At 43.2% G+C, this 72,089-nt stretch overlaps 1 protein-coding gene across 2 annotated transcripts; it reads left to right on the forward strand.

Moving 5' to 3' along the window:
* The first annotated feature begins 2,997 nt into the window (after positions 1-2,997).
* Positions 2,998-44,106, forward strand: LOC138249191 (THO complex subunit 1-like). 2 transcript variants are annotated; one of them, XM_069203182.1, is made up of 4 exons: positions 2,998-3,286; positions 29,841-29,903; positions 40,290-40,453; positions 42,801-44,106. In XM_069203182.1, exons 2-4 carry the CDS (start codon positions 29,883-29,885, stop codon positions 43,033-43,035), a joined length of 420 nt encoding a protein of 139 aa, XP_069059283.1. In that variant the 5' UTR covers positions 2,998-3,286; positions 29,841-29,882; the 3' UTR covers positions 43,036-44,106. The 2 variants fall into 2 exon arrangements, with proteins under 2 accessions (XP_069059283.1, XP_069059284.1); XM_069203183.1 differs by lacking the exon at positions 2,998-3,286 and adding an exon at positions 21,816-21,943.
* The last annotated feature ends 27,983 nt before the right edge of the window (positions 44,107-72,089 follow it).

The raw sequence follows: 72,089 nt of genomic DNA on the forward strand, positions 1-72,089 counted from the left end.
CACTACTCTTACATAAAAAATGTGAACATGTGCATTTTAGAATCAATCATTCCTGTTTAAATAGTTTTCTATTGAATTTCCCTACATGACGTGGCGATGAGTAGACAAGCTTGCTGTACTTATGGATCTAAACTGTCACGAACTGATGAAATCGACCTCCATATGTCAGACTGTTTACTCATAGGAAGCAACAGTACTTGACACTGAAAGTAAAAGTGCCTACATCCTCGGAGTCAATGAACTAGCTTCCACAGAGGGCAACAAAAAAAACTGTGCCACCACCAGCAGGGAGGACTAGATTGTTCCTAGCAAGCAACTACATTCATGTTAGGAATGGCATACAAAAACAGGTATAACCATCAAAAATAAATGTGTCTAATACTGATAATTCAGACAGCTCGCCATTGTAGGCTTTTTGGGACACACTGTTTTAGTGATATCTGGGTTGCACACTTTCACAAAATAAGTGGTGAACTTTAAGGCACAATGGGCAATTAACAATGTGCAAAGTTGGATAGGATTTTCTTACATCTTTACATGGACTTTCAGGATTATTGACAAAAAGGAATATAGGGTAAAGTAGTTGCAAATAGATATTGACCCTTCCTTCCACTCTGCTTGTTTAGACAAATTTACCAGGGACTACACACCCAGAGACTCTTGTGCTCCTGCTCCTACAGTAGTAGTACCATTTTTAAGAAGCCAGTCTATATTTTAGACCAGCTTTCTGGCATTCGCTATTACCAGATATCCCAGTCTAAGCCTGGCCAGGGTTGCCCCCCCCCGCTGGGAACCTACGAAGAGCTGTTAGTGCTGTCCGTTTGAAAGTATGGTGATCCAGCTTGTTTGGGCCCATTTGTATGAACATAGATTTGAGGTCACCAAAGGTTGTGTCTGCTACCCAGTGATTCCCAAATGGTACCAACTGGCACTGAATTTTCTATTTCTGGTGTGTGGTATCAGGAAGGCAGCAACAGGAACAGAAAGTAAGCAGGATTCTAATTTAGACTTCAGACCATTTTTCTCCAACACCCTCAGCAGGGAATAAGAGGCAGGGGAGTGGCTGAGGCTGGGACATTTGGTCAACCATGCCATGTCATTGGGCTTCAAAGGGGGCATGGAGCAACATTTTTAACCCTTGGAATTTTGTTGGACCACCATCCGTCCAATGTTGTGCATTTACAAAAAAACAGACGTGATACGACTTCAAACCATCAGGCACTATCACTGTTCTAACCGCTACTGAAGTCCAACTGGTTATTTCCCACTGTACAGAAACTGAATACATGAAAAAACAAAATAGGCTTCATCTCCTTAACAACCGACAACATTTTGGAAAACATTTTAACAATCGTGCGGGCTTCACACTATAGAAGAAGCCCTTAGATGTGTTGGGTTTTCAGCAGCCAGGCACCATTATAACAAGCATTTGCAATGCAATGGGTCTCGCGTTTGCTGGAGTTAGAGCTGTTAGCGTTGTAAATACCTAACTGCAGTTTTCTTGCCACGTAAATTGAAAATGAAAAGTAAAACAGTTTCAAAGCGCCACGGCTGCCATTAGCATGAATGTGAAGGAGAGACACAAAAGGAAAAAGAAGTTCACTTGCAGTCAAATGTATCTGCAAATGTGCAATTATCCATGTAAGAGGGTCGATGGCCAAGGCCGTATCAAAACTGCCCCAAGTAGGGACAAACATAAAGCATTTACCAATGATGATAAAGAATTTTTGAAAGGCAAGCCCATGAACTAGTGATAGTGATGGGCGTGCGGTGGGCGTGGTTAAAAGCTCACAGATAGATTACATCACCTCAAGGCGCTTACAAGCTCGACCTAAAAAAGCAAGTGTCTCTCACTTCAGAATAGCCAGAACTAAAGCCTGGTGGGATAAAAACAAACAGGCCTACTCTGGACACTGGACTGCTGGACTGAGCGTCATTGCACAAGAGTGGTTGCTCACGAAACAAATGAACAGTTGCTTTAGAAAAGACTGATGTTTCACAGCACCCTTGAAGGTACTATTAATATCCCTTTCCTGCTGCTCATGTCATATTTATATTTTTTATTTATGCAGTTTTATATAGCGCTGACATTACCCCAAAGTATTAAAGTGCTTTATGTAAGAATTAGACATTACATAAGAAGGCATAAACAATAGTCATTTATATTGAGTAAAAATATGTAGCTTAGAGAACAACCCCGTCTGGACGGGTTAGAACTCTCTTGTATCAATGGTACTACACTAACAGCACTGTACCATTGCGAGACTGCCATTCCTTGATAAAGGAGCTATACAGGAAACGCTTCAGCCCCTAACAACACTCTTACATTGTGAGACTGACATTCCATGGTAAGCACTTTAAATCAAATGTATCAGTCACTAAAAGCAGTTTAATTGTGAGACTGACATTCCTTGATAAAGGCACTTTACTTCAAACGCATCAGCCACTAAAAGCACTATTACAGTCTGAGACTGCCATTTCTTGGTTAAGGCACTTTACTGGAAATGCATCGGCCACTAACCGCACTCGTACATTGTGAGACTGCCGTTACTTTGGTAAAGGCACTTTGCATCAAACGCATCAGGCACTAACAGCACTCTTACTTTGTGAGACTGAAATTCCTTGGTATATGCACTTTACAGAAAGCGCATCAGCCACTAAAAGTAATGTTCTATTGTGAGACTGATATTCCTTGGTAAAGGCACTTTACTGGAAAAGCATCAGACACTAATAGCACTCTTACTTTGTGAGACTGCCATTCCCTGGTAAAGGCACTTTACCAGAAATGCACTAGCCACTAACAGCACTATTTCATTGTGAGACTGCCATTCTTTAGTAAGGGCACTTTATAGGAAGCTCATCAGCCATGTACAGCAGTCTTGCATTGCAAGATTGTCAACAGCATTATTACACTTCGAGACTGCCATTTCGTGGCAAAGACACTTAAGAGGAAATGTGTTCGCCACTAACAGCACTGTTACATTGCGAAAGTACCATTCTTTGCAGGAAACGCCTCAGCAAGGGCAGCATAGCGAGAAACTCCTCTCAGCAAAGTTATCTGCACAGCTGATCGGTCACAGCAACCTGCTTACCACGAGAAAAAGTCATGGCCTTTTTTAATTTTTAACAGAGTTGTTTTTTTTTTTATTTCTTTGTTGTAGTCACCTCCTAGCAACGTACAGAATGCAGCTAATTAGAGATTGTGAATTTTATCCTCCGATCTCCTGCGACAGGGGTCCTTCCAAGTTGCTGCTGTTCCCAAAAAAAACGAAATAATTTAACAGAGGTAAGTAGCGACTGGTCACCTTTAGGTTAAAACGGTGAAACGAGGCATGGGGTTAGATGTTGCCGTCAGTATTATTCAGAACAGGGATTTCGTCGATTTACAATCTAGCGGTAGGTGCCTGCTACTATGTGGCGTGTTTTTAATTAGCCGAAGGACTAATTGTAACACGTTAACATTTATTTGCACAAACTTTATCCAGGTTAAGCATCAAGCTGCTGCGATATATTTAAAACAGCATTCTAAAACGTTGTGGCATCATTTCCTGGATGAGTTGTGTAAAAGAGCGACGTAAGGACTGAAGCATCTGACTTAAATCATCGCACACAGTTTGAGGAAGACAGCATTTTCGTCGAGTAAGTGTAAGGTTTTGTCATCCTAAGTAAAGTTCTGTTTCCCAGTTTGCCTTATGCTCACAGTTACATTTTAGGGCAAAAGGCCAGTATTTATCTATATGGTGTTTCTATAGCGCCAACCTATGCAAAAGTCAGCGAAGCGCTGTACGTGGTCAAAGACGAGAATAAAGTTCACGAGTAAAAAGAGAGGTAGATTGCTCGTGCAATGTTAATGCATTGTGATGTGATTGTAAAAAAGCTTCGGAGGTAGGGTACGGGATGAGATCCTACAAACTGAGGAGGTTAACTTGTGACCAGATACATTATGCAGAGAAGTATTTGGAAAGGTTTTTAAGTCCAAATCCAACATGCACCCTACGGGTGACTAGCCGCGCTTTAGAAAGGATGAATGATTGATGCACTACAGTGAGATAACCATCTCTTCCAGGTAATAGTACCCCATCAGGGTCTTAGACTGTTTCTAACAGACAGCGATTAGTAATGTTGTTCTTTGGTCTTGGGCCAGTACTGTGGGTGGTCTGTCTGTTTCTCCTTCAAACATCTTCACCGGCCCTGGTGTGGACTGGTGACCAAACTGGGAAACAGCTGTGGTTGACATGGTGACCTCACAAACCATTATGGGCTCGCCCTCTGCAGAATGTGAATGGGCCCCCTGAGTCTCCCATATCTCACAGACCTTGGGCTGAATGGGGCTTTTTGAAGAGCTGGGGTCCCCTGCTCTGCAGGAGCTTCAGGGTCCTGTGTTAGACCCCTGAGTGGACATGCTAGCTAACCGGGGAGTGGGGACTTCCCCAGTCGCTACTCCTGTCCTGCATGGAACCAACATTCATATGTCAATTCTGGTTTATTTTCCAAAAAAATAATGAACACGTACGCCTATCTACAACCACAGGCCGGCAGTGAGACAATTGGACCGAAAAGGCCTGAACTGGTTGTGTACTTAAGTGGGCTTGTGTCTGCCTTTGTCTATTAGATTGCAAGAAGAAAGAAAAAAGGAATGAGCCAACCCCCTACCTGCCCCAACGCCCCGCCCCTGCCATTAGAGTATGAAAGTGGGAATAGATCTATGATCCAGTCCAGCATTTCCGGCCATCCAAGGCCTTCTTTTCACCCTTATGGCTCATGTACACTTATCCCGCTCTGCCTTTACTGAGTCTTTTGCCTTCCCTATAATGTGATGCATAGTGTTCTGAGATATTTGAGGGACGTGATATTTCTAAATTCAGTTGATGATAATGCTAAGCAGGATTTCCGAAGCCATTCTAAAGCCTCCCCTCTCTATTCTAATGTAATCAAGATATTTCCCGGGCCCGTGAGTGCTCATTTGTGATACAGCCATATTATCTGTCAGGGAGTGTCTTTCTGGGGCAAGATTTAGAGTTAAGCCTAGCTCTGGTATTTGGGCCCTGGGGCCACTGGCTGCGACATACATTCTAAAGCAGACTACTGAAATGGCCCTTGCAAGGAGGTGGGCTGAACCAATGCTGGGGGTAGAGGTGGCATAACATTCTCCATTAGCTGCCCTTTTGGCAGTGTGTTGAAAGCCTTAGTTCAGAGTAGAGGAGGGTTAGTGGTTAGTCGAGTGGTTATTGTTGGTTGTAGGGATTAGTCTTGTGCTCGCAATAAAACCAATCCATGCATTTACTCCAGTTTCCTGGTCGTAAATTAAAATAATATGAATTAGATGTGAATGGGAAAGGGTAGTCCGTAATGGTGGGTGAGAGCAGATAGAGGGGGAGATTTGGGCTCATCTTCACTGATCCTGTCTGCTGTTTTGCATAATCAAACTTGCAAGCACCAAATGCAACTAGCCAAGAAGGCACATTGTAGGTGAGGGACTAAAAGACATACTCCCAACATTTAGGAAATGTAAGGGGAGTGTCCCATTTATTAGGAAGGATCACTTAGCCTCTCCCCCACTCAGATGCAAACCGCATTACAGTAAACTGTACTCTGCCTTGATGGTGTCTCTTCTTTGTTGCACTATTGGTTGAGGTTGGGGACCCTATTGAGTTGGGATGTCCTGCTTTCGTGTAACCCATGATGAACTTTCACCAAGCCACAATTCTTTGAAAGTTCCCAATGTACATACCCCTTTTGGCAGCACATTCAGTGCTTTTCATTCTCTTCAGAGCTGCTAACACCTCACATTCTTCTTTGAGGACACTTTTTGGATCCAGTGTTCTCTTTGAGTGAGTGGCTGTCTGATTCCTTTGCTCCCGAGATGGAAGGTCGATTGTTTTCTCTTCTTTCATTACAGTTCCATATTCCTTCTCTTCACTGACCCCACAGACTTAGGATTTAGTTCAGTAACAATGATGGGTAACCCCAAACCACATATTGTGTCTCGCTAATGCACTACCTGATTCCTTCTGTCCATTTATATCTCCAGAATTAAGAAATAAGGGGGCTTTCAGGGTAGGATCTCCATTCAGACTTCTATTCTATGCAAGCTGAAACCTTTCCCCTTGGAGTCAGACCTTATCCCACTGACCAAACTTCATACCACTACAGATTCTAGCTACAAAGTACCTACTTCCACTTATTGTGTTTCTTACAAGAACAGGACTATTGCAATGACAGTTCTTACATCATCATTCAAAGAACACTGTTGTACCCAACTTTTAACCACTTTTATGGAACGAAAGAATGGTGACCTTAAACAATGGAAACAATATTGCGGTAAGTCATAGCCACTCAGCAAAGCTACCATAAACACAACCATAAGAACATGGACTTCTTACAAAGACTAGTTGATCAAGTTTGCCAAACCACTGATAATATTCTGGAATTTCTGGAATTCTGTTACAGTTACACTTCTGGCAAGTAGTGCAGAGGTCGTTGTGGGGCTTTTTAGGAGTGTATGATTGTGCAAAGTTGTTTTTCTGCAATCTTTGCAAAATTATAATGAAAACTTTACAACTTTTACAAATGTTGCACATTTGCACTTGTGCATACATTATTATATCAATTTACGACCCGAATTGCACTCAAAAGAAAGACCACTTGGTACCAACTGACTTGCCCTGGAAGGTGAAACCTTTCCCTGCAGAATATAATATATAGACATCCACATGTGCACTGGGCCTGTCTCTTGTCAGTTTCAGCAATGCTGTTCTGGAATCCCATAGACCCAACTGACACCACTCAAGTGGTTCTTCATGAAGTAGTCTCTCTTATAAATGGCCTTCCTAAATGGGACAGAACTACTCCAATACTCAAGAAACTATTTTCTCCTTTACTGCAAGAAAGCATCACATTCAAGGTCGCCTGAATCATCTACAAGGCTGTCAGAGGAAAACCAACCACACCGCTGGAGGAACCAGACAACATGCAGCACCAGCGCCTCCAGACTAGAAATGAGCAAGAAGGAAACAACCAGATGCCAAGCCTTCTCCTGCAATGCGATACACCCACTGTCTGGACCACAATCCCAGTCCAAAACTGGCATAGCAGTTCCCGTCGCCAGTTCCAGAAAGGGTTTGGAACTTATCCTTTGAAGCAACAACCCATCACTTCATAGCCAGAGTCATTCCTCCTATTTGCTTCCACTTCCTCTGTCCCTGCAGGTTGTGAACAAAGTTCATGCATGGTTCCCTCACGCCTCTACCCCCCAAGCAACTATTTGTACTATAAATCTTGTAAAACGTTCTTCTATGTGGAGCTCCATTGCTTTGTAGCCAGGTTTGTGCTTTATAAATCCAATACACACATATTATGTATATTATGCAGAAAAAAGGTTTGCAAAAAGTAAACTGCAGAGAAAACGTCTGCATATTAGTATCAAGCGTAATTTAAAAAAACAGAAAACATTTGCTTGGGTGAAGACAAATCAGAAATATTCACAAATGGCAAGATTGGAGACCTTTTCAGTTGTGTTCCCTTTCAGTTGTGTTCCCTTTCAGTAGACTTGCTTTCTATTGGTTAACTAACTGTTTTTCATGGCAACCATAAACAGATATCTTGCGCTGTTTCTTGACTTATTTCGTGGTCAGTTCATCTTTTAAAAAATGCATTAGCTGGGCTAAGTTTCGAGTGAGCATATAGGTCTCACTGTGCCATGCTGCTGAGACTCTATGAATTTTTATTCACTATAAACATATCAGCTATCACGATATCAGGTAGGAACTCTGAGCTGGGCTGTGGTGCCCATGGAGGTCAATGTAGTGTAATGCTTAGAACCAGTTGTAAAACTCATTTTAGCTTGTATTAGCTGCTATCTCAGGATTAGGGGTTATGGTGCACATGTACTTCAATATAGTGTATTTCCTAGATGTGTTTTAACCCTTAATTCACACTTAAGGTGCCCACACTGCTGGTAGTAGTCACCAGGGATTTACATGAGAACGTTAGTTATCCATTTTGTATGAATACCACATTTTATGTGTGTGGTATTGATTGTTGCTGGAACACTATAGTAGTCACTGATTCACCCTCTGTTCCTGGACACATTTTAAAATCATCTTCCAGTGTCCCAAGGTTGTTTGCCCTATAGCTGTGTTTATTTTGTATGGCTGTGCCAATTTTGCCCACTTCTAACATTTGTTCTGTGTGCAGACCTGAGACAAGCCCAGGCCAGAGACTGCAATATCATTCAATTCTCTCATGTTTCTGACTACCTACAGTGCTATTCAGGTGCCACTAATTGGTTCTCAATGTTGCATGAGACATCATCTGACTGGAAATCATGGGGCAGATTTACTGAAGTTTCACCCTACCCAGGACAGCAAACAAAATTGCTGTGCTGCATCGTATGAAATGGAGAGAGCAGAATTCTGGCATATCGACCAAGATATGGCACACTTCTGCTCCCTCCTTGTGCTGGTATACTTGAATCTGCCTAGCGCCAATGCAGGCACCCTTGCTGGATTGTTGCAAGGGTGCCTGTATTACGAGCAGGATTGTTTTGTGAAGGAAGGGCTACCTCCCTACACAAAAACAATTATTAAAGGTGTTTTCCTTTTTCTATCATAGAAAAAGTAACAATAGTCTGAAATGTGTCGACCACACATTATGAGAAGCCCACGCTGAAGGTTAAAAAAGAAAATGTATTTATGGATTGCCGTCAAAGCCTTATTGGATGCTTTGCACACATATACATCTGACAGCTCAAAGACAAAGTGGACTATCTCTAGATGAACCCTTGGTTAAATATGTACTCCTGGTCGCATCATGCTAAGACTGTGTATTACATACAAGAATCGTGTGAGGTTTCTGCACTAAAAACTTTGGAACCATTTTGATTGGTTTATATATATAATAATAGATTGATTTTGATATGATGGTTTGCAGGCATATGAGACACTTAAGCATCATGGAGTTCTCAGCAAAACTTGATTCTCAGTAACAGGAAGCATTGTTTTTCTGGGTGTTGCAAATACCTGGACCATTGGAAGTAGTGTTAGCAATGGTGTTCTATATACAGGCTAGAAAAGGAACCTCTCTGTATCTCAAAATAAAAAAGGGCAAGTCTTTGTCTCATTCTTGCCCACTGCTCCTTATTTTCTTGTTTCTGCTCTCTGTGTATTAGTTTGAATTCTTGGATTAGGTTTTTTGTCTAGTCTTCTGATTTCTAGTTAAAATTCTTATGTTAGTGATTTGTTTGTTTTAATTAGTATTGTTAATAATTGTAAATTATGGAGAGGTTTTTCTGCATTTGTTTGATTTTTCCTCTCGTTGGTACTGCTGCATTGCCTCTGTTGCCTTACACAAAGTTCTTTGTGCCTTTCTTGGTGTCTCTTCCCCTTCCTTTCAGTGATTCTGGAGAACAGTGGTTAAACGTCTGAAAGGTCACCCTCATCACCTTTCTCTAGAAGAAGAAGGAGGTAAAAGAAGCAAGACCTGCATTGATAGAATCTCAAACCAACATCTGCAGGCAACTGGCATTTAATGACCATAACATATGTGCCAGTGTCTCTGTAGTGTGAAAGTGGTAGTGGCCAAATGTGGTGTATGTACCTTAGTGAGTCCTTTCCTGTCATTACCTGCAATCTAAAGCCTATGAAGGATGTGTTCCACAACTTTGTCACTAAGAGCAATACACCTATTAACATCTACCTGTGCTTACAGTGTGCCTGCTCTGTTTAAGGGAGGGAAATGTGTTTCTACTGCTATGTTCAGCAATACCAGTACAGCAAACCAATACAGTGCTTTACCACTGTTAGTGTGCACAAGGAGAGCTGCCTACTGGGGTATCCTGTTTTAAATTGTCAGGAAGTCCTCTACAACCAGGTCTTTTCTTCAATCCATGTGAGGTATAGAAGTTGAATTTATGTTTAGACTTCTATGTGTGGTGCGATGAGCATAGAGTACATGTGATGTGCTTGACTGTGGCAGCTGAAGAATCCATTGTGGATCTCTTGTGTGCAAATTGTACACACGACTGAGGTTAGAGAGAGCTTATTGGGCAGCAATGTGATTTGCAAGGTTCCTTGAGGAGAGAGGGGCCCCATTGAGTTATAGGAATATTCCTTGCCCCCATCCTGCTCCATTCTTCCCCTAAGATGTGCTATCCACATGAGTAGCCCTGCAAACAAGTCTCAGGCCTGCCATTGCAGTGTCTGCGTGTGCAGTTTTAAACTGCCATTTCATCCTGGCAAGTGCACCCACATGCCAGGCCCAAACCTTCCCTTTTATCACTGGTAAGTTACCCCCAAAGGTAGGCCCAAGGTAGCCCCATGAGTAAGGTACAGGGTGTTTAAACGTTAGTACATGTAATGATGTGTTTTACATATCCTGACAGTGAAATACTGGTAATGTCGTTTTTCACTTTTGCAAGGCCTATCTCTCCCATTAGGTAACATGGGAATTGCCTCAAAATATCTTAAGTGTAATTTCCCACTGGGAACAGATAGAGATATGGAGTTTAGGTCTCTGAACTCACAATGTAAATCTACATCTTTGGGTGAAGTTGTTTTTTTAATTGTAAGTTTGAAAATGCCACTTTCAGAAAGTGGGCATTTTCTTTCTTAACCATTCTGTGCCTCTGCTTGTCTGCTGAATACACGTCTGGGTCAGGCTGACAGTTGGGCTGTTTGTGTATTCACTCTAGATAGCCACACAAAGGGAGCCGAGGCGTGCCCTAATTATCCTGATGGCCCATCACCAAGCTGATGTGTCTTCCTGAGCTATGGTGGTGGAAGGAGCTCACACTTGCACCTGAATAGGGCTGTGCCTGTCCTCATACAAAACAGTCTCCAACCCCTGGCATGTGTCTTGGGCCAGGGAAGAGAAAGGCAGGGTCTTGTGCACTACAAAGACTTCTCTCTGAAGTTTGCCTACTTCAAAGATAGAAGTGGGCATAAGTACTGGAACTCTAACACCACAAACTTAGAATCCTTCTGGACTGAGGACATTCTGCCAGGAAGAGGAGCTGAATGCTGTAGAAGGGACTGACATTCTGCCTGTTGCTTTGCTGTGATGACTTGCTGCTTCTGTCCTGGGAGTGAAAGGACTGGACTTTGCTCTCTACATCCTACTTTCAAAGGTTCAACAAGGGCTTGGACTGAGATCGCCTCCTGTTAAGAAGTTTCAGGGACATCAAAGACTTAATCTACCAGCACCCGGGCTCTCTTGCTGAGAGTCCTGACTTGCCAAGTGGTGCCAAATCCAGTTCCTGAACTCTTGGGAGTGAATTCTGGTGCAACCAAGAAGAAACCAAGCACATCGCCTCCAGAGCAACTTCGTAACAAGTGCTGCACCTGTGGACCTGTGATGTGATCGCAAAGTTGACACCTCGCATCTTGACCTGCTGGATTCATCAACCCTGCCGGGTCATAGGGAACCGACGCCTCGCCACCAACACTTCATCACCTTTCCTGCAACCGTCAGGAACCTATGCCTCACATCCCTGGTAGCAGTAAGGAACCAACGCCACCCCGGTTCTGGCAATGCCTTACCTCCCCAACTCTATGCAATGTCTTTGTTTCCTCATCGGTTCCCAAGGTACTGTACCTGGGGTCCGTGTGACTCTGTGACTGGCCCGCACTCCCTTGCAAGTGGCGTTGGACTGTTGGGAACAACTCCGTCAAGATGCCATGATAGTCCTAGTTGGAACTATTGTGTTTCTAAGCGCTATACTAAGATTTACTCTGAAAAATTGTATCTTTGCTTTTGTATGTTGGATTTTTGTCATTTTGGTCTAGTCTTATTGAGATAATTGCTATTTTCCTAAACTGGCGTGGAATACATTTGTAGTTTTTTCACTGTGGTATTGTGTGTATGTACCAATACTTTACACATTGTCTCTGAAATAAGCCTGACTGTTTGAGCCAAATTACCAAGGGGGTGAGCAGGGGTTATTTTAGCTGTGTGACTCCCTTACCATGACTAGAGCGTTGGTCCCTACTTGGACAGGATGCGACCCACTGCCAACTTCTAACAGTCTCTTTTACAGGCAGTTTCCCACCCTCCCCTTATTCCTGCTGGCACTAGAGAACAAAGACTGCAGCTTGACTGGAAGAAATACACAAAAAGTCAGGAACTTCCTAAATTATTCCTAGATCTGTGGGATGCACAGTCTCCGTCTGCAAACTTGTTCTAAGAATGAGGCAGAAATTCCAAACCATTTTGCCATGATTTTTTCACTATGCCGTGCAAGACGCCACACAGTAGTCAAGACAGAGAAAGACATTAAAGCCTCGGGGTTGAGGTTGCTGACTGCCAACTCCTCTTTGTCAGGCTAAGAAACAGGAACCTGGAATTTCTGCACCCTACCAGGAGATGTTGCCTTGAGACACCTTGAAGGAAGGAGCACACTGACTGCTGAACAGCAGTACTGCATAAAGGAAATAGTACCTAGAACAGGAGGACCGAGCTGAACCGTGCTAGACAAATTTGACATTGACCCATTGTATCCCAAGGAAAGAGCTTCATTGCCATACCCCAAGGTGAGGGCTTGTGAACCTCGTGGTCCTGCCCTGTGCCCCAGAGCAAGAGAATTTACTCTCCAGTTCTGTGCTTTCATGAGCTGGCTGAAACATCCTCCTAAATGCTCCCTGGAGTGAGTGTGAGAATGAATTGTGCATTAAAAAAAAAAACTCACGTGACAGGACTGGGCAGAGCAAAAAAAAAACAGGGTCATCCAAAGAAACAGAATAACTTGTGCTGGCTTGGTGCCAAAGAGAATTGTAATCGTATTCAACAGTTGCACTTCATACACCAGACAAGATTACAGGGAACTAGGAAGGCCCTTCATTCATTTAGGGGAAGGGGCTTGGGATTTGGGCCCGAGGAAAATTAGAGGAAAAATTCCTTTCCCCTGACAGTTTCAAGCGAGTGCGGGTTATGCCTATCTGTGGCTGTGCAGTCTGTACCAGATTCAATAGAACCCTAAAGTTGGGGGTTGGCTAGCTACTCATTTTATCCAGATAATCATGTGAATTTGTTTCCTCTGCCTATCGTGTGTAGTGTTCAGCTGCATGTTGTGATTAAATAACTTTGTTTAACTCATTGCGCTGGCTGGACAATTATTAATTGTTATTGTCTGCTAACTGAGTTCTCAGTCGCTATCAAATGCCACCTCCTATGAGTTAGCCTTGGGCCAGTCTTTCTAGCTAACATGTCAGTCAAATTCCAAATGGGTGGGCCAGATTAAAAGTTTTGGGTCCATTAGTAAAGTAAGCGCCGTGACTCTTATTGTCACAGTTTGAGCCAGGTAACACTCGGGACTTTCAACTTCCAAAACATTCACACACAGGGTTTTGTTTCTTGTCAAAGGCAGACTTTCATCCAAGACTATTAACACTCACAGGTGCATTTTTGGGCTAATGTGTGTGAAAAGTTTGGTATTCTCTTATGATGTTCGAGGAAGTGCTTACATATGGCAAGGATATGGTGAGTAAAACATTGTCACCTGTTAAGGATGTGCCTCGTGATGTGGCTCGTATCTATTCTCTCTGAAAGTCCTCACTGACAAATATAAACTTTTGAGAGCTATGCATTGGGTTGTATAGATTAGTAATGTCATGTTTTGCTGGGTCTGACAGCGGACTTCAATTCAGTGAATTATGACATCCAACTTGAGAGAGTATCCACATTAGTTGGATCCCTCATGGCCCATGCAGATCAGAAACGTCTGACCCATGGAGTCACCCAAGGTTGCACTCTGTCCACCCACGTCCTTGTATATCTGTATGACTGTGCTATTTAATATTTTAGATCCAGTAGTTGCAGTACAATCTTGTGAGACTGATATTCAGGTTTAATATACATTTTCCAATGATTCCACCACCGCAGAGAGCCTACAAATATCTTGTGTGAATTACAGTTCTGGATAACTGCATACAGCCTACAACTGAATAGTTCAAAAACTAAGCTTATATGTATTTGGTAAAAAGGCAAATGTAGCTAAATTCTCATATTACTCCTGAACTCTTTGGCCAATATTTTCCTGCATCACCCAAAGTTAAAACCCAGGTTCCCTCTTACTAAAGATTAATTTCTTAATGCCCAGAAGAGAGACTTTGTGAGTAGCCAGGTCCATCAACTATGCAAATTACAACATTCACTCTTTTGCTTTCAAGGAAGCAAAGAGTTTTTGTGGTTGGGACTGCCATCAGTTTCCTCTTGAACTACTGTAAACTCTCAGCTCTCCCAGCTTATTTGATCGGTAGACTCCAGAGTGCCCCGAACGTGGCTGTATAACTCACTAAAGGACCATATGTCCGCAGCCTAACATTTAAATGTCTCATAAAATGAGGCAAACCCAAATAACCCTTAGACCGGGGTGGTTTAAATAATGAATAATAACTTGGTCACTCGGGGAAGTATATGCCTAAACTTCCACGGCACTTTTAAATTTACAAAAAAACTTCTTATATCCAGGTATAATATCATTAGATTAGTTCCTATTTCTTATTTGTTTCTTTTATCCAGATTTTTTTGTTACATTTATAAAAAGCTTAAACATTTCAAAATAGGTGCTCTTAAAAAAACAGTGCAGTGAAAGTGATTAGTGTGATAATTAAAGTGCCAGAGTGTTATATACAATATATACTGAATGTGGTAAAAAGCATAAGAAAACAGTGAACTTCAAGAAGACCCCTCTATTCCAGGTGTCTTGAAGTCACCTTGTATATTTAATCCACATTTAATATAGTCAACGTTTCGACCCTATGTAAAGACACAAATCATTAACGGGTTATCTTCAGGACTGAAAAGTTCTTTATGCCGGTAGCACCTATTATTCAAGATTTTAGACATTGATTTTCATAAGTGTTTCCTAGTAATTATCAGAAAACGTCTGATCGTTTTTGTGAATTTCAAAATATTAGGCAAATAACCATCTAATTGGTCTTGCTTCTTGGCTTAACACAGACGCCATACCTTCATTTAATGTTGCTTTAATCAGATTCCTCTGTCTGCACGCAGACGCCGCTTGTCTCCGACTATTTAAATTGAAATGTCTGCACGAGCTTACACTGGAGTATCTGGTTAATATAGTCAAAATGTATACCTCAAGCCAGAACCTCAGAATACTAACTCACAAACACCTAATTGCCCTTCACTACACGTTGATCTAAGGGAGGCAAAGCACTTTCTTCACCCAAGGCACACAGTTCTGGAATTCCCTGCTTATTGAATTCTGCAAAACTGAATATATAACAGTCTTCAGTAAAACTCAGAAAACTCACATATTCTATTGTATAGTAAGATCCACGGCAAGACACCTATTTGAGAGTAGTGTGTGTGCAACAAATGTGGTAAGTGAGGTAGGCAGCAAGCTTGTCAGACTAGAGAGTAGAGAAATTGCTAATTGAAAATAACTTAGAATGTAAGTAATGATTACTTTCTTGCATATTGTGTTTGCTAGCACAGATTGTGCCATTTTGTATCTCTGTAAATAAGATGTTGTTTAAATTTCTCAATACTGGGGTGGTTCTGCCCTCACAGGAAATATATGTATCAATGGTATGAGTTTGAAACTGGTATCGCTACTATATAATATACAGACAATATACTGATATAGGCAATATTCCCAATGGTCTTCGGAATTCAGTTATGGTTTTTACAAGGATGACTGGAAAGTGACCAATAACCTTGGCCTTTTTTAGGTTTCACCTGCACAGTGCTTGCAAAGTCTTTTGTACTTAAACAAATTCTTAAAAGGGGCTTACTTTCCATTTGTTGATATGCTTGTCACTTTGTTTTCCTTGTTTTCTATTGCTTGCGGCATGCTATTTGATGTTGTCTTCCTCTTTCCCTTTGTGTGTTTCTTATCAGTGGGGCTTGGACCAAGTACTCCTTCCTTTTAACTTTTCCTCCTTTAACCCCCTAGGTGCCTCGGGCGAGCTGGTCTCGTCCTCGGCCACGGTTGCTGTGTGCTGAGGACGAGACCAGCTCGGCCTCTACCCGGCCCATGAGGGGAGAGCTTGTGCTCCCCCTCTGGGCCTCCCACCCACACCTCCATCAGGGATGGAAGGGGAATCACTTCCCCTTCCCCCTTCTGCCTCCCCCAGTGACACCTGATGACTTCAGCGCGCAATCACACGCTGACCTCATCAGAGGTCACCTCCCATTGTGCTGGAAGTTCAGCAGAAGAGAAATCTGCCCCCGGGGGGGCAGAAACCACTAGACAACAGGGATTGATTTTAGTCAGTTTCACGCAAGGGAAGCGACCCCTTAGGCAAGGGTCAAGTTATTTTAGGATATTTCTGCCCCACTGGGGGCAAATTGGCCTATTTTAATTAGACCAATCTGCCCTCAAGGGGGCAGAAACCAGTAGGCACCAAGGATTTTTTTGATTTTTTTACAGATGGGTTGCGACCCGTTAGGCAAGGGTCGCTCCCCTAGGGGGCACATTTATTTTAGGCCATTTTCTATTAGACCCATCTGCCCTGGGGGTGGACGGGGGGAGAAACCTCTTAGGCACCAGGGATTGGTGTGTGGGGACTGGTGTGTGTGTATGTGTGTTTTGTTTGGGGGGCAGCGCCATGGGCAAGGGTCATTACTGTTGTCCATTTCTGCCCCCCTTGGGGGGCAGATCAGCCAATTTTTGTAAGGCCCATCTGCCACTCAGGGGGGCAGAAAGCCCACCAGAGACCAGGGAAGCTTTTAAAAAAAAAAAAAAGTAAATGGGGACAAAGTTGTTCTGTCCACTTGTGGGCAGATGGGGCAATTACCCCCGATCCACTCCCCGGGGGGGGGGGCAGAAAGCCTGCTAGATGCCAGGGAATAAAAAATAAACAAAAAAGTAGGGTGGTGGCTACCAACCAGTATGGGCATGGTTATGCCCCCACCCCGACTGAAAGGGGTGACAGACTTTCAGCTCTCCCCCTGCACACTAAAACATCTTATCCCGCAGCAAGCAAGAGAACATTCGATTATTTTGGGCTTTGGTTTTACATTTCGGCCATGAGAGCTTGTCTGCTCTCAAAATCGTCCCACTGGGAATGGTGAGGGCTGCACTTTTTGGACTTTGGGACGCTGCTGTGTAGAAAAATCTGTGAGACCTAGACACATCTGAAAACTAAACATCTGGGTGAGTCCAGGATGGTGTGCTTCACATGCACCTGCAACATTGTCTTACCCACAATACCTTCAACTTTGCTTGAAATCACACATTTTTCCTACATTTTTGTGATGGAACCTTCCGGAATCTGCAGGAATCCACAAAATTCCTACCACCCTGCATTGTCACATCTATGCTGATAAAATTCAGCCCCACTTGTTAGCCTAAAAACGTTTTTTTCCAAACTGCCCTTTTGGACCCGCTTTGGTTCCCTCTCATTTTTGACATGTTTTTGGCTCTTCCCTGCCCCACAGGCACTTGGGCCCACCTACACAAGTCAGGTCTCATTTTTACCAGGAGACTGAAGGGGACGTTGGGTGGTAGAAAATTTGCCCCTGTGCAGTGATCCCACACAGAATTAGCTAAATTTGAGGTTTACTGAGGATTATGGGCAAAAAAATCCTGGGAGATCCACGCAAGTCACACCTCCCTGGACTCTATAGGGTGTCTAGTTTTCGGAAATGTTTGGGCTTGGTAGGTTTCCTTAGATGGCTGCTGACCCCAGGACCAAAAACGCAGGTGCCCCACGCAAAAATAGGTAGTTTTGTATTTGATCATTTTGATGTGTCTACATAGAATTTTGGGGCATTTCCTGTTGCGGGCACTAGGCCTACCCACATAAGTGAGGTACCTTTTTTTATTGGGAGACCTGGGGGAATGCTGGGTAGAAGGATGTTTGTGGCTCCTCTCAGATTCCAGAACTTTCTATCACCGAAATGTGGGGGAAAGGTGTTTTTTTCCCAAATTTTGAGGTTTGCAAAGGATTTTGGGTAACAGAACCTGGTGTGAGCCCCACAAGTCACTCCTTCCTGGATTCCCCTACGTGTCTAGTTTTAAAAAATGCACAGGTTTTGTAGGTTTCCATAGGTGCCGGCTGAGCCAGAGGCCAAAATCCACAGCAAGGAACTTTGAAAAAACATGTCAGATTTCTATGGAAAAATGTGATGTGTCCATGTTGCGTTTCCTGTTGCGGGCTCTAGGCCCACCCACACAAGTGAGATACCATTTTTATCAGGAGACATGGGGGAACACAGAGTAGCAGAACAAGTGTTATTGCCTCTTGTCTTTCTCTACAGTTTTTCCTTACAAATGTAAGACAGTGTGTAAAAAAGACGCCTATTTGAGAAATGCCCTGTAATTCACATTAGTATGGGGACCCCAGAATTCAGAGAAGTGCAAATAATCACTGCTTCTCAACACCTTATCTTGTGCCCATTTTGGGAATATAAAGGTTCCCTTGATACCTATTTTTCAGTCTTTATATGTCACCAAATGAATTGCTGTATACCCGGTATAGAATGAAAACCCATTGCAAGGTGCAGCTCATTTATTGGCTCTGGGTACCAAGGGTTCTTGATGAACCTACAAGCCCTATATATCACCGCAACCACAATAGTCCAGCAGACATAACAGTATATTGCTTTTGAAAATCTGACATCGCAGGAAGAAATTACAGAGTAAAACATGGAGAAAAATGGTTGTTTTTTTCACCTCAATTTCAATATATTTTATTTCAGCCGTTATTTTGTGTAGGAAAACCTATTAAGATCTATACAAATGACTCCTTGCTGAATTCAGAATTTTGTCTACTTTTCAGAAATGTTTAGCTGTCCGGGATCCAGCATTGGTTTCACACCCGTTTCTGTCATTAACTGAAAGGAGGCTAAAAGCACAAAAAAAATAGTAAAAATGGGGTATGTCCCAGTAAAATGCCAAAATTGTGTTGAAAAATGTGCTTTCTGATTCAAATCTGCCTGTTCCTAGAAGCTGGGAAGATGGTGATTTTAGCACAGCAAACCCTTTGTTGATGACATTGTCAGGGGAAAAAACACAAGCTTTCTTCTGCAGCTCTTTTTCCCCATTTTTTTTAAAATGAAATCTTTGCTGTATTTTGGCTAATTTCTTGGTCTCCTCCAGGGAAACCTACAAACTCTGGGTACAACTGGAATCCCTAGGATGTTGGAAAAAAAGGGTGCAAATTTGGTGTGGGTAGCTTATGTGGACAAAAAGTTATGAGGGCCTAAGCGGAACTGCCAAAATAGCCAAAGAAAGGCCTGGCACCTGAGGGGGGAAAGGCCTGGAAGCGAAGGGGTTAATGGCAATACTTTTTGATGATTAAGCGTGTTTGGCAACTGTGTGCATGTTATTTGTGTAGCGCTGTTTTTTAAATGAAAGCTGAAATCATTTTCAATTTAAGAATCCATTCCCATAGCATGATTTAGCCACTTTATTTTTTAACCATAAAAGCCATAAGACAAAAGCATTTGCTTTGCACAACAAAGTACAAACAAAAACACAACAATTCTTGAAATACTGTTACAAGCTGGCTGAAATTTCAAAGGGAAGAGATCTTATATTGTGCTAAAACATTTGCCAGAGTCTCGACAGTGAATGGGTGTAAACAGTGTGAATTACACAACATCACCATATGTTAAGTGCTCCATCTGTCCCTCACATAGATAGTTTTAGGGGCGAGCGCAAAGCACTCCGTCCCTCTTCTAATCTCTCTTTAGGGGATTTTAACCACACCCATGCTAAGTCAGTCACTTACATTGGTTCTTGGGCTTGCCTTTTCAAATCCGCTTGTTTTCATTCATAAAAGGCATCCATATGTCATGCCTTTTCTGGTGTTTAGCCCTCCTCGAGAGCACCGGTAAACTACTGGAGACATACGAGGCACCCTGTTTTCTGTATGGTTTCTGGACTACTTTTTCTATTTATTTCGCAGCACGATAAAACACAGCGTGATCGCGCTCGTTTTTTTGTTTTTCATTTAATGTGGAGGAAAAAAAGTCCAGTTAGGAGTTTACAACGCTAATAGCTCTAACTCGACGTAATGTGAGATCCGTTGCTTTGCAAATGCTTGTTTTATGTTACCTGTTATTTCAGCAATCAATTTAAGCCGCCTCCCCGGCGTGTAAACCCACCACATCCACCAAGATTCCAGCTAGAGCACTCTGCCGTGGCACGGGCGACTCATTTTAATAGCTGTGCAATTAGCTAAAGTATTTTCTATTGCTCTATAATGCAGTTAACAAGTTTGTCTGCAAAGTGGCTTACAGAACATTTGCAATACTGTGCGTTTATGGCAGTGTTTTAGATATGTTTCAATGCTCATCTAAATTCTAGTCTTTCACTTCCGTAGACAATGGAATAGGTTTTAATTTCCTGGTTAATTTAAACATTGTTTGCAAAAATGCTTCCATAAATTATTGTCTGCAGCTTTGTGTCACAGCCGGTGTTGTTTAAGGTTTGGACAGCATTGCTGCAAATGGAGACCTGCTGCAAAATAACAGCGAGCTGGCATCTTGGCATCCCAACCATTTCCTTGGGAGACGATTACAGCCCAAGTATGTTAAACTGTATTGTCGTGGGCTCATGCAGTGTGCACAAACACTCACGGCATTTAAGATAAAGCACCTGAGATGCTGTAAGACTCACTGATGTATTCTGGTCTTCTTCACCATTTGATTCGGGAAGAATGAAGTACTGTTTCCTAGCATTGTTTGGGAATAAGAACTCATTTTTAAAAATATATGTCTCTCACTCTCTTTCCATGTTACAGGATTATCAGGATCATGTGTGTACTGTTAAATTACACAAAAGATTATTCTGCTGAAGCAAATTACTTTTAAAATGTTGATTATATCAGGGCTTTGCTAAAACGTATCTTTCTATTGGCAAAATTATGTTTTGAGACATGTCCGTGATTGAGTGGAATTCTATAGATTGTCATTGATCAGAATTAAGAACTGTCTTGTAACAGTTTATTCAGTTAAACCCATCAGTGCCTGATAAACATGCCATATCGTGATGCCAGGAAACTTGAACAATTTTGATTAATCTCTGCTGTTTGTGAAAGTATATCCTGTTCTTAGTTTGCCAAATAGAACAGATTGATTTTTGTGACTTTGGGATCAATATACACCATGTGGGTTGCTTGGTTCTGGGGCCCATGTTTTATAATAATGTTTAGTTGTATCAGGCACACCACACATCATAACATATTATAAAAACAAATAATGCTTTTACAATTATGTAATCATATTAGATACCAATAGTATTCATGTTAATTAAAGTTCTCCAGCTCATAGTTTTTGTGCAAGGATTAAGCAAATAGATGGATAAAAATGCACAGTGGATTTTAAATATTTTCTGTTTTGTCTCTGTAAGTTTCATGACAGGTTTATGCTTTTAATTCCTTACAGGGTATACGATTTATGAAAAAAGTGGGCCTAAATTAACAGTGGCATATGCTTTTCTACAAAGCACTTATTGCAACAGTCTCCATCTCCTAAAATATTCTCAGATGTTGGAATGGGACAAGGAGTAGTTGTCATGTGGCACCATAAAGATCTGACCTCAGTTGCTTAAATTGCCTGAGCCCACCAGTACTGCCCACTGGGCACTATCGTTTTCCTCCTCAGGGAAGAGCAATCCATGTGTACCCAGCCTTTAGATTGGTCACACTTAGTTGGTGTAATGCACCAAAGGCAGGCTTGTCTGCTTCTCCTCCAAACAGGTGCAGCACCACTGTGCTCGCTTATGTCCTGCTTCTAATTCCAGGCCTGCATTTGTGTGTGTCCCTACAGTGGTGTGTCTCTCATTTCACAGGACAGCAGTAAGCTGTGCATGATTGATGACTGCATGTGGATCGCTGCCAGTCGTTCACTACTTTCCAGCCAGTTTCCCAGAAGTTGCCAGACGACCCCCATACCATCCCCAATTGATTTACCCAGGATCACAGCATGTTGAATCGACGCAGAGACTCAAACCTGGTTCCCCAGTTACAAGGTCAGCAGCTCTGCCTTTCCCATGCATTAGGTGTGTTAACCCACTACCCCTCTCCCGTATGCTCTAAAACGATAGTAATGCAAGCATTGGAAAAGACAATAGATCTTGCATAGGCAAAACCTATTGACTTTGCCAATGCTTGTTAAGTTTTATGTATAGATCCAAAGAACATCTAAACCCCGTTGCTGTTACAGAACGAGCACATGCTCATGAGGGTTCATGTTTTTCCTTATTCTGTAATGATTTGAAGGACAAATTGAACCGACAGTCTCATAGTATGACATTGTTGGCAAAAGGTAATGGCGACACGTTTTACTGACAAATCCAAAAAGCACGAATATATTAATCCACTTTTAAAGATCTACAAAGCCATGCCCGTTCCTATTGCCTCCAAGGGAAGTGAGCAAGAAGGGGATACTCGCTCAGTCCTTACTACAGGACACCTGTAATTCACTTGTCACTCTCAGAACAACATAGCTATAATATTTTCTTGAAGAGTTTGGATAGATTAGGGAGATTTTATTTGTACAGACGTTTGGGAGTAATATTAAGAATTGACAAAGTGTAAAATTAATAAAAAATAAAAATGCTGCTGAAATAAACTACTTTTTAGGTGGATTTATATATGTACAGAAGCAAAATGCTGTCACTGGAACTGACTAATTGTAAGGGAGTAGGAGGGTTTTCTCTCTCTCTCTCTCTCTCTCTCTCTCTCTCTCTCTCTCTCTCTCTCTCTCTCTCTCTCTCTCTCTCTTTCTCTCTCTCTCTTTCTCTCTCTCTCTTTAATAGCTAGTTTAGTTAGACCTTAACATTTGTTTACAAATAGATAAATCCACAGAAAGAAACAGAAAATTGTGCCCCATCATGCACTGCTTATGACCTTATTTACAGTACAAATGCAATACAAAACATTTCTAAAGTGCGTGGCTACCACTGAAAATGGGCGTCCCAGCGCTAACAGCGTCAGGATGCAAGGACAGAAATACAACTACGAATAAGTAATAGGTACCAACTATTTATCAAACAAGTAGGTTTTCAAAAGTTTCAAAGAAACAGATTGAGAAGGTACCATAAGAAGATACACAGGCAGTGGAATCCATAGTTTGGCAGTCACATAAGAAAATGATTTACCCCTTCTCCTTGCCCTGATGATCCTCGGCACCAGAAGCAAGTTTTGTCCACTGGTCCTAAGGGTTCTCTCCTGCTGATAAGACTGTAGTTTTTTCCTCAAATAACCAGGTCCTTTTAAGGTACATGCTCTATACACAAAAGTAATCGCTTGAAACTTAATGCGGCTAGTGATGGGTGCATCACTAATGATGACGTGTCCGACGCACGAGCAGGGAGCTTCAAAACCAGCTGGGCTGCCGCATTCTGGATAATCTGTAACCTATAAAACAAATAGGCTGGAAGACCCAGATACAGATTATTGGCATATTTCTAATTTTGAAGTTATCAAGGCATGGATCACAGATTTATGGCAGTTCTCCGGGATCAAATGAATCATTTTCATGATCGATTTCAACATCAGGAAACAGCTGGCAGAGACAGCTCTGACTTGGGGTTCGAAGGATAGATTAGCATCATCAAATTTTACCCTCAAGTTACGAACCACTGAGGCCAGCGAGGGGGAAGCCCCTTGCTGAGGGGGCCACCCAATTAGAATCATCCAGGTGATAGTTTGTGCTGAAGAAAACAATCTCAGCTTTATCTGAGTTTAATTTGAGGCAGTTCACCCTCATCCAAGTCCCCCCATCTCTAGGACAATCCCTGAATGCAGACAGTGCCCTGATGTCCTTTTCCTGAAAAGAGAGCATCAGCTGCATTTCATTTGCGTAAGAGATAATTCTAATGTCTCAAGCTTCAACCAGGCTGTCCACAGGGGCCAGATAGATATTAAAGAGATTAGGGCTCAAAGCAGAGCCTGCAGGAACCCCACACACCATGGTTTACCAAAGAAGTAAAGAGTGGAAGAAAAACCCTTTGAGTGCGGACCTCTAAATACAATTTCAACCAGGCCCAGGCCAGATCCTGAACGCCCACTTAACATATTCTATCTAAAAGAAAGGCGTTGGAGATCATATCAAATGCCACTGACAAATCAAGTAGGACCACCATAGCTACTGTGCCCTGATCTAGATTAACCTTGATGAAGTCAGGGACCTAAAGAGCAGTTTCTGTGCTATACCCTGTGTAGATGCTTGACTGGGAATCATGGATAAAGTTATTAACTTCCAAAAAATAAGAAAAAAATGATGGTTCACCCATTTCTCCAGCATTCTAATGCTGGCTGGGACCAGGGGAGGGGCGGAAGTTTCTAAGCACCTTAGGGTCCGCATATGTCTTCTTCAGTAATGGGAGCAGCATGGCCTGCTTCCAACTTCAAGGCACAGTAGCTGTCTCAAGTGACGCATTCATCAACATAAGCAGGAAGGGGAGATTATTGGAGCAACTCGCCGCAGAAAATGTGGTGGACATGGATCTAAAGGAGATCCCGATTTGCTGCTGGACAATGCGCAGGATACATCCTCACATGTGAGAGGGTCAAAATTGGTCAGTGAAGGGCCTGAATGAGGCGCTCTGTCCATGCACACCACAGGAGCACGTTGTAGGGGACATTTCTCATAAATGCCTTGGATTTTCCTGTGAAAAAAATCAGATAGGTCTTCACACAAAGTGCAGAAAGGAAGGCATTTTGCATAGTAACCGGACGCAAAAAGGAGTTCATCACTCGGATCAGTTTGCAAGGTTTAGCACTCATGGAAGTAATGGAAGATGAAATAAACTCCTTATGAGCTTTGCTCACTGTCCTGCATAGATTGCTTAAGGCAGTTTTATATGCAGCTTTTGCAACAGGGTCATAGGCCTTCCTCCATCTACGCTCAAGATTTTTGAAGTAAGATCTTTCTGCTTTTAGTGCATCCATAAACCACAAGGCGGCAGGCCTGGCTCTCCATTGAGAAACTGGTTTGCAAGGTGCAATGCGGACAAGTGCAGAAGTAATCCAGTTACCAACCATGGCAACATCCGCACAGACTGCCCCAGTAAGTTCAGGTGACATTTCCAGAAGTACCTCAAAAAACAAGTGCTCGGACACTAGATTCAAGGATCTGGAGATTTTCTGTAAAGAAGGTTGCCTACTCCTAGCACAATCCATAACTAGATTGAACGACACAAGAGAGTGATCAGACCATAAGACTTCTAATTTTAAGACCACATGTATATAAGAGTGAGAAAAATTCATGTCAAGAGTATGCCCTGCATTATGAGTTGGCCCAGCCACGTTAGGTAAGATTGAAACCTTCTAAGGTATCCAAAAAAAAAAAGCTTACTGCGGCGCAGTTAGGGTCATCATTAGCCAGATTAAATTCACCCAATAACAAAAAAACTTGATCGCAGAATCAACAACTGACCAATTAGGTCCATTAAGGAGTTTAGAGAATCAGACGTGCAGTTGGGAGGTCTATACACCAATAATCCAGTAACCGAAAAGGAGTGGCTGAGGGTGATAGTAAAAGAGAGGCCCTCAATGACCTCTACATACTGAATTCAAAAGCCAAATGTTATTGAAAGAGCAATATCCGGCCCAGAAGAGGCCGAGAGCCATGTCTCTATTAGAAAAAGAAGATCATAGTTATTTCCTGACAACTCGTTGATTTCGAAGGAGTGTTTAGGAACAGACCAACAGTTAATTAGCCTGGCAGAGAGCAACCGCTCTTCCAAGGTTTACCCAGCTATGAGGGCTGACTAGAAGCAGGAAAAGCAAGAGGCACAACATACTCCTTTGGAAAGTTAAAAACAAAGCCGCAAGTTTGACAAGTTTGGTTGGACCTCAAATCTCAAAAGGTCTCAGGCTTAGATTTCTTGCAATGAGCATAGTGTGAAGATTGGAAGTTTAGTGCAAGTAACCTTTCCTTGGTATAAACAAACTTAAACAACAAAAACTCTCACCCGCAGCATGGCTGGTGCCGGACCCGATCTGGGTGCGTAGGGATACTGATGTGCTTGCCTTAAGCACGCCAGCGGTGCACCTGCTGCATGGGTCTGCTGCCCATCCGCTGCATCTGCCGGTTACATGTCATCAAACAGCGCCTCTTTGATGAAATCGGGAGAGAAGCCGGCAAGGAAATGACAACAAGCCCCAATAGTGCTCAAAAACGTTTTTGCCGCTCCCCAGGCCAGTACCCCACCACAAAATCAGGAAGGTTTAAATAAAGTGCAGGAATATTAAAAAGCCAAAACGTTTAAAAAACACAGTAAAACCTCACTCAAAAAGCATTTACTTGTATCCGAGGCCGCTGCACATCCACAGCATCTCCCTCATCTATTCATGACATCATGGCATGTTAAATGACATCATTGATGACATAACTGATAATATCTCAAATGACAATTCTGACGACAGCTTTGAGAGGTGCCAATGCACAGCGGGCATTAGCCACAGGACCAGGCCTTGTGCCCAACTGTTTGTGAGCGACAAACCCACACCGCAAATAGCCTTCAGACAGCATGTAACAGGAACTGGCTGCAGGGACAGGCCAGTTCATGAGTCCAACCATCCATTGGTGACCGACTCCTATTGCACACAGCCTTCTGCAAAGCATAGCAAGGGTTGACTACAAGGCCTGGTCTTCGGAAAGACCTTGCACCCAATTCTTCGAGGGTGACCAACCCTAACTATGCATCTCCTGCTTTGTGCAGTGGAAGTTAGTTCCAGGGCCTGACCCATGCCCAGGCATTGCACCCACTCCTCCAAAGGTGAGCAATCACTGCTGCACACAACCTTTAACTTTGTGCTGCAGTGGCTGGCCACAGAAACATTTGTGAGCAGGCAACCCCACATCTACATGGCCTTCAGCACTGCACAGCAAGAGTTAACTGCAGGCCCAGGCCTTTAGCCAGGCCCATCATACAACTCAGTGCAGCAGACAACTCTCACTATGCATGGCCTTTGGCCACGCACAGCAGATGTGGCTGCAGGGCATGGTCATATGTCCATTCCTTCAGAGACAGTCAACCTCTGCTGCCTAAGACATTAGGTCCCTTTTTCTAAAATAGTTTTTATGGTTCACAGTCTAATGTGAACCGCAGTATCATAGAGAAGGACCACCGTGACATCATCAATAAGATCATTTGAGATGTCATCAATGATGTTATCTATTCTGTCATGAGGGATGTCATATATAAATTGATAAGAAGTGTGAAATGGGGTACGTGTTACAGTTAGTTTACCTAAGAAAAACTGATGCAGCTCAGTGTTTTTTGTTTTTTTTTACTATGTATTATGGATATAACACTGTGTTTTTTAGTGGAATTCAGGTGATTTTTAAAACGTACAATAAACTGATACAAATAAAGTTAACCATAACAACTTGAACCTTCGGTTTCTCAGTGAATTTCTTTTGTATCATATCCCATATCCAGCTGCTCGTTGTGTCTAACCACCTATTTGCAGTCAACACCCATTACACACAGTATTTGGTCATGCTTAACATGAGTTGGCCACTGCACCTATCCTTTGGCCAGGCCCGGAAACCAATTCAGCGCATGCTCTGTTTTTTGGTTTTAGGATCAGAGGATCCTTTAATGAGATTTTTAAACTTTCATTGGATCATGAACCTTCCTAGTGGCCTGCAAGTCTGCTTTCAGATTGGGGGTACCTGCAAATATGCAAATATGGATCCATTCCCATGAAAGTTGCACTAATTCTGTGTCTCAAAGCCAAGATTTGTGGATCGTGTTGCCATGGTTGGTGCCAGAAACCCAACCACAGGATCTGCAAAACCCATCATAAATTTGCACTTTTAAATGCAATAATAAAAATTGGGGGCTTTGGGGTGCTTTTATATGCTTCTCAAGGACAGTACCCCTTCAGTGCCTTTTGATTTTTTTTTATGGCTTGCAGACTGAATCCCCATGTCCTGTAATGTTGGCCACAGCATTTTTCCTGATGTTGTAGCAAGCCAATCAAATCTCTTCCAATTACGCAACTTCGGGTTTGAAGAACCAAAACATTTGACAGGGGATAAAGCTCTTGTACAATCAGAATGTTTTTTTCAAATTTAGGTTCATAGAAGTAGACGAAACTAGATTTGTGGGACTCCATGACTTAACCACACAGGTACCTCTACATTTTAACCTCTTCAAACCCAGCTGGGAACACTTTCTAAATGCTAATTTCTCAAAAACAAAGGATTTACACCACACTAATGAAAAGCTCTTCCTTGGGTAAAGTTCTACTCTCATGCCAAGTTTGGTGTAATTCTGTTCAGCTGTTTTTTGTCTCAAGCAGCAAAGAAGCCTTTGGGTGGTAAATATGAAATGTCCCCTTTGAGCCCTCTCTCCCCCCCTTTTTTTGCTTAATTTTTGCAAATCTGCACAAAATTTGCAATGAAGAACCCAAAGTGACTCCACCTTTTTATTTAATTCTGTGCACATCGGTTAAAGGGCAAAATATGTTTTCCAAATGGTTTGAAAAGTTTTTCTCTGGGCAAGACCTTAACAAAGAGGATGTGGAAAAGGCCTGCACTTATTTTAAGTTTACAAAATAGAACTGGGTGGAAAAACTAAAATAATGAAACCATCAGTGAGAGCTTACCTCCCTCTTAACTGTTCAGTGGGCTTGAAGAAGTACTTATTTTGGATTGGCAGTATATTTTAGAAAGCTCAAAACTAGTTGTATGTTAAAAGATCTATCATTGCTGGCAACTGGCAGCCTGGAGGAGCTTCCTGGGATCAAACTGTGTCTGCTCACACTGTTCAGTCTCTTGGGAAAAACACATAGGGCCTCATTACGACCCTGGCGGCCGGCGATAAGCTGGCGGTAACATCTCCAACAGGCAGGCAGTGTTCCGCCAGCTATTATGACTGCGGTGCAATAGCCACAGCCATACCGCCGGCCCCTCCACTATACCACCAGGCTTCCGCCTGGTGGTCATAATGCCCAGGGCAGCAGTGCAAGCACCGCTGCCCTGGGGATTATGAGTCCCTTACCACCAGCCTGGCCACGGCAGAAAACACCACCATGGAAAGGCTGGCGGTAAGGGGGGACTTGAGGTGCCCCTGGGGGCCCCTGTATTTACCATGCATGCCTTGGCATGAGCAGTGCAGGGGCCCCCAGGCACAGCCCCATCGCGCATTTGACTGCCCAAATTTCGGGCAGTGAAATGCACGACAGGTGCTTTCGGACCCGCTGCACATCAGCATTGCCGCCGGCTCTATTACAAGCCGGTAGCAATGTTGATGTGACTTTTCCGCTGGGCCAGCGGACAGTAACACTGTTACCGTCCGCTGGCCCAGCAGAAAAGTCCAAATAGGGAGCCAGAAATACCACGAGCACTGGCGGTATACTGGCGCCCGCAGCTTTGGCGGTCTTCTGTGAAGCCTGCCGAAGTTGTAATGATGGCCTTATTGTTTTATGCGTATATTATTTAGGTTTTGTGAAAAAGGTAGATCTTTCTCGCACTGAGGAGTTTGGTCTTTAAACAGTGGCGCCTGTCATATGCCTTTTGTGTTTTTACCCTTAGAGTACTCAGATCTGCCTTGGTCTTGAAAAATCCTTTTGCCTCAGTGCAATTCACTTAATTTATTTTTAAGGTTGAATCAATGTTTGCAGGTGCTTTTAAGCACTCTTATACATATTAATAGTTTTTTTCATCTTGATTCATATTGTGTGATGTCTTTATGAAATGTAAATCTGGCTTTATCTAATGTTTCATTTTTTTCAAAATAAATCCTATTAAAATTGAATTGAAAGGCTGAGTCAGCCCCACGTTTTACTTGATCGTGCACATAGATCTCAATAGTAAACTTGTAGTCACTGAATGCCCCCTGTTGATGTTAATGTTGTTTGTTAATATTTAACCCTGTTTTCAATATTATTGTTATGTTTTTTTAGACAAAGAAAATTCACTGATGTAAAAGTGAAATTCTATGCAAAATGCCGAACAAAGCGCAAGAGGTATGAAAACTAGGATATGATATCCCAGTCTGTTAATGTATTTAGGATATCATTCTGTGTTTGCTCATATGTAGGACTGGGAAAAAGTAAGGAGACTGGTGCTCTACTCCCTTAGATAATAGGTATATACACACACTATGTGAGATTGGGCACATTGCCCCGCAGTAATATGTCTGTGGTTTCTTAAGTAGTATGTGCCACATTCAGGTCGCTACAGGTAGGCAGAAGCCTTTGTTGTACCTCAACTGTAAATGGCTGAGTGGTGGTGAGCGCAGTTTTGCTTTGCTTAGTTGTATAAAATGGCAGGTCAAAGGAGGATGATTTGTGAGTGGCGGATGATCTTGATGAAGACTGAATGAAAAGGAAATCAATTTGTTTTAAAATGGCACTTGTGTGAATGAATGAAACTTAATTCTATTAAATTTTAAAAAAAGAATCTCCAAATGTTACAAATATATTCTAGCCTGTAAATCTGGTTTTCTGTAATGTCATGGGATTGATAAAAAGACATTAAATGAATGACGAAGGTTCACAGATCTTTATAAGAAAGCCCATGAACCAAAGTTCAGTGTAGCCATAATATTCTTTAAGTAATGATATGTTATGTTACAATTTATTTGTAAAGAGCTCATACGCAGTTACTTCTTGCAGCTTTACGGAGACAACCTTAAACTCTTAACAGTGACTGGGGGAAAAGGCCAGGAGATTCTTATTAAAAAGACAGATTTTCACGTGGCCTCTACAACAGAGAAACTTTGGCCCATATTTATACTTTTTGACGCTAAACTGCGCTAACGCAGTTTAGCGTCAAAAAATTTAGCGCCGTCTAACGCCATTCTGAAGCGCCATGCGGGCGCCGTATTTATGGAATGGCGTTAGCCGGCGCTAGCAGACCGGCGCTGCCTGGTGTGCGTGGAAAAAAACCACGTAGACCAGGCAGCGCCGGCGTAGGGGGAAAATGGCATTAGGGCGTCTTAAAATGGGGCAAGTCAGGTTGAGGCAAAAAAATCGCCTCAACCCGATTTGCGCCATTTTTTTCGACGCCCAGACGCCATTTAAATGACTCCTGTCTTAGTAAAGATAGGAGTCATGCCCCCTTGCCCAATGGCCATGCCCAGGGGACTTATGTCCCCTGGGCATGGTCATTGGGCATAGTGGCATGTAGGGGGGCACAAATAAGGCCCCCCTATGCCACCAAAATAAATTAAAAATATAAAAAATTATACTTACCTGAACTTACCTGAATGTCCCTGGGGTGGGTCCCTCCATCCTTGGGTGTCCTCCTGGGGTGGGCAGGGGTGGCAGGGGGGGTCCCTGGGGGCAGGGGAGGGCACCTGTGGGCTCATTTTGAGCCCACATGCCCCTTAACGCCTACCCTGACCCAGGCGTTAAATAGTGGCGCAAATGCGGGGTTTTTTGACCCGCCAACTCCCGGGCGTGATTTTTGCCCGGGAGTATAAATACGACGCATTTGCGTCGCCGTCATTTTTTTAGACGGGAACGCCTTCCTTGCATCTCATTAACGCAAGGAAGGCGTTCACGCAAAAAAATTACGCTATTTGCCCATACTTTGGCGCTAGACGCGTCTAACGCCAAAGTATAAATATGGCGTTAGTTTTGCGCCGAATTTGCGTCGAAAAAAATGACGCTAATTCGGCGCAAACGGAGTATAAATACGGGCCTTTATTTCTCCCTGCAGACTCAAAGGGGGAGTGTTCGACAATTTGGCTGCTGCAGCAGAAAAAAGCACGGCCTCCGTAAGTGACTGGTCTGTTCCTAGTGGTCACAAGCAATAATTGATTTTCTGATCTGAGGAAGAGTGATGGTTGATAGAAGGAATATGTGTTAGCCAGAAGAGAGGGTGATTTAAGGTGTAAGGCCTTTTGGACAATAGCAAGGGCCTTAAAGGCTACCCCAGATTGAATTGAAAGCCAGTGTAGAGATTGCAGTACTGGTGACATATGTAATCTTCTGGCAGTTTTTGTAGCATTTGTACTGCAGCTTTCTGAGCAAGACGCAGTGGATGTAACATTTTGTTCTGGAGATTCAAGGTAGATTGGATTAGTGTAGTCAAGACAAGATTGAATGATAGCGTTTACTACAGGCATAGAGAAAGAAGGCTCAATTAATGAAAGAACCTTTGGTAAAAAGCAAAGGTGGATAAAACAAGTGTTGGTCATATTTAAGGATTGGGCTTCCAGGAACAGGGTGGTCTCTAAAAGAAGTCCTAAGATCTGAACCGCTGTGTAATATCTGTGGGGCTGACCATTATACTTACTGTAAGTTCAGGCCCCATTACTTTAGAAGGTGGAGGCAATTATGTTTTCGGTTTTGATCAGGTTCATCTTCAGGAAGCTATTGGCAGCACATCCCCTAAAAATGGCCGGCTTTCTTTACAGGTATCATCTTTTGATTGAGAAACTCTTGCACACTAGATAGGTTAAAGATGATTAAATTCAAAATAGAGAAGTTTTTATAATTCTGTTTTTTTCATCAATATCAAAAGTGTTGCATTTACAAAATTTCTTATTGGCCTTGCATGCAAAGTTTCAGCACCTTTATATTTTGTTCCCTTCCTCAAGATAGTTTATGTTCTGCCAACTGTTAAAATGTAAGCTCTAATTTCAGTAATGAAAGTCTGTTACAACGGAGATCTGTCTTCAATTTATTTGGAGCATCTCCCATTGTAGTTTCCTTATAATCTGCCTTTCCTTGCAATGTCGGGATTTTCATTTCTTCATTAGTCCTTTTCATTTCTTCATTAGTCCTTTTCATAAGGTCTTTTTCTTTACCTTTTTACTCATTACTAAGCGACCAAGTACTCCTTTCTGGAAAGTCCTTTCCTTTTTCTATCTATGGCGTATCTATATTCTGTCCTTGGCTGAGGTGTTGAAATGTCCACCAGTTAGGAACTTGCCACTTAAAAGCGGTAGATCAACAGCAATAAAAAGGGTAAAAAAATGTCAATATCTATATTCTCAATTCTTTTGTTTCTTAGCCCATGTTTAAAATCTGCAAAGGAGGCTATTTTCTCTCTATATGTGTTCCATTACTAATCTGTTTCAGCAGCAATTTTAAGAGCCCAAAACATCTGGCACTGGCATCATGATACAATGGTGTCAACACGTCTATATACAAATAACAAAGTATTAAATAGTATAGATAAAATGTTAACCCAAAGTCATGATTCATAACATACCTATGTTCATCATGATGAGCGTTTATCCTCTCAAATCAGGCAAGTGGCTCTTACCAGCCTAATTGATGCATGATCTGGATGGTGTTGGAAACTGAGTGTAGCATATTTGAGGATTAATCCTTGTAGCAATGTCTCTTTTCAAGCATCCAGTCTCTGTTGTACTATAGATTTGCAGTGTGCATCGTGAAATAGAGGGGAGTCGTAAGAATCTTAGTTTAATTTTTTTCCTTGAAACATCTGATTCTTTCTTCCCTCTGAAGCACGATTTTAGCCATTCTCTGAGGTAACCTGGCCCAGAACACTGGTCTCCCTATTAGAACGATTGAATGTTTTTGTCATATGCTGCACTCTGCAAATTGACGTGTTTTGCACCCAAGTTGCTCCCAATTTTGGCTCTGGGTTTCCTATGTACCTAAAACTAATGAAAATCAAAGTCAGACACATTGTATAAGGAAAAGCAGAATGTCCAAACAATAACCCCAGTGTCTCTGAAACGTTTATGTATATTCACAAGATCAATACAATCTTTAAGGACTGAAACAGAACAGAATCATATGAGACTAGCATTATGGCAATTACACCTATGTACCTCAACTCTTAAATGACCAACTGGCAACTACGCAGACTGTTGTTCATGATTAACCAACAAATCACTAACTTCTATCCGACCAACAATCCTGCACTATGTTGAGAAATACAGCAAGTTTCACATTCTTTAGAGAAACAAAACAGATAGATCTCAAACTAGCATCTCTCCCTAAACACACACTCTTCAAACCAGGAACCAATGGCAAACTCCTTACTGCCTGAACAAATCCAAATAAAAAAATCTAACCAACTAAATTCACTAATTACTTACTATCCTGTTTACTCCAAGCAGCCATGATACATATGTCTCTATTCCTCACTAACTCAATATACCTCTCCTTCGTTTATCACTTTACCACACATTTAGAGTGTAATAGTAATACAAATACTAATCTCACTCCACTGATTTTCTCTTGAAACCTAGAATTTCTTCAAAATGGCACACTGTTAATACAAAGTTTTCATGGTATTTATTTCTTATACATCCCTCTGCATTTATCCTTATTTAATTTGTGCTTAATTTATGCATGTTTATGTATATTTATTTTGTAAAGTTAAAAAACCTGCAATAGGTGTATTTCTGTATTTACTGAACCATTATTTATTTGATTAACTGAAAAATGAATGCTCATACTTGGTGGTTTTACCATATGTATCCATAAATGATACATCAATACACTAACATAAAAACATTAGCACTGTAGTACAATCACATGCACTTCTGCAGTTATGCAAGATTCATTGGGAACCTTGTCTCTTTTATTTTTATTACATTCTCTTTATTTATTTCTTTAATCAGAATGCAGAGCACTTGTATTTTAGGTCTGGAATTTAAATCAAGCATCCACAGCACTTAGTCAAACAATAACTTTAAGAGAAGTACAAATTACTCCCTAAACACAGGTACAGGTTCTGTATGGTGCATAGAAAAGAGAAAGGGAACAAAAGGTTATATAGGCAATTATTGCACCACTTTCTCCATAAATGTGTTTAACTGCTCCGGGGACAGTGAGGGAGACATAGATACTCTTGCCTGGTAAAATACTATCAAGAGAGCCTCTGGTGCATTTTTTGTCATATTACATATTAGTTGCTCCCCAGCCAATACATGCCACAGTCTAATAAACCTCTCTTCCAAAATATGCCTTGCGGCTCTCAAGCTGTGGGGGAGTAAGGCCCTATTGTAGACCCAGGAAGACGGTCACCGGGTCTGTTGGAATTGGTAATCCGATTACCACTTTGATGTGGTTTAAGACTGCTTCTAGAATATCTGGACAACAGTGGGGACCATCAAAGATGGAAAAAGATTCCACTGTCCTCTTTGCACTGTCAACTAAGTCCTTATGCAGTTGAGAAGATGCAATGTAAGCATGCTGGGGTCATGTGCCATTGGAACATTTAATTGTATGCTGAGTACATGTGGGAGATGCATCTGTATGCCTTAGAATTGTCTGAGCAAAGGGATTACCATATTTTGCAAGAGATTCCATCCTACAAGTCACTTTTACATGTACTCTGATAGAACCATGTCTGCCTTTAATCACTGTTGTAATGCCCAAAAAGGTTGGAGAATGAGGCCTCAGGGTCCCAATTAGAACCCATTAGCTTCTTAAAATTGGTAAGGCCTCATGGTTGCTATTACTTTGGTAAGGTGGGGTGGAAAGCCTATTGCCTAATTTGGCAATATTGGAGTCTATTGGGCTCCTGAATGGCTTACTGTTTTACACTCAGTTTCTATATTTTCCATCAGCAGAAGATGTCTGCATTAACCCTTTTCCTACCTCTAATGCAGAAATCTGGTTTGCAATGAAGCTGAGTGTGTAGTAATCTGAAGTCCTGTCTCTCAGCTATTTGGTCTCAAACACAGTTTTAACTGGAGTTGACAGGTATGTGTTTCGGGGTACTGCACCGTCCCCAATCAAGTGAAATCTCAAGGGAGCATCCCACTTTCACCCAGACCATAAAGAGCCTTTTTTCTCATTTTCACTAACTGTCCTTTCTAGATCATGCTCACCTCAGCTCGCTGTTACTTTTGCAACAAGATAAGCACAATCTACAACATCTTCACACACCAACTGGACCTCTCCACCCTGGCAGCCCTCCAACACAATGAGGAAAACACACCAGAAACTGCCCTGACCTGCAGGACACCCATCACCTTTATGGAAACCACCACCATGTGTTCCATCCACCAAGAAGCCCCCCCCCCTCAAACTCCTTTACGCACTTCCCTTTCTCCAAAGGACTCAAATCAATCTGCACTGCCTCAGCCTGATCCTCAATGACTTCCTCACCACAGCTACCTTTTGGGACATCTGGAAGTATGCTACCATCCTTCTGCTACTGAAAACACTTACAGAAGAACTGACTACACCAGCCAAGTATGGACTCATCTCCCTGTTACTCTACACAGCAAACGTCTAGGAGAACCTTGTCAACAAAAGGCTAGCAGAACACCTAAGCAACAACAACCTCCGGGACACTTCTCAGTCAGGATTCAGATCTAACCACTGTACTGAGACTGCTTTCATTGCTGCTTCTGACAACATCTACCCCATCACTGACCAAGGCAGCACTATGGCCCTCTTTCCCTCCTTGATCTCTTCACTGCGTTTGACACCATCTTCCACTGGATCCTCATTCAAAGCCTCCAAGACTCAGTAATTGACAAAGCAGCTCTTAAATTGGTCAGGTCTTTCTTCGAAGGTCGCTCACAGGAGCTCAGCCTATCTCCTTACACCTCTGAACCCTCCAAACTGATGAGACCTAGGGATCTTCTTTCAGCATAGAACTCTTCAACATCTACATGACCACGCTTGCCAAAAAGGTCAGAACACATGGTCTCATCATCATCTCTTACGCTGACAAAAAACTGCTCATCGTCTCCCTGTCCAATAAAATCCCTTACATCAAAGCAAAGTTTGTTGACTGTATATCAGAAGTCACCACCTGGAGGAAATCAAACTGCCTGTATCTCGAGTTGGACAAGACGAAGGTGGTACTCTTCAAAAGAGGCCTGAGACTCTGGTTGTCAACCTAGTGGCCATCCGAATTGGGGGATCATATTCAACAGCCATATATCTATGTCCAGCCAGGTTAAGTCGATCGTCTCCTACTTTCACACTCTCAAGATCCTCAGAAGATTCTTCAGTTGGCATCCTCTCAACACTTGTCGGACCATCACCTTAGACCTAATCACCAGTTAGCTAGACTACGGGACGTCGAAATCTCCGCCCATCTCACCAAGAGGCTAGAGATCACCAAAAATGCAGTGGCCAGACTCACACTCAGACCCCCACCACGCACCCACATATCCAATCATCTCAAAGACATCCACTGGCTCCTCATCTACAAGCACATCCTTTACAAATTACTTACACCCTCATACAAAGCATAGCACAACCTAGGTCCCACTTACCATAACAACCACATCAGCTTTTACACCCCACTAGACACTTTCCCTCTGCCAACCTTAATGCTCAGACATGGGATATCCTGTGTCATCATTCTTTAATGCTCTACAGTGTTCCTGAATGCGGATTTTGAGACTGTGATGTGTACTCCCCACATATATTTTATTGAATTCACAGTCAATGACATAAATCACAAAACATGTATTGCAATTAATGAAGTGTCTCAATTTGTACTCCCAAGAGATGTTAAACTTTAAATTTCTCCATTTTTTTTGGGCTGTAACAGCACATACTGCTATTGTTGCATGTGAAAAAGCCTAAAGGTTTTGGGGGCAGCCAAGCATTGTTCGGTTGGGATGATACCACAAAGCTAAGTCTCTCAAGGTGCAACCCTTCCTAAACACTACTCTGGTATTCCTACAGATGTCATTCTTTAAGCCAGGAGTTTCTAATATGAGATGCCAGTTTCTTTTCAGGGTCTTGTAAAACTTAGCAGTGTGCATTGTGTATTTCCTGATGGAGGCTCCATTTCCCAATGTGGATTTGGTTTTAACAACCCTCTTATCCAAAAGTTTCTTGGTGTCAAGGAAAGATTTGTCAGCAATCAAACCAAAATGTTTGCATATGCATATGTAGAGGCTTGTCACATCAAAGGTGACAATATAAGTTCACCTAACCATGACAAGGTATTGAAATTATTGAAAATATCTTGACATACTCGAAGAAAAATGAGAGGGTGCTAACAAAATGTTGGAGGTGCATGTCCACATATAATATAAATCTTTCCACAGGTGAGCCCACCCCAAAAATGAATTTCTCAGGGGGTTCCCCCCTTATGCATTTTAGAAAGTATATATATATATATATATATATATATATATATATATATATATATATATATATATATATATATACAAAGAAACCTTGCATTTTTCACTAAGAGGAATTTGTACACATCATCAGTAAAAAGCATTTGTCTCTGCATTCATTCAATTTTATAATAATGAATAAAGTAAAAACATTAGAAACCTATGTACAGCCACAGTAAATATGTCAGATTTTCCATAACCTCAAATGCAAAGGGCACACACAACCTGCAGTTAGCACCAAGTTCCCACATTTATTTCCAGGTTCCTGCAATTAAAATCCTATCTCTTAATATCAGACCCCCAAATAGTGATAAACGGCTACATACTCAAGACTACAATCAGCTATTGAAAATTATACTGGATGGTTAGTCCTTCATTAAACGTTTGTCTTGGATTTAGTAATGATCATTTCAAGACATTTCCTTAGGCAACGGGCCTATAAAGTAACCAGGCATTGTGGTAATGCTATATGTGTCCATGCAATAAATACTTTATAATCCACAAAGAGCAGAACAGGGATATCCAACTTCGAAAATGTAGAATTTCTCAAAGTACGACAAGGGCTGATTGGGAGATTGCCCATGTTTTCATTTATTACTGCTTGGCCATACTAAGTAGAAAATCCAGAATGCATTGGTAGGATGGAGCAGGCGCTGCGCCAGTCCGGTAGGCGCTGTGGTGATTTTTCAGCTGCAAGGCAGACACTGCTTCGGTTTTTGCAGGTGTTGCATCAATTTTACAACAGGCTGGATTTTCTCTACTTGGTGAAGTCTTTGATGGCCCTGAGACTTCAGAACAGGAGGCAAGTTTAGTTCAAGCCCTTGGAGAGCACTTGTGGGGGAAGGCAGAATCCTTCGAGCAGAGTCGAGGGGCCAGCAGGAAGCAGTGCAACAAGCAGGAGAGCAGTCCTTCCAGAAAAGCAATCCAGATGAAGCCTTTGGGCAGCAAGGCAGTCCCTCTGACAGAGTCCAGTTGCAGGTCCAGAAGTGTCTGATTTTAGGGGCTCACAGACCCAGTATGAATACCCAAATGTGCCTTTGAAGTCGAGGAAAACTTCAAAGAGTGGTTTTGAAGTCCACCAGTTCCGCTTTCAACCCAGTCCTGTCTGCCATCAGACCTGTGGGGGGGTTATCAGTCCTTTGTGTGAGGTCAGGTCACCAGCCTTTCAAGTGTGAGAGCCCCTCCACCCTTCCTGCCCAGGAAGACCCATCAGTATGCAGATGAATGCAGATGCAGCTGAGGATCCTATGTTTATGGCTGTCTGGGTAGAATGCACAAGGGGAGATGTCAACCAGCACAGACCAGACGTGGATTGGAGACAGGCTATAAGGCACAGAGAGCAGTAAGTGCAGAGAAGTGCCTACTTTCTAAAAGTGGCATTTCTGAAACAGTAATGTTAAATCTAACTTCACCAGTAAGCAGGATTTCTCACTACCATTCCAACCATACCAAACATGACAATGCCACTCCTCTTAGATCAGAAAGTACCACTTAAAAGTGTATAAGTGAATTTACGATGCTGGCCTATGAGAGGAGCTGGCTTCACAATAGTGAAAAATGACTTTGGGAGTTTTTCAATATCAGGACATGTAAAGCTTACTACTACATGTCCTGCCTTTTACTTACATGGCACCCTGCCCTGTGGGCCACCTAAGACCTACCTCAGGGGTGACTCACATGTAATAAAAGGGGGATGTAAGGGTTGGCAAGTAGTTTTATATTCCAAGTCGAGGTGGCAGTGAAACTGCACACACAGGCCTTGCAATGGCAGGCCTGAGACATGGTTAAGGGCTATTTATGTGGGTGACACAATCCGTGCTGCAGACCCATCAGTATAATTTGATTTACAGGTCCTGAGCATAGGTAGTGCACTTTAACGGGTATTTACAAGTAAATTAAATATGCTAATTGGGTATGAACCAATGTTAACATGTTTTAGGGAGAGAGCACATGCACTTTAGCACTGGTTAGCAGAGATAGCGTACCCAGAATCCTTACACCAACAAAAATGAGGTCATAAAAAGAAGAGGAGGAAGGCAAAATGTTTGGGGTGACCCTTCAGAGAGGTACCATTTTCCAACAGTATTCATATGGTACTGAAAATTCCTAAAACTGTTTTCATTATCAGAAGCACAGGAAAATAAGTCATCTTCCCAGATAATAGGTATACATTTTAGTTTCCTTTATATTTCTGTATGTTTGTTTTCGAATACCCGCCTATTAGAGAAATATACAATCATAGTAGCTTTTTGTGCGTTTGTTTGCGGTTTTAACATTGTCATTTATTAATAAAAGCGATATGGTGTTTGAAAACTAGGATGCTGTGATTAACCTGAAGTCAGTACAAGAACTGGGCAATCAGCTGGGCTTTGAGTGGACAATCGTAGCCAATGAGTTGGGATTCAGTAGAGCTGAGGTGAGGCAGTTTCACACCGCGTCAGAAGAAAAGAAGATCCAAGCACAGAAAATGCTGGAATGCTGGTATGTAGCTAAATATCAATCACTCAGAATTTGTATTTTCTGAAATATTTGTATTACTCCCCACCAATGCCATCTGCTCTGTTTGCATTTTGTTGACTATACACTTCGTCTTTCACAGCCCTCTTCTGCCATTTGTACAGAGGAATTCGCCGGGACAGAAGGTCTGCTCCCAGTAATTGCTTTTGGCCTGAAAATAAATGAATGGTTGGCAGCAACACTTACTAAGGAATACAGGCATATTATAAATAAAGTTAAGAACAAGCATTGCGGCATGGTCAAACCTAAAGTGAACCCTTCGGAACGTTTCTGGCATGGCTGTTATCCTTTAAGAAATTATAGCGGGGATGCGTACATAAAATATTGCATGGCTACAATTAAATTAATCATAGTTCATTTTGGTGCAGGTCTATTTCCAAACATACCACAATGCCAGTGATTTCAATCACCTGCACTACATTGCAGCACAAGTGACACGTTCTGGCAGTGATAAAAAACGACAAAAACATAAGAAGCGGGCACAAAAAATAAAACGAAGTAGCTGGCGTTTTGGGTGGAACATCCGTTAAAAAAAAAAAAAAAAAAACGACCTCAAGACGGGAAAAAAACTTCTACGTTGCGGCATCGAAGATTAGAGAGGAAATCAGAATAGAAGGAAAAAAAATAAAGAGAGAGATCAGGGCAGGGGAAGCATACATGCGAGAAATTCATTGCGGGGCAGACATTGGCACAAAACTTGTCCATGTGAATGGCCTGCGACGAATTGCCCTAGAACCGTTCAATCTGGAACCCCCCGCCCCCTCCAATATTACAAGGGAATATTATTGACCAAAGAAATCATAAATCAAATTAATAATTCAAAAAAGAAATTCATAAAAAAACAAAAACTGATTTTACACTCACTTTGCTTAAATGTGTTCGAACCCTACACATTTTCTTATCTTTAGCATTCTTTCTTTAGGAGCCTTTGACTTCAAGGATTGTTACTAGTTCAGATATGTGTTTTATGAATTGATTATGGATTTTTAGAGAAGATGTAATATGTCCAAGACTACTGGAATTATGCGTTTCTGTGGCAGTTTTCGCATAATTATAAATTTGCCACACTTAGCCACACAATCTATCATCTGCTGCTTAATTTGCACATTTTAACAAAAAAAAGTTTTCTAGCTCAAACGCATCAATTATTTAAGATGCAGCGACATGTGTTGCTATGCACCAGAAATGACTTTGCAAAGGTTGACAGTTCACCTTTCAGCTGCATATTGCTGTACTTTGTCCAAACAGTGTTAACATGTGTTAAAATGACAAAATAATGAACTGATACTAACTCAAAATGTTCACATTATTTGCATTTTCTTGCAGCATAATTTAGTAAACTCTGCCACATAATTTGGTCCTCCCTTGACGCATAGTTCCAGTGGCCCTGATTAGGCATAAGACACACGGCGTGCACATTTATCACTGTGACATACTTCGGGTCCAAAAGTGCAGCATCCTTGCCAGATGTTAAGCATAAAAACGAACTCTCCATATTTACAGTGTCTAAGTGAGAAGTCACTTGGTCAAGAGAGAGATTCTCCAGAGATTAGGTAGAACTGTAATGGTAATCTGGAGTATTAAAGGGGGATTTTAGTTTCTACCCAAAACGAGGTGTGCATGAGAAAAAAACTGTTTATATTTGTATTGCTATATATTTGGGAAATTAGCACAATATAGTCTAGTGTTTCTATATTTACGTCCCATTGTATACTATGCAAGCAACCTAAAGAAAATGTGATTCACTTATTTTGCATTTGTTGATCTCTCAAATGTGATGAAAAAATATCAAATAGCATATTGAACACAGATATCTTATCAGATCTTGTATAGTCACTGTATATTTTACATGAAGTGGTCAGCATCTGGTTATGACTACTAATTTGGCTACATATGTAGAGATTATATTAAGGTGTTTAGCCGATAAATAATTGAAATTGTATCTGTACTGTAGGTTAAATACCTCTTGCTAAAAATTAATTGGAATTGCATTATTACTTTAGTAATTTACGATTTTATTATTTTCCAACATTTTTATAAACTGTATATTTTACTACTGTGTGAGCCAGCTGCAGATTAATTTGATTTTGGTTTCTGTATCTAAGGCTAGTGTTTGACTTTTAAATACAGTTTTTACTAATCAATAAATTACTCATTTACTTTATGGTCTAAGAAAAGGGATGGATTGATTATTAAGCACAAGTTAATTTCAATCTAGTCTAATAAATAAACACTTAATAATCTCGTAGATGTTAGTTACTTTAGATGACTGAAGTCCCCATATTAATAAAAATATATTTTCATAACATAGGTATGAAAAATCTTGGAATAAACTGAATAAGACGAAGATCCTGCAGGATGCTCTGGAACGAGCTGGAAGGAAGGATCTGGCTGACAAACTCCGATGCCTCCACTGGGGGCATCAGAAGTTAAGCAGTCGGGTTGAGCTGCCCTCTGCCTTTCCTTTCCTTATCACAGTTCACAAAACCATCAACAACAAAGAAGGCCTAAAAAAAATTAATGAGCTGAGTCGCAAGTACACCTAAGACATGTATTATATAAAACAATTTGTTTTACAGGCCCTATCACTTCATGGTTTATAAAGTGGTGAAGTGCGGCTGCATTTCAATTCCGAGGATTTGATTTAGAGGTGGGCAGTAATATAAAATCTGCATACTCTCCGCAATGGTGGTAAATACATCAATGGTGAGATTTACAGTGGAGTCAACACCACCATATTGTAATATGGTATTGATATTAACTGATGACTCTATTTACGAAGATATATGAGTTATTACATCCCTCAGGAATCAGTGGATTTATATTACTGCAAATCCCTATATCAAACTCAAAATATTATTAAGGAGATGTGTTTGTTGTTTTCCAAGATATTGAATCAGGAACTGGAATGGTTGAATTTGCTTGCTTGTAAAAAATTCAGCACTCACTGAGTAAGCAAAATTATCTGAACGTTGCTTGGTGATCATTGCGTTGTCTTAGCAACTGCACTTTTTGCATGCAAGTCACTGAATAATAAAATAAGTAAGTATGTTAACACAATAATTATAATAAAAGAAGTGTTTATACAATAATTATTTATTTGAAAACTATATAAAATAACCCATCACTATTGTGAATGTTGAAGTAATATGTTATATGTTATAAAACTAACCTTGGCATGTATCAATTCTATCTAATGAACTGTCAGTGTTTTATTGTACACAATATTTAAACTGATCTTACACATTATGGTCCATGTTTCAAAGTTAATTATGCTCTGTAAATCATAACAACAGCACCCATCCCTTAAGTGTTTACTTAATTCCACTCATTTATGAATACAACAACTTGTACGTGCTTTAAAGAAAATTAAATAAATGTTTAATGTTGCAATGTTCTTTTGTCTCAAATGTACTCTGAGGAGCTATGTAATTTCTGCCATGCATAAATAAGGATGATCACTTGGAATGCAAAGAAAACACAAAGTATGAGATAATTTGCAAAATGACAGCAATTTTAGAAGATGACCATACCTCATGTATTTTGTGCTACCCGTCTGACTTCTGCACTTGTGTTTCCTTAAAAACTTATTTTATTAAAAAGGTTACGGCATTTGGTGCACCAAAACTGCTGTATATAGAACAATGATTTGTTAATTTCAAAAGGCAGTTATACATATATTATACATATGTTACAGAATCTAGCAAAAAGTAAAAAAAAATTGAATAAAGGACGAAAATTAATAGACAGCTAAAGATCTAACAGCCAGCAGCTCCAACAGCGATTGAACACATTTTACTCTAAATCATTTATCCATTTTGGTATAAAGCATACAATATGGATTCTGAAAACAGAAAACATGAAATAACAGATACCCTGATTGCAGCACAAAAAATATCAGACAGTGTTTAGTTGCTGTCTCTTGAATGTCCAAATGAAAAGCAGCATTAATCAAACTTTTGTTAGCATGATTCTAAAAGCAGGGATTTGGATCGTAGTTAAAGAGCAAATAATTAAAAAACGCTGGTCTTAAAAACCATCAAAAAGGAAGCTAAATGCACTAAAATGTTTGACAGTGCACAAAATCCCCCTGACCACAAACCCCGTGTCTGCTAACTGAAATTTGCATATGCTTACCATCAGTACCTAAGATTGTGTTGTTGGACTTATCCTGCACAGCTATATTGATGTTTATGACAGAGTTAATCAACTTACTCATCTAAACTAGTTAAAAAGAGAATGGTGATTCAACAAACACATTAACAAAAATATAAATATTTGTAAATCTTTGTTTGCCAAAATATGTCTGTTAAACTAGTGGGAGAGAAAACAGTAAATTAGCGACAATAAACATACATTTAGGTATATTTTCACTGTCATGCCATTACAACCATTACAGGGTAGAATAATCACCTTCTTATCCCTCAATAGAACTGAACATTCTTGTTCGCAATTGATAGAAAATGTCTGATTATATGGCAGGACCAGAGGTTTTAGAATATGCAAGTTTAAAGCTCTTCAACAATTATTGAAAATTGATTACTTGCTGGCTTAAATTAGAATTGTTTGAAAGTAGATTGTGATAATCAATCAGGTAAGGCCCATTTGACAAAGAGTATTATAAAGATGGACTATCAATACCGGTTTCTGATAAAATTCAGTATACCCATCAGGCTTTTGTGAGTGAAGACACTGGTGTGTCATGTGTAACCATAGGAATGAGAAGCAGGCAGAAGGGTACGTCTTGAGTGCTCTTGTGACACTCATAAACATGTAAACAGTCTATTACAAATAGCTTGGGGCTTGGAGGAAAGCTATGATAGGATATCCATCTTGAATTCGTTGTTGTTCTCTTGGCAAGGTAAAGGTAATGCCTAACAGTGTAAAATACCTGCCGGCCAAATCTAAGGCTTTGTTATCTGAAACTCTCCGGTACGGTGTCTAGCACAGGACCATGGCAAATTTGGCAGACAATTGCTTATGAGATAAAGACTTATTTTGGAGCCAATATTGAACAAGTCTTAGAACAATAGTAGCATCCTAAAGAAACTAATAATTGGGCCTAGGATGAGAAATAAAAATAAATCCTTAGAAATACTTCACCTACAAGGTGTCAGACACAAGGTTATGTGTTGTTGAGATGGCTGACAGAAAGTAATTAACTGTTTTACAAGAAAGCCCATTGGCCACAAGAATGGCAACGAAAATGACTACAGAAGTCACACCTGCCCCCTTGTGGTCAAGGATCTTTTCAGTGTTCATCTATTCCATGCTGATAATATTGTCTGTGAGTGGAGTCTAGGCACGCCTTGACCATGAAGAGGAACCCATGGCTCCAAAATCCTGGCACTTGCCAATGAGACCTGAAAGGTTCCATGCTACCAACTGAAATTGATTTTGAAGGACGAAGGGATGCAGTTCACTTGATTGTTCCAACAGCCATTTAAGAATGGAAGGTAGGTGGAGAGGAGACTTGCACAACAGCTCCATATGACTGAGTACCAAGGTTGTATTCTCCATAATGGTGATATCAGGATGGCCTCTGCTGCTTGTCTCCTAATCTGACAAGCAAACTCTGTGAATCATTGCAAAGGGAGGCAAAGAATAGGTTTGTCCTGTCCACTCCTGGCAAAAATCATTGTGTGCCAGCCTAGATTCTGATCTTCAGCTGTAAAATAATGGGATCTGAAAGGTCAATCTGGAGACAATCAGGTCTATTCTGTAGGGTACCACCGGTCCATCAGATTCAAGAATAGCAATGCATGAAGTTTCTACTCTCTGGAGTTACTGAGGAACACAAGCTCTAATCGGCAATTTGATGATCTTATCCAGGAAGGTGAACCACCACTACTGAGATGTTGGTTAGGCTGAGTTACTAAATCTACTTTGTAATGTCTTCTATAATCCAAAATCACATACACCCTCAAGCGCTTGATATATAAGACCCCAGCATTGCCCATCTTAAAAGGTATGCAGCAATAAGAAGTCCTTGGAGTCAGCACACAGACAGCAAACAATACCTCCAAATGTTTGAGGCAGCTGATGTGTAACTGCATTGGCAACGTCTTCACTTTTAGCTCCTCAGCTGAGTCTGCTGGTGTCCGACTTGATCACTATTGTAGGAGACTGGCCCACTCTGTAGTGTGCAAAGCTAGGCACTCTGTGCAGGGGGTCCAGGCAACCACATGTAGGTTTACAGAGGTAAAAACTAGACCACCTAATGCTCTAATTTTTATGGTAGCTTGGTCGAGCAGTAAGGCCAATCTTGGAGAAGTGCAAAGCATGTGTTGTACTCACAGTATCAATAAATGAGACCACACACTCAAAAGAATACCTTAAGAACAATTTGTAAAAATACTTAGATTTTTATAAAAATGCTAAGACCAAGATCATCAAAATCGGGTAAGTACTTTTTAAGTTACGAATTTCTGAAGTTTTATTAAAAATAGTCTTTTGTGCGTGGTTACGCACCATAGTAATCAATGGAGGAGATACTTTAAAAATGCAAATGAAATCAGAAAATGCATTTACCAATGTCTCCTTTTGCAGCTATGTAGAGGCTGTCTGTGGGCACTGTGGACCAGCTGGTGAAGTTCGAGCAGCTCCTAGTATCGGCAGGAGAAGTTGCAGAAAGTCATTGGAGCTGGTGCCAGGCCACTGCGGGGCCCCAATTGGAAGAGCAGTGAACAGGCGGACCAAAGGTAAGTCTGGTGGGTCCCTTTGGAGCGTCAAGGTCGCAAGAGGTGGGAGACCCTTAGGGCACAGCTGAATCTTCGGTGCAGGGTGCTCTTGGAAGCAGGAGGTAGGTCACTTTGAGGATTACTTGCAGGTCAGCTGGTGCACTCTGGTGGGAGGTCCGGCTGGTTCCTGAAGTCCCTCGACTGGGGCTTCCTCCTGGTCCTTTTTCAGTCCAGTGTGGGCTGTTCTTTTGAGTGTCCAACATAAGGCAACCAGTATCTAGGGCTACTGCATGGTCTGGCTAATGAAGGGCAGAGTGCCACCAAACTTGGCACACTGGCAGGGTTTGTCCTGACGGTCCGACAGGCAAAGTTTGGTCTGCTTGCAGTGCCCAGTTCCTTGGTCAGCAGCTGTAGGAAAGTCCTGGGTGCAGCAAATAGTTTTTGGCACCTTTTCTTGGTGCAGAAGAACTTCAGTTCTCGAGCCTTGGGTCTTCTTTCTTGCTGGTCTTGTTTTGTCCTTGGAATCTGATTTCTTGGTCCAGGGATGCCAATGGTGTTTTAGGGTGTAGCTAGTAGTGACCACCTTAGGGTGGTTACACCCACTAAGAGACCACTTTCTATGGGCAGAGGTCACTTCCTACACCTGATTGGCTATTTTCCTTCCATGTAAGATGGAGGAAAATGAAATAGAGGGGTCATCTCGCAGCACCACCTTAGGGGTGGTGCAGGCTAGGACTGACCACTCATCCCATCCTATGTCTGGTTTCCCACTGTTGTTCCAGCCAGAAGTGAAGGTTTTCAAAGGGGGCAGCCATCTGCAGCTAGCAGCGGGCCTGGGGGTCGAGTTTCAGGGGTGGTAAGCACTTTGAAGGTTGCAAGCAGGGCAGTGCACATTCCTGAGGGAGGGGGTGTTAGACCTCTACCCAGGAATGGCTTTGTTCTGGGTCCCAGAGAGCAGGATCTCACACCCCAGGGACTCAGAATCTTGTCTGGTGGTGGTAGGCTGGTTGGGACCGGCCCCCAACCATACCAGGGTAGTTAGCTTTTGCAGGGGCCACCTCTAAGGTGACCCCTGGGTACATGTAATAAATCCAATACTGGTACCAGTTTGGATTTACCATTCTGAGTTGTTTGCTACTGTTAGAAACTGGGTCTCTGCATGGCAGTCCGTTTGCAGTCTGTCCAAGCAAGGACCCTCACTCTAATCAGAGTAACAGAGTTACACTCCTAAGACAACCCCTGCTCCCCCCTTTTGGTAGCTTGGCACAAGCAGTCAGGCTTATCTCAAAGGCAATGTGTAAAGTATTTGAACCAACACACACAGTAATTCAGTGAAAACACAACAAAATGGACACAACACCAGTTTAGAAAAATAGCCAATATTTATCTAAACCAAATATGACCAAAACTACAAAAATCCAACCTACACAAGCAAAGTTATGCATTTTTAAAGTGAAAGGAGTCTTAATCCATAGAAATCAATGGATGCGTTGTTTTTACACAAAGTACCTGGTTTGCGTCAAAAATAAAGTTGCACGGGCGAGAGTGCGTTGGAAAAGTCAGCGATGCGTCGATTTCATACTCGCAAGTGAGGCCATGTGTTGCTTCTTCTCCGGTCGGGTAGGCGTTGTGTTGTTTTTCTCTCCCGCAGAAGAGCAATGCGTCAGTTTTCGAACGGGCAACCTCTGGTCCGCACAGGTTCATCACTGTGGTTTTGACGCCCAGAGAGGATGTGTGTGAAATTGCAGCACACGGTGGTGAAGAGCTGCACTGCGTGGGTGATACATCTATTTTGGCAGCTGTACACGGGTGTTGCATCAATTTCCCAGCCTCAATGCAGGTGGTGCGTCGATTTTTCAGCTGCAAAGCAGGTGCTGCTTCTAATTTTCTCCAGCACAGCTCCTGTGCATGAATTGAGTCTTGGTTCCACTAGCTTCTCTTTTCAAGGGTCCAGGGACTTGATTAGGCACCACTTGGCAGATTAGGAGTCTCAGCAGAGACCAGGTACTGGCAGAGGAAGTCTTTGATGGTCCTGAGACTTCAGAACAGGGGGCAAGCTCAGTCCAAGCCCTTGGGGACACTTCAGGAAAACACAGCAAGGTCCAGTCTTTGTCCTCTCAAAGGCAGAAGCAACTCCTGTAGGAGGGAGATTGTCAAATGAAGATTCTGAGGTAGCAGAGCTGGGTCCTGTGCCATTATCAACTGAAGGCCAACCCAGTAAAGCACACTCACAGAGTACTCCTCCAGTTCTTCAGCTCTTTTCCTTGGCAGAGGTTCCTTTTGATCCAGAAGTAATCAAAAAGTCTGGGGTTTTGGGTCCACTACTTATACCCCTTTCTGCCTTTGAAGTAGGCAAAGTCTCTATTGTTCACAAGATCCTGGCTTGCCCAAGCCTGTCCCCAGACACACACCAGGGGGTTGGAGACTGCATTGTATGAGGACAGGCACCGCCCAATCAGGTGTAAGTGTCAGCTCCTCCCTCCCCAATCTAGCTCAGGAGGCTCATCAGGATATGCAGGCTACACCCCATCTCTCTTTCTGTAAATGTTTAGAGGGAATTCACAAACAGCCCAACTGTCAGACTGATCCAGATGAGGATTCCACAACCAGGCAGAAGGCACAGAATGGTTAAGCAAGAAAATGCCCGCCTTCTAAAAGTGGCATGACAATCTTAAAACCAACTTTACCAAAAGTTGTATTTTATTTTTAAATTGTGAGTTTAGAGACCCCAAACTCCACATCTCTATCTGCTCCCAATAGGAAACTGCACTTAAAAGATATTTAAAGTCAGTCCCAGTGTTAACCTATGAGAAAGATATGCCTTGCAACAGTGAAAACTGAACTTGGCAATATTTCACTGTCAGGACATGTAAATCATAGCAGTACATGTCCCACCTTTAGCATACACTGCACTCTCCATGGGGCTATCGAGGGCCTACCTTAGGGGCGCCTTACATGTACACAAAGGGAAAGTTTGGGTCGAACTGGCAGTTTAAAACTGCACACATAGACACTGCTGTGGAAGGCCTGAGATGTTTACAGGGCTACTCAGGTGGGTGGCACGAACAGTGCTGCAGGCCCACTAGTAGCATTTGATTTACAGGCCCTGCGCAACTTTAGTGGACTTTACTAGGGGCTTACTAGTAAATCAAATATGCCAATCAGGGATAAACCAATCCTCAAAACAATTTAGACAGAAACTAGACAGCACTTTACTACTAGTTAGCAGTGGTAAAGTGCCCAGAGTCCTAAAGCCAACAAAAACTGGTCAGGAAAAATAGGAGGAAGGAGGCAAAACATTTGGGGATGACCCTGGAAAAAGGGCCAGGTCCAACAGATACCAAACAACCCAGGGTTCAGAGTAGCCCTCATGTAGCTGTGAAACGTGTACTGACCAGTGTCCAGCACATCTATTATAATGGCTGCCCTGTTCACTTACTATGTCCCAGGTTTGGCAAAGACACAGTAGGTGCATATTGCTCATGCATCTATACCCACACATACAGTATATTGCACCTGCTTTAGGGCTGGAAGGCCTGCCAGAGGGGTGACTAGTGCATGCAGTGTGTTGCAGACACGGCACACAGGCTGTGTGCCATGTCGAGTTTGTCATTTAGGATTGCATCAGAATACTCAGCCTGCAATGGCAGCGCTGGGTGCATGGCCCTAGAGTGTGGCACAATCTGCGCTGCTGCTCTCAGGGGCCTTCCTTTAGTACCCCATGCCCTGGGTACCTAAGTATCATTTACTAGGGACCTATAGTGGCAGCTAAATGTGTTGCCAATTGTACCAATGCATCACAACAGCTTTAGGGAAAGAGATCTGGCCCAAGAAACCCAGTTAGCAGAGGCCCTTGGCATTAACAACTTTGAGATCAAATCAAATACCAGACAAAATGTGGGGACTAATCATGACAAAAGAGGCCTTTTCTCACAACTATATCTGAGGTCATCCTGGAGATGGGCCAGACATTCTAAACTTCCATGTGAGCTAGCCACCACTAAAGCTCCTGTCTCATCTCTTGAGACAACGGGACTGCCTGAGCATTATTAAACCCCTTGCAGAGCTATAGGGTCATCAACAGTTGCAAGGCTCTTTAATGCAACTGGTCAGAGAAGATGGCTTAAATAGAGCCTATTAGAGTGCCCATGAGGTGGGCAGCCGAGGGTAGAGTGACTCCGTCTTTTGCTAGATCCCTGCTAATTTCCTTTATGATAGTTTTGATCTTCTGATCTGCGAGTGAAAGGGTTGCTGTGACTGAGCTTATGAGGAAACCCAAAAACTCTATTACTTACTCAAGGCCAGAAGAGACTTGCTCTGGCTTATTACAAATCCCAACCCCAACTCATGTAGGAGGGAGATTGTGAAATGAAGATTCTGAGGTAGCAGAGGTGGGTCCTGTGCCATTATCCAGATGTTACTGAGGTATATTATCAATCAAATTCCTCTCGCTCTGAGAAATTGAACCACAGGTTTCATTAACTTGGTGGAACACCAAGGGGCTGATGATAATGCAAGTGGAACCACCAAGAATATGTATGCTGAAGCTGTCCAGTGAAACTCTAGGAATCAATGGTGAGCACGAAAATTGGAACTGAGGGATAGATGTCTTTGAAATCTAGACACACCAACAGGTCTCTTAGGAGTTGGATGCCCTCCATTTTGAAATGACTGTATAGTATAGTGTAACAAAACCTTTGACAATGACTAACCAGTTACCTCATCCCGTCTTGTCTGCAAGACAACTGTTCTTTACAAAGTCGCTGGGATGAGGGGAGGAGAGCTGAATTGCTTTCTTTTGAAGCAAAAAGGAAAATCTCTTAGTCTATGAACTCTTGTTTCTCTAGTGAAAACCGTACAGGGACTGGGAGAAATGAGTGATGCAGAGTCATATAACATTTTACATGGAAACCTCTGACTGTCTGAAACAGCCATCCATCCTGATTAATCAGAGACCAAGCATGAAGGAGCAATCGAATCCTGCCTCCCAGATGTGTAAAGCAGTGAAGTCTCACCTATGAATGAGGAGGTGAAGTTTCCTTTGTGGGATGGTACACCAAATCTTTGGCCTCTGAATTCTCAGGTTCTGAAGAGAAAGAAGACTTCTCTTCATTGATAATCTCCCAGTAGCCTGTTTTCCAAGGAAAACCTTTGAAGGGGGTGGTTGGTGTTTGGGGACAGTAAATGTACTCTGGTCAGTTCAAACTGCTGCTGCTGGAATGTCGTCATTAACTAGTAGATGGATATTTAGAAGTAAGAGTAAACTTGGCAGTACCAGACCTAAAACGGGACTTCTAGAAAAGTCATGGATGATACAGAAGATGGTTCTCAATAATCAATGGAATGATGAAGTGCAGAACCTTTCTGAAACAGAAGAATCACACACTTGTATTTTAGATGTGTACTCTTAAAGATCTGCATCCTTATCAATGATTGGATGGGGGGAGGCTGGTCAGATCCGGCCTACCGACTGGAACTCCAAACATTGGGCTACCATCAAATCCTCAACATGTTATACGGGCGTCCAATCCCACGTGCCATGCCTGAAGTAACTAGGGTGGTTTTGTTGGGATGGCGGGAGGCCCAAAAGGAATCGTGTTGGTGTAACCGTATCACTCGGCAAACCCCACTGTGGCGGGGCAGAGTACTGGCAGAAACGTCGGCACTGGAAGGATTCCAGGGCTGGGACATCACTGGTATTTCCCTGCTCGAGACGTTTGGGGAGGGTCGCGGATGCGGTCCTTTGAGGAGCTTCAGGGACCCTTCACACTGAACAAAACTCAATTTCACAGATATCTGCAACTCCGCCACGCACTATCAGTACATGTTCAGAGGGATGAAACTATTCCTGAACATAGCCCCATGGAGGCGAAGGTGCTGATGGGTAGCCTGGGCAAAGGGGGGGGGGGTCTCACAGATATACCGCTCTCTGATTGCCAATACGACTCGGCCCCTTGACGGACCCCGCCGGAGATGGGAGGGCTGGGTGGACCCTATGGAGGAGGGGGAGTGGAGAGAGGTGCTTATGGCCCCACGGACCCTTGCCATGACATCCCGATTCAGATTACTGCAGTCCTACTTCCTACACGTGACCTATCTCACACCCGTTAGACTATACAAGGCGGGCCTCTGGCCCCGGGCTGACTGCACACGCTGCTCGGGCCCGGACGCCGACTTCTTTCTCATAGTGTGGTCCTGCCCATCCATAACAACTTAATGGAGGGCGGTGGTGAGGGAAGTCTCAAAGATCCTGGGAAGCGAGATCGAAATGGCTCAGATTCCGCTCCTACTGGGGGCCATGGAGGAGGTGGGACTTAGGAGAGCGGACCGGACCTTTCTGGGTATGGCATGCCTATTGGCCAAAAGAGACATAATGGCGATCTGGAAAGGCACGAAAAACTTGTTTACGAGGCCAGAGGATGCCCTAAAAAATACTATAAGATATGGGGGAGGTGGGAGGCGCTGCGTTGAGTCTACTAGGGATCATTGATGCCCTGTTCTCCAGGGGTGCCGTTTTCTGCTTTCCACCTTTTATCCCCTCTTTCTCTCCCTCCCCCTCCTCTCCTTTGAACCCCCCTCTTCCCCTTCTCTCTCCCTCTTCTCTCCCCTTCCCCATCCTCTCCCCCGACCCCCTCTTTTCCGTAACAGGAGCTCGCAATGGTTCAATGGTGTTTTTATAATGTTACATGTGGAATTTTGATTGATATTACTGCCCATTGGGCACGATTGGAAATGGAAGGGTATCTGTCTCTAGGTGCCGATTGGTGTCTCTTGTAGCCTATCTTCTTTGTGTTTCAGTTCTTTTATTTGTCCTTAAAATCAATAAAGTTTGTTATAAATAAAAAAAAGATCTGCATCCTTGGTGAACTGCTCGCCTAAAGTTTAGTGTACATACCATCTAAAATTATCTACCTTGACAACAATGAATAACATCCACATACAATGAAAAATGATGAAACTTTGTGGGTCCCACACATTGACTGGATCAGGAGAGGCGATAGGGTGGAACTAAAATTTCACCTTAACATGGTCCCTTTAAAGTAATTTTCTCCGATATACTATCCCTCTTTTATGCACATAATCAGGTACACAAGCCCCATATGACCTACATGTCTGACAAAAACACGTTCCCCCTCTACTCTGTCCCTAAATACTTCCTTTGCATTGATATTCCTAAATCCTATGGGGCACATTTATTAAAAAGTTGTGCAAAACAGCGCAGATACCAAAGTTCTCCTAGAGCAGACATGTAACTTTGGAAGAGAATGTTTATAGTCTTAAAATAGAGCTAACACACATAGGCCCTCATTATGACATTGGCGGTAAATCCCGCTTACCGCCACGCTGACTGCCGCCAACATACCGCTGTGGCGGCGGACATCCATTCACCATATTATGTCACACACACATCAATCCGCCACCACAGCGCCCACCCAACGTGCCCATACCCCTGTCCCCAGAACACGTCAATCAGCAGTGGATCCACCACTAAAGGGACCCCAGGCCACACCAAGACAATCAGGGACCTGGGGTCAGTGGCAGTGGGCACACCGTTCAGGGGACAGAGGTACAGGACAACAGGGAAACTGGGAGGAGTGCTGTGTGCCAGGGGAGGACATGCCCAGGGATCCGACTCTCGAGGAGGCACTCACTGAGATCCTGGGAGCATACCAACATTCCCAGGATACCCTGGGCCAGATCCTGGCCAACGTGCAGGAGAACAGGCGGCTGCAGGAGGGACAGTAACAGGGAATCAGGGAGGACTTGCAGGCCATTAACACCACCCTGGTCTCCAGTGCAGGGGTGCTCGCAGACATGGCCAACATTATGAGGGAGGCAGCCTCACAACAGCGGGCCCCTGCCACTAGCCAGACACCTGAACTGCCTTCCAACTCCACTGCCGCTAGTGGACAGGAGGCCCCGCCACAGGACCAACAGGCCACCAGCACTCCTCCCCCTGCAGAAGGTGAACCAACCTGCAAATGTTCCCTGGGATCCAGGCAGAAGTCAGAGACTATTGTCAAGACCCCCACCAGAAAATGAGGCTCTCCTGATTGTCACCCTTGTGTCGCACTCTGTCACCCTGTCCACCTTGAACTGCCATTGCTCCCCTTCCTAAGTCCCCATGGACAATGTACCTGTGCTACAAACAGACTGGAACTATACCCTGGACTTTCCTCCATCAGTACCCCATCCCAATGCACTTGCCCCACTCCTCCTTAGCACTTCAATTAATACCCTTTAAATAAATACAAGTATGGAGTATGTAAAATGATTTAAGTATGTATTCGTTTAACCAGGTTCAAACATTGCAATTCAACTGTACAGTAATGTTCATATAGGAAAGACCTGTAGTTGGTTGCAGTGATCACACCAGGAGCGATAGTGGGGCACCAACATCTGCAAAATGAGTTGCCAAAGGGTACAGTGAGGGGGCATAGAAGTGGGAAATAACAGCATGCCAGTGACAAAGATAAACAAGAAAATTTCAATGAAAGATTAAGTAACACTGTCCTATCTGTGTGTCATTGGAAGCATTGTCAAATCACTGCTGTTCTGTTGTCCTCATCCTCAGTCTCTGCCTCCTCATCCTCACTGTCTACAGGGTCCACTGCTGCCACACCGCCATCTCCAGTCTCCTCCTCCTGCAGAAAAGGCACATGGCGTCTCAAGGTAAGATTGTGCAACATGCAGCATGCCACGATTATCTGGCAGACCTTCTTGGGTGAGTAGCACAGGGATCCACCTGTTAGATGGAGGCACTGAAACCTGGCCTTCAGGAGGCCAAAGGTACGTTCTATAATCCTTCTTGTACGCCCATGTGCCTCATTGTAATGTTCTTCTGCCCTTGTCCTGGCATTCCTCACTGGGGTCAGTAGCCATGATAGGTTGGGGTAACCAGAGTCACCTGCAAATATCGAGGGACAACATTTAGCCACACACTATCCCACATTGCCCACACCATACCCATACACCAACATCCACTGGGTGGGAACCAGGGCTCATCTATTAGCCACACCCTGTGCCTCTGTAGTTGGGCCATCACATTTGGGATGCTGCTATTCCTCAGGATAAAGGCATCATGCACAGACCCAGGATACTTAACATTGACATGGGAGATGTACTGGTCCGCCAGGCACACCATCTGGACATTCATGGAATGAAAACTCTTTCGATTTTTGAACACCTGTTCATTTTGCCGGGGGGGGGCAATATGTGTTCCATCAATTGCCCCAATGATGTTGGGGATATGTCCCATTGCATAGAAGTCAGCCTTCACTGTGGCCAAATCCTCCACCCGGGGGAAAACAATGTAGCTGCACATGTGTGTAATTAGGGCAGACAACACTCTGGTCAGCACTATTGACAACATTGGCTGTGACATTCCTGCTGCCAAGCCCATTGTCACTTGGAAAGAACCAGTTGCCAAGAAATAGAGCACAGATAGGACTTGCACAAGAGGGGGGATCCCAGTGGGGTGACGGATAGCAGATATTAAGTCAGGCTCCAGTTGGGCACACAGCTCCGTGATTGTGGCCCTAACAAGACTATAGGTGAGGATAATGTGCCTGTCCTCCATTGTTGCCTATACACCAGGGGTCTGTACACGGGGGTATGTCTCCATCTCCTACTCATCCGCAGCGGTAGCAATCTATGGGGCAAAGACTGAGGAGCTGGTCACAAACTGTACATAGTAGCCACACCAGTACAATGCATGATGTTAATTTTTAATGTATAAGTGGCATTTGTCCTGTATGTCCAATTGTGAACTGTGACACAGTTATAATCCAGGGCCTGCCCCCCTCCCTGAAATGGCGTCATGCCTGCCCTGTGTGGAGGGACAGGTAAAAAAGTGAGGTAGTTCCGCTGACGTTGTGTGCCATTGTGGGAGACGGTCGTGAACTGCCGTGCAACTCCTCATTGGATAATATTGGCCCCTATGGTGATGTACGCCGGCGGTGACGGTATGCACCGCCGCGGACGTGACCGCCATTTTCAAACTGATCACTTACTTGCTACCTGATCTTCAACAGGAGAGGACCTACACTGCATGTGCTGCTGTGATCTGTATCTGGAACCTACCATGGCCCATGTGACTGGGGACAGGGCCCCTGCCTTCACCTCAGCGGAGTTGGAGAGACTGGTGGATGGGGTCCTACCCCAGTACGGACTGCTGTATGGGCCTCCAGACCAACAGGTGAGTACACTGTGGGCATGATGCATGGGGCATGAATGCATGGAGTGGTGTGTGTGAAGGCCTTGTGTAGGGGGGTTGGTGGATGGCCCCTGGGTGGCAGTCAGCTTGTGTGCTGGGCCCTGTGTGTGCAAATGGCGATGTGAAGGGGTATGGTGGGCCATAAGTGTAACAGGCAGGACAGTCTGACTAATATCTTTCTGTGTGTGTATTTCTCTGCAGGTCAGCACCCATCAAAAGAAGGGTATATTGCGTGCCATAGCCAAGGATGTGCGGACCCTGGAGGTCAATAACAGGCGGAGCACCCACTGTCGAAAACAGTGGGAGTACCTGAGATGCTGGGCACGGAAGACAGCAGAGGCCCAGCTGGGGATGGCCTCCCAACGAGGAAGGGATGCCCGTCAAACCCTGACACCCCTGATGGCCTGCATACTGGCGGTGGCCTATCTGGAGCTGGATGGGCGCTTGAGGGCATCACAGCAGCCACAAGGGGGTGAGTACAGTTCCCATCATTACAACTTAGTCATGGTAGGGGGTAGCCGGTGGGGGATGTGTGTTAGTGGGTGCCCCTAGCCCAGGTCTGACATTGCAGAGTAGGTCCCATGTTGGGCAGGGTACTGAAGTGATATTCCTGCTACCTAGCTTGTAGGCATCCACTACTGGGCAGGGCTGTGTGGGTCCCAGGTGTGCTGCAGTTGGCGGTATGTGTTCCTCCACGTGCCCTGGTGGCTAGCATTGTTAGTGGTAGTACATTGCATAGTGTGTAGGCCTGTTCACTGTGTGTGAGGGTGGTATGTAGGCCAACGGTGGTGTTCATGCAGCCATTGACCCAGTGTATCCTTTGTCTCCCCAACCCCTTTTTGTTTTATCATCCTGTTCTTATGTGTATTAGCATCATCTGGCAGAGGAGCAGAGGCACCGGCGACGGAGGGAGTTGCATCCCACAGGATCCAGGAGGAAGAGTCCACCGACGGTGAGGGCACCAGTGGGACGGAGGGCGAGGGGAGCACCACAGCAGAGACTGGAGGGGACAGTTCGGACACAGATACCTCCTCCGATGAAAGCTCCCTGGTGGTGGCAGACACTTCTGTGACCACCCCAGCTACAGGTACAGCCGCCACCCCCGTACCATCACCACCCTCCCAGCAGCCCCTCATCGAGTTGCCCGTGCTCGCTTACCCATGAGGGTGGACATCTCCTAAGCCCCAGGCACCTCAGGCCCTGCCCCAGTGAGCCCTGCTGCCCTGAGTGAATAGGCTATTGACCTCCTGAGATCCATCTCTGTAGGGCAGTCAACCATTGTGAATGCCATCCAGGGGCTGGCAGCCCAAATCCAACAGACCAATGCATTCCTGGAGGGCATTCACACTGGCTTGGCAGCCCAACAGAGGTCAATCCAGGCTCTGGCCTCCTCTCTGATGGCAGCCATTGTCCCTGTTTCCACCTTCCAACTTCCTGTTCCCAATCCTATTCCCCTCAACCTATCCCGAGCACACAGGCAGACGAGCATGCACACAGGACAACACACAAGAGTGGTACAGGCAAACACAAGCACCACACATCATCCCACAGGCACTCACATAAACACCATCCAGATGCAGACATACCAACATCCACTGCCTCCACTGTGTCCCCCTCCTCCTCATCCTTCACCTCCCTCCCAGTTGCGTCTACACTCACACCTGCATGCACTACATCCTCATCTACTACCGCATCACCACCACACCTAGCAGAACACACACCTCACTCGCAGACACCACCACAACAGCCATGCACACGTCTCCTGTTGTAGTGTGGTTAGTTTTACGTATCCTTTGCGCATTAGCTTTCAGGCTTTAGGCCTTTGTGCACTTTGCCCTGGATATATTTTATTCATTTGCTTACAGCTTAGAGCCTCTGTGCACTTTGCTCTAAATACTTTTTATTAGGCTTCGTACTGTTATTTTTCAAATAGCCAGTTCTACGGTCTTGTTTTATATTAATATCACACTGTTTAGCCTACTTCAGCACTGGAGTTCTCCATAACACATTCACTCTGTGCTTCAGTCAAGGATACAGTCTGGTACATTGCCGATAGACGTGGTAGGAGTTTAGTCTTTGGCATTTCTGCGTAGGGACATTTTGTGATCACGCTGACATGTTAGTTATAAAAACACTTCCTTGTCCCAATACACGCAAGAGGGAGATTCCGACCAGGGAACCACAACTAGATGCTGACTGCCTCGTTGCAGATGCTGAACCAAGATCACAGGCCTTTGCTCAGGTATGAGGGCTGATGTCTCCCCAGTGACTCAGAAAGGCAAGTTAGAAGCTTAACATGCTGTGCTCGAAATAGAACAAGCAGAGGGAGAGTAGAAACTATTAGACACGATGATAGCTTTGTTCTTATGTTTTACTCTCCTGGTGACTATTTCAATCCTACTGTGTTGTATGGTTCTGGTTATTGCGGCTCACGCCTTATTATCTAAAATACAGTTGTTTTATTAAAACATTATCTAAAACTTATACTGCCTTTGTCATTTGTATATGAGATCATACTGTAAATGAGAGAGTTGGTTTGGATCTGAGTGACGACGACTTCCCTGAGAAGTTCCAAAGATGTCATGCGCTCGGCTGCCCAATCATCTCTTCCCCGTGGGAGAAATGAGCCACTGCTAGTTAGCCAGAGCAAAAAACGGATTTAGGGTGACAGGGTTCCTTACATGTGGGTCAGACTCAGTCCCCCACACCGTTATCGATCCTGCTGCCTAGAAATCCAGTAGTCTCATTTAGGATAATGAGAGCCCACGCGACACTGTGTCCTCTCCCACTGTGTCTGCCCCCCCCCCCCAAGGTACACAAATGCAAGCAGTCAGACACCCAACAGCCGCCCACCTCACAACAGCATCCAGCCCATGACCCTGCACCCAAACAGAGTAGACTGAAACCTCCCACAACCACTCCCTCTTCCTCCAGTCCCAAACCTTCTCCCTCTTCTCACCGTAATGTTACTAAGCAGCTTTTCCTCTCCACCATTGACCTCTTCCCTACCCCTTCCCCCGTCCTTCACCTCTGGCCAGGATGGCAACAACCCAGTCAAGCACCTCAGCCACACAGTCCATGGGCCCAGTAGTCTCCACACCTACTTGTGGTGGGAAAGGATCCAGGGCACCAGGCAGCCTCACGGAAAGGGTGCCTGCCCTACGTGCTGCCCAGAAGGTCAAGGAGCCCTCCCCAGCTGCTGCCCAGAAGGGCAAGGTGCCATCCCCAGCTGCTGTCAGGAAGAGCAGGGAGCCATCCCCAGCTGCTGCCAAGAAGAGCAAGGAGCAATCCCCAGCTGCTGCCAGGAAGGGCTAAGGGCCTGCACCAGCAGGCAGGAAAGACAAGGGGCCTGGTGCTGGGACTCAGTTGGAGCTCCCATCACCAACCATGGTTGTGCAGCCGCCCAAGGCTGCAGGGGATGGGCTGGAGCTGCCCACCACCACCACCAGCAGCAGCAGCACCACCAGCATTGGGGAGCCGTCCGAGGCTGCAGGGGATGGGCTTGACCTTCCCCCCACCCCCAGCAGCAGCACCACCACCACCACTGAGCAGCTGTCACCGGCGGCTGACGGTCTGTAGTCCTGCCTCTAGGGGCTGTTGTGCGGCCTGCCCCCTGCAAATCCTGCGGGAATGACACCCAGCTGAGAGACTGTGACCTTGCACTCCCCAGGATCTGAAGCACAGGGCACGATTCCCACTCCTGAACCAGTGGGAATGACACCCACTTATCCCCATCCTCCCCAGGATCTGAAGCACAGGGCACGATGCCCCCTCCAGAATCAGTGGGTATGATACCCACTCACCCCATCCTCCCCAGGATCTGAAGTACAGGATACGATTCCCCCTCCAGAACCAGTGGGCAAGTCACCCACTTGAGAGACTGTGGCCTTGTACTCCCAGGACCAAGCACAGGGCATGTTGCCCCCTCCAGAGCATGTGGGCAAGTCACCAACTTGAGAGACTGTGGCCTTCCACTCCACAGAACCAAGTACAGGGCATGTTGCCCCCTCCAGAACCAGTGGTCTTCTATCATCTGCCGGCTGAGGGCCCCCCTCTCCGTGTTGCTGCAGGAGACAAGTGGCCTTGGACTTTGTCATGTGGCCCTGTGGCACACGCACATTGAGGACTGGGCAGTGTCCATTGAACTGTACATAGGTATATACCATTAGATTGAATGTTTGTATTTTTACTTTATTTTATTTTATTTTAATTTATATTATTACACTCACTTTCATCTATTCGTGTTGTCCTTGCATTATTCCTGAGGGGTACAGGGTCAATATGTTTTCTTACTGCATCTGATTGTGTGTATGGTGTTGGGTGTGAGGGTGTGTGCTGTGCGTGTGTGTGTGTGTGTCCCTCTCATTTTCCTCCCCCCCTCACCTGTGTGCTAGGCGGCTGTACTCACTGTGGTCGTCTTCACCGTTGTTGGTGTTCGTGGTGGAGCAGGACGTAAAAGATCATTGGAAAGACTTGCCGCTCTGGCTCCATGGCAGCGTGGTTGTTCACTGTGTCTCCAACGGTGAGTCCTTTCCCTTCTGTGCAGTGTTTCCGCCAGGCTTTTGCTGTCGTTGGTACCGCCCCGGAAAAGGTGGCGGTTTCCAGGGTCTTAATATGGTGGGCGGAACATTGACTTCCGCCTGGCTGTAGGCGGCTACCGCTGTAGAGGCTGTTAATTCCGCCCTGGCGGTTGGTGTTGTAAAGTGGCTGTCTGTGGGAGTTCTCACCACCATGGTCATAATTTGGCGCGTAATTACTGGCAGCCTGTTGGCGGTATTACCGCCACTTTATCACCGACCACCAGGGTTGTAATGAAGGCCATAGACTGCTTCCTTGCACCTCGAGCACTATGGTAATGAGAAATGTAAAAAGATGGCCTTTCACAAACAAGCTTGACAGCAAAGCCAAACAATGACAAGCAGTGGGTTGACGGAAAGCTCACTGTAAGCATTAGTACTGCTGATACTGCAAACAATAGGTCTTGTAGGCAAGACCTAAAAAACAATGCCAACGCCATCCCCGATAGATAAAGGTGCTTCTAATGCTGCACTGTACAAGATACCTACTACTACTAGGTATTTTCCACTACTACTAGGTACAACCTACTACTACTCCCTCCAAGTCACCTTAAAAATAAATGTTAACTTACTGACAGGTATATCTGCATGCTGAAGTCAGTGTGTTTTCTAATATATGCAATCCTTATGACATAACAGCATCATATTACAGTGGGGGCTGGTGACAGTTCAAAGTAGTGAAGCATAGAAATTTGGGAATGGCTTGGAAGTAGCGAGTTAGCCAAGTGAGTGAGTCTGACTATCATAAGATGGGTTTGATGGAGGTGGCGGGGCATCCCAGAAAAGATATTGAACAAAGGAGTGGGAAATAGCACATTTTAAGTTAATGTTAACAATGTACTTTGTGAGAACACAAGAAGGTTTATAAAGCAATTTGAACTTGAAATCTGTAAAATGCTTAAAAACATTAAATATCATCCCATATCTTAGTCCATTAAATGTGCGCAAAGCTTATTGAAGTATGATAAGCTGCCTTCAAAATTCATGGAACTTTATTAACATGTAGGAGCATTTCACCTTAGCACATCAGACTATTTAAAACCTGATAAACATTCCTGCTCCTACCCTGATGATAATGCTGTTAGTTAAATAAGTGGTAAGCCACTTGTCATGTATATAGTGTATATGGCTTAGATTCCTAATATAGGTGGAGCAACTTTATAGGCCATTAAATAAAACACAACAGGTTTTGTGTTCACTGCACACCCTTGACCCTTTCTGTGTGTCTGATGCTACAGTGCTCCTGTGCGTCGGATGGCTCCTTGCCGTCCGTTCACATAGCACTTGAAATTTCTTTGGTGCAGGTACAAAAGGGATTTCTTTTAGAAATGAGACAGCCTCTGGAGATGGGGAAGAGCTTTGGCATCTCCCAAGGCTGTTTCTTTTGTTTCAGTGAAATGATCATCAGCGCTTGTCATTTCACTGAAACTGAAAGCAAAATGAGCTGATCAGCTCACTTCACTTTCACTGCCTCAGTGCTCAGGGGGTCCCTTATCTATAATAAAACTACCCATTTTTGCAAGGGGGTACATGCATTTTGGTCCCAGGCTCAGCGGCCATCTAGAAAAACCTACTAAACCCAGACATTTCTGAAAACTAGACACCTGGGGGAGTCCAGGGAGGTGTGGCTTGCATAGATCATCCATGCTAGAATGGGCAATCCCAAATCAGACATTTGCAAATAACCACTGCTTCTGAACTCTATATCCTGTGCCCATCTTGGATATACATAGGTTTCCTTGATACCTATTTTTCACTTTTTATATTTTACCAAATGAATTGCTGTATACCCCGTACACAATGAAAACCCATTGCAAGGTGCAGCTCATTTATTGCCCCTGGATACCTTGGGTTCTTGGTGAACCTATAAGCCCTATATATCCCTGCAACCAGAAGGGTCCAGCGGACATAACGTTGTATAGCTTTCGAAACTTTGCCATAGCTGGAAAAAGTTACAGATTAAAACGTAGACAGAAATGGCTGTTTTTTTCAATTCAATTTCAATATTTATTTATTTCAACTGTTACTTTCTATAGGAAAACCTTAAAGGATCTACATACATGACCCCCTGCCAAATTCAGAATTTTGTGTCCTTTTCAGAAATGTATAGCTTTCTGGACTCTATCATAGGTCATTTCAGTCACTAACTGGAAGGAGGTTGAAAGCACAAAAAATAGTTTTAAAAAAATGGGGTAATTCCTAGTAAAATGCCAAAAATGTGTTGAAAATTTAGATTTTCTTATTCTAGTCTGCCTGTTCCTGAAAGCTGGGAAGATGGTGATTTTAGCTCAACAAACCTTCATTGATACCATTCACAGGGGGGGGAGGGGACTGCAGCACTTTTTCCCCCCAAAAAACAAATTTTAGCTGTATTTTGGCTACTTTCCCGGTCCCCACCAAGGGAATCCACAAACCCTGGGTACCTTTAGAATCTCCAGGATGGTGGTAAAAATAATTTGGCATGGATAGCTTATGTGGACAAAATGTTGTGGGGGTCTAAGCGCAAACTATTCCAAATAGCCAAAACAAGGCTTAGCACGGGGGAATGGCTTATCAGTGAAGGGGTTAACTCAAGTATTTGAAGCTGGTCTTATGTGATAATAAACAAAAAAGATGTCGGGGAAATAATATATTTGCTAGGATCACACAATGTGGTCAAGCACGAAACCTGTATTGATCGCACTGTACAATTCAGCAACTAGATTGGTATATTTTAATATGCTTGGCCTTCCCCTCCCTCTTCAGCAAAGCATTACATTTATGCACACCCTGTGACTGCATAACAATCCTACTTCCCTCACTTTACACATCACAAGGTCCTCCCTTCAATTCAACCCAGTTTCCTCTTGCAACACAACAATACTATCCATCTGCAGCACAAATCTCTTCTGCAGTTTAGCTCGCCATTTCTAAGTCAGGCACTTTACCACTGCCCACTCTGTCAGTGCATCTCAGCACATCTTTAATTTGTATGTCATTTAACTACAGCTGGATTAATGTATGCCCCTGAATAGGAAACTGTTTGAAACTTTAAGGCTGGCAGACAATGAATCCCAACTTTTCTGCTATAACTACCAATCACCTCTTGATTTTGTGCATTTGTTTGTATAATTTGCCATGTCTGACAATTAAACTCTGCTTTACCGTGATATTTGTACACAGTTTTCTGTTGCATTTTTTACTCTTGATACTTCTGTGGTATTGTGATTCTCTCATTTCTTGCATTTGGGGTGCTTCAAAGTGTAGGTTGTGGTGTAGGTCAGAGTTCACGTTTGTTTATCGACAAATATATGATCAACGACGTAGCCTCATTCTCCCTTGTCCAAGAGAAACATATTGGAGATGTGTTGTCTTTTTGCTCATGTAAGCAGAGCATTGGGTGATGTTGGCAAGAGGGTGAAATGTGGAATTTTGTAGAAAGAATCTGCAGAAGCAGTCCTGGTAAGTCTGCATAATGATTCACAGTGACTCTCTTCTTCACAGTTGTACTGGGGTCTCAAGGATGTTCTTGGGAGAATGAAATAATCAGGTTTCACAGGGCAAGCAGGTTTTCAAGAGAGGCTCAACCGGGGGGAGAGAAGGGGATCGTTGGTGTTATAAAGACTGCTTTTGTTTTGCCTCTGCTTTCCCTTCTCCCACAGTGCACTGAACAGTCATAGTAAGTAACACAGATATTTCTGCTTCTATGAAACTACCACGTGGAACAGCATACTAAGCTTTTTATTTTTCTCCCTGGTTTCCATAATGATGCAGGTGCTTTTCAGTGGGTGATGGCTCTGTCCTGAATATATCGTACCTTTTTGATGAACCTATTTAAATCTAAAATGAGACCAATACCAAGACGGAAGTAAATTGGCATAGCTTCTGCCTGGTTCAATCAGAACTTGTATGTCTAGGTCAATGTCTTTCTAAATTGTTCAGGCTGATTTGAGAATTCTGAGATGTCTTACATTGAGTCAACATTACTAGAGAGACCCAAGCCATGCCAACCCCTGTACAATTGAAATTTGGTAGATGTAAACACCTGACCTCTGGTGTACTGTGTAAAATAAATTTACGAGTCTCTTTTTGTAAGAGGCTGAATTTGTACAAGATAGAATACAAGGATTCGGATTATGCTTCAAGATAGCATTTTATTGGCTGCAGGGGTCACCTACAAAGAGTATCAAAATGGAATTCTTTGGCCAAAGCAATTTACCTTTCCCTCAGCCTTTGATGTCTTTTATTGCAACCCCCCCCCCCCACTTTACCACACTATACATGTGTCACAATTTCCAGACGCCTTCAAGCAAACGGTTCCTGTAGCACCTTTAAACCACAAGAACAGAATGTTCAAACAGAGATAACATTTCTAGAACATAGGGTGATTAGCCCATCTACAAGTTTCGAAAGCAACTCTAAGAAACCAGCACATTTTCAAGAAATGAAATTTAAACAGGACTAATGAAGGCATACATTTGGTCATAGCACAGAACAAATGGAACTGAAATGTTAGACAAAATGTAGCCCTCAGGCCAAGTTAAGAAATCCATTTTCCACAAACTTCCCTTTTTTGCTGTGAGGCGAACATTTTGTACCATTCAAGGAATAGAAACATCACCAATATGAGTAAACAAATAAAAATCAGTGCAGCAAATATTACGATACCCCGTCTTTTCTTTGTTCATTACCCTTTTCTCCTCAGAGATATTGTCATACCTAGCCATTTTCCTGATCTACTCTAACAGACAAAAGATATAATAATTCCCCTGTGTCCTTTACTTCCAAGCCTCACTGGCAAGCTTATGTACTGGTCCGGACGTTGGCGGTCTTGACCACCGGCATGGGGTGCGGTCCCTCCTGGGACTGTTTCTTCCTTTAAGTCTCTTTTCAGCTCAACCGTACCCTATTCCTCAAATCATATCTATGTCAATATATCTCAGAATCAAAAAGTTCAGGGAAGAATATTTGTCAGTGTGTTCTTCTGGTGTCCTGATTTCACCATTTAAAATCACTTCCCCATTCCCAAAAGCAACTTGGTATGGAATGTGCTCAGTCTCGGTATCCTGACAATTGTCTGATACCCACTGGTCATAAAGTAAAGGCAAAGGGCACTTTTTTACATGTGATGCATTAATCCAATTTTTCTTACCATCACATTTTACAGCAGTCTGGGTGGCCAGGAGAACTTGCAGAGGACCCTTCCATCTGGGTTCAAAGCTCCCTTTTTTGGGAAATTCTTTACAAAGATCCAATGTCCTGGCTTGATGGAGAGTCCAGAGCCCTCAAGTCTCCTGGGCAGTGCCTCCTTGACCTGTTCATCGATAGAACCCAATTGTTCAGTTAACTACACGAGGTACATATTACCACTAGCATATACCTTTTCTTGTTCACTGGTTCATTTTCTACAAAATCCATTCACAGGACTTCGAATGGCAAGTCCGGTTGAGCAAAATTTCCTTTAGGGACAAAAGTGCCTATTCCTACTTTGTATGTCTGGCATATGATGCAACTTTGTACATGAGAAAGTGCATATTTTGGTATGTTCTTATTATGCCATACATGATCCAATGTATCCACTATTCCTTGAGTGCTAATGTGTGCAGGTACATGTACTGAGGAAACTATGGCATTCACATAAGCATTAGGTAACATCCATCTCCTTTTCTTTGTCTTGTCTATCCAACATCCTTCACTATATTTCCTCCGGAGTAGGTGCGTTCTGAATATCCTTTACACAATCTATTGTCTGGTTCATCATGGCAACTTCTGGTAACCATCTAACTGTCCCTGTCACATACACGGTACTGTACTCAGTTTGTGCAGTATGTTTTGCTGTCCTGTCTGCAAATGCATTTCCTTTTCCTACGTCATTCTCAATTTTCTTGTGGACTGAACATTTTCCCACAGCCAGTTTCTCAGGTAATGTTAAAGCATTTAACAATCTTACAATGAGTTCATCATGATGTATTTGAGTTCCATGAGAAGTCATAAACCCCTCTTCTTTAATAATCTGCCAAAAGAATGTACTACACCAATAGCATACTGTCAGTGTTCATATTAACCTTTAAACCATCACTCAATTCACCTACTTGCATCAAGGCTATCAATTCTGTGGCCTGCGCAGAGTTGTAAAGTATCTTCATGTAGTAACAGTATAGGCTACAATTGTGGTCCCATCAGATAATTTTGAGGAGGAACCATCAACATACAATTTGCCATCCCACTATTGGGGTCCGATCAGATAATTTTGAGTAGGAACCATCAACATACAATTCGCCATCCCACTCTTCCAATGGCCTGTCAGTGAGGTCCACTCTACCTTTGGTCTCTTGTTTTGTTCTGATAATACAGTCATGTATTTCTTCTGGTAACACTTCATTAATTAAAAGTAACATAGTTGCTGGGTTCAAAACATTACATCTCCACATTGAGATATGCAGAGAAAACAAAGTGAGTTCATAGCCTGTCAACCTAGCATTTGTCAAATGTTGTGTCTGTGTTTTATTCAACAGGACAGCTACAGCATGGAGTACCATCACTGTTAATGGATGTCCATGTGCATATACTTCACTCTGTCCTGAGACAACGTGGCAATGGTTATGCTACTGGGACTAAACTGGATGAGAAATAAGCACATGGTCTGTTTTTATCTCCGTGTGATTGTGTCAATAATACAAGACAGCAACCTTCATTTTCATGTACAAATAGGGTAAATGGTTTCTGATAATCTGGGGTGGCTAACACAGGTGCATTACACAAAGCCTTTTTCAATTCACAGAAGGCTCTTTCACATTCATCATTCCAAGCGATTGGTACATGTACATCTTCAAGAGTGAGGGCAACCAAAGGTTTTGCCATGAGGAAATAATTAGGTATCCATTGTCTGCAATATGAGGTAATACCTATAAAACCTCAAACATCTTTCTGTGTTTGTGGACGTTGTAAATTGCAAATTATTGATATTCTTTGTGACTCAAGTCTTCTACCCCCCTTCGACAGGAGGTACCCTAAATAGAACACCTCCTGTTGACAATATTGCAACTTGGATAGGGAAACCTTTTTTCATGTGTGGCTAAATGTGACAGCAAATCTGATGTGACCTGTTCACATTGTTCAAGTGTGTCAGGTACAATGAGAAGTTCATCAATGTATTGTAAAAGAACATTGCCCTCTGGTGAAATTAAAGTGCCCAATTGGCTTTTTAGAGCACAATGGATATACTATAGAAAACATTCTTTAAATGTTTTACAGAGAAAAATTTGGCAGTGGGTGAAATCATGTGAACAGTGTAGTGACATCTGGTGTACAACTGGGTATTGTGGTACTACTATCTTGTTAGTAACTCGAATGTCAATAACCAACCTATATTCTGTCTGTTGTCCAGTAGGACTTTTTTTTTTGATGACGGGAAGTATGGGACTATTACAGAGACTACCATAACTCTCCTTCACAATACCCTTATCAAGGAGGTCCTGTTCTACGGAAAAAAGTCCTTCCTCAGCTTCAGGGAATAATGTGTATTGTGGTATGAGGGGTAAGGATGTGCAGCCTTTAACGCGTATCCTAAATGGTTCAATGTTCATGAAACCCACATATTTTTTAACCTGTGCCCAAAGAGACGGATCTATATGTAACAACTCCTAGGGTATATTAGATGCAGAAAGAAAAGGGTAACTTTTTGAAATGGAAGGATTAGCAATTTTCACATATACTCCATCAGGGGAACAATAAATATGAGCATGCAAGTTCTTTAACAAACCCAACCCTAACAAATTTTCGTCAGAGGCTTCAGTGAAAATCAATGAATGGGGAAAACTGTAAGGTCCAATAGTAACATCCAAAGGCTTTGATATGGGGCTTCATACAGGAATTCCAGCAAATCCAAGTGAGGTATTACTAGACCAAGAGTGGGGAGCCCCAGGAAAATGGCTGTGGATTCGGAGGTGCGGGTAACTCCAGTGTCTAACAAAAAGGCTGCTCTTCACCACACACCTGCATGTCTACATACGGTCCCGGCTGATCTACTGGATTTGCCAGTCTCCCTTCTCCCTCTCGTGGGCATCCCTAGTCCATAATGTCAAAGTAATTAGAGTGCATCTGTTGAGAATGTGCAGCAAAATCTTGTCTAGATCGTTCACCTCTTCTTCCCTGTTTTCTCCTATTTCCCATTCCTCTCTGCATTCCTTGGCCAGAATTTTGTAATTCTGGACAAGTGTCTTTCCAATGCCCTTCTTGTTTACAATATGCACAGGTATATCCTATGACTCTCATTCCCTGTTGCGGAGGAGTATTTGTTTATCCTCTGCCAACCCACCGTCCACGTCCTCTTGCCCTCTCCATCTGTCCTGTACCTTGGGCCTGATTAGGGAAGCCTGTGGCATTAACACTTTTGTCTTCAAATAATTTTTTCTGATCACAAACCTCTGTCTTGTTTTTTAACACATTTTCATAATATGTGGCCATAACTAGGAAATTCTGATGGGCTCTTAGTTGGCCATATATTTTCAGTATTTTAAACAATCACAGAGGTCCTTTTGCATGGTATTAATGAATTTATCTGCAAACATTTGTTGGCCCGTCTGCTCCTCAACTACTTTTATTCTGTCAATAGGGGCCTTGTTAAACATTCCCCCTTGATCCATTTAGACATCAAGTCCAAAAGACAATGTTGCTGAAAATCATACTTTTGAAATTCATGTAAAATGATGGCTGAATTTGTATATGGAGCATCCGTCATCAATGATGGCTGAATTTGTATATGGAGCATCCGTCATTCAGCTGTTTACAGTGACCGGCAAGGTCATTCCATTTGTTTGGGATCTACTTATTCTTTCTCCTTCAGAAAGGAAACCATTTTGCAAACTAATGCGAGAAAACCTTACCGTGGGGTCCCTCATAACACTACACGGAGTGGTGTCTGATGTGTGTCCCACAGAAGAGGGCCTGTGTCCCTTCTTGTATTTCTTATATTTAACATTGTTACTAATGTATGGTGACTGTTGTGAAGTATAAGAAATAGTTCCTTGTTGCATGCTAAAATGAATCTGTGGAGCCACCATTATACTTTGAGTACTATTCAATTGATTGTATTCCTCCCATTGTAGTGTTTAGTATAGCAGCATTTTGTGTAGCTTGTATGGGGACTGGGTTGGGAGGAATATTTATAGTCTGGGCCGGATTAAATATTTGAGGGGCCAAGAACCTGATGGCCAACATTAGGGACATTAGGGGCAGATCCATGGGGAGGAGGAATAGTAACATGAGGAACGGGATTAGGGATATTAACGTTAACATTTTGCACGGGAGCATTGGGCTGGACAGGAACATAAGGCGGAGGATTATCCAAAAGATTTTCTAACAATTCGTCCTGTGTAGTCCTTTGTTGTATGTCATATTCTGACCGAGAGGGATACATTTTATTTGTAGTCATTCTAAATTCCCTGTCTCCCTCTTCAATATTCTGTTCTTTTTTTGCATCACTATATTCTTTCAATTGTAAGGCTGGAGGTTTATGTTTTTCATATTCCCTAGCCTCTTTCATGGCCTTTTTTCTAGCCTCTTTTTCCCAGGTCTGATAACTGTCCTACGCTGCCTGTCTAACATTTTTCTTAAAGAAAGTCTGTTGTAAATAATGTCATTTGTCATCGTCAAAGGATCCATTTAATGGCTACCGTCTCTCTCACCCTTTCTTTGTATACTTGTGCCAAACTGGGCCCCAGAGGGTCAGGCCCGCACCATATTTTTTAATTACTATCCAGGCTGGACCACCCTCGACTGGCACGGGGATAGACTTGTCCAGACGAGGGGTCCAGAAACAACAACAACATTCAGAAATGCATTTCTTGAAATTACTCATAGTGGTCCTAATTGCGGAGTTCACCGATAAAAAGGTCACAAACAAGTACCAAGATCAAATACCGAGATGAATATGACATCAATACCAGGATACAAGTTTACAAGTTACAAGCGACACAGAACAGTCTCACCAAATATGTTGGACCTGGATTCTCGTATTCTTGAGGTCAAATGTCTCCTTGCCTCCTACTGGGTCTCAGTGGGAGAAATTCTTTACAGGGGATGGAAGTTCGGGACGTCAGATGGCAGCTGCAAGAAACTTGTCTTTTAGCAGGGCCCCCCACGATCCG

This window comes from Pleurodeles waltl, chromosome 8 (assembly GCF_031143425.1).
Source record: "Pleurodeles waltl isolate 20211129_DDA chromosome 8, aPleWal1.hap1.20221129, whole genome shotgun sequence".
Taxonomy (NCBI): Eukaryota; Metazoa; Chordata; class Amphibia; order Caudata; family Salamandridae; genus Pleurodeles; species Pleurodeles waltl.

Coding starts and splice junctions, on each gene's coding strand:
- LOC138249191 (XM_069203182.1), top strand. CDS start 29,883: ATGCCGAACAAAGCGCAAGAG. Junction 29,904..40,289: donor TGCCGAACAAAGCGCAAGAG/GTATGAAAACTA, acceptor TTTGAAAACTAG/GATGCTGTGATTAACCTGAA. Junction 40,454..42,800: donor CAGAAAATGCTGGAATGCTG/GTATGTAGCTAA, acceptor TTCATAACATAG/GTATGAAAAATCTTGGAATA.